This window comes from Mytilus californianus, unplaced genomic scaffold (assembly GCF_021869535.1).
Source record: "Mytilus californianus isolate M0D057914Y unplaced genomic scaffold, xbMytCali1.0.p SCAF_7, whole genome shotgun sequence".
NCBI lineage: Eukaryota > Metazoa > Mollusca > Bivalvia > Mytilida > Mytilidae > Mytilus > Mytilus californianus.
In genome coordinates, this window is record NW_026262723.1 from 31,173,444 (window position 1) to 31,241,087 (window position 67,644).

General features: G+C 32.9%; 3 protein-coding genes and 1 pseudogene across 5 annotated transcripts in view; all 4 read left to right on the top strand.

Moving 5' to 3' along the window:
• Positions 1-4,991, top strand: part of LOC127710220 (splicing factor 1-like) — an 18,241-nt gene extending 13,250 nt beyond the window's left edge. The window contains exons 9-13 of one of the 3 annotated variants that reach the window (XM_052215980.1): positions 176-254; positions 1,418-1,552; positions 2,655-2,979; positions 3,572-3,667; positions 4,155-4,991. In XM_052215980.1, the coding sequence (XP_052071940.1) occupies positions 176-254; positions 1,418-1,552; positions 2,655-2,979; positions 3,572-3,667; positions 4,155-4,438 (919 nt within the window). In that variant the 3' untranslated portion in view covers positions 4,439-4,991. The remainder of the gene's footprint in view (positions 1-175; positions 255-1,417; positions 1,553-2,654; positions 2,980-3,571; positions 3,668-4,154) is intronic. The other 2 variants (XM_052215981.1, XM_052215982.1) reach the window with 2 other exon arrangements.
• An 11,470-nt stretch (positions 4,992-16,461) lies between these two features.
• On the top strand, positions 16,462-30,710 carry LOC127707456 (uncharacterized). Its single transcript, XM_052211982.1, has 10 exons — positions 16,462-17,286; positions 18,338-18,545; positions 19,375-19,679; positions 20,810-20,947; positions 22,262-22,459; positions 23,785-23,897; positions 25,813-26,264; positions 26,918-27,611; positions 28,814-29,108; positions 29,766-30,710. The coding sequence occupies exons 1-10, from the start codon at positions 17,074-17,076 to the stop codon at positions 30,186-30,188; spliced, it is 3,039 nt and encodes a 1,012-aa protein (XP_052067942.1). The 5' UTR covers positions 16,462-17,073; the 3' UTR covers positions 30,189-30,710.
• A 6,559-nt stretch (positions 30,711-37,269) lies between these two features.
• Positions 37,270-44,080, top strand: LOC127707929 (monocarboxylate transporter 12-like). Its single transcript, XM_052212689.1, has 3 exons — positions 37,270-37,421; positions 41,850-43,243; positions 43,563-44,080. The coding sequence occupies exons 2-3, from the start codon at positions 41,857-41,859 to the stop codon at positions 43,694-43,696; spliced, it is 1,521 nt and encodes a 506-aa protein (XP_052068649.1). The 5' UTR covers positions 37,270-37,421; positions 41,850-41,856; the 3' UTR covers positions 43,697-44,080.
• A 5,738-nt stretch (positions 44,081-49,818) lies between these two features.
• On the top strand, positions 49,819-54,997 carry LOC127707930 (monocarboxylate transporter 12-like; annotated as a pseudogene).
• Positions 54,998-67,644: the final 12,647 nt, after the last annotated feature.

Below are 67,644 nucleotides of genomic sequence, written 5' to 3' on the forward strand. Positions count from 1 at the left end.
GAACGTGGGTTTTAAGATGCTGACCTCTTTCAACACACTGGAAATCCAATGAAAAGGGTGTAGATTTGGCACCGTCTCAATTGGTTATCACGCTGATTCATAACTGTTGTTGGAATAATCCATTAAGTGAAGCTTGTGTTCAAGTATTAAAGTGTCAGATATATTTCTTTTGCAGACCAGGAGATACCCTGAAGAATTTCAGTATGCCGGCACACCAGAATTCAATGGCTGATAGAGCTAAAATGGACAGTGAGGTAGGAAAAAGTTTGATAAATTAGACAAAGATAAAAAAACTTTGTTTTATATTAATTTTTGTTGCTGTTTTAGGTTTCAGCACACATTTTCTTTTATTGATATAACGAGCTTTTTCACAAAAATAGGCCTTAGATATGATTCTAATGAAATATGATACATTTTAACATCAACTTTGGATGGCGTCTGTCATCAATTCTACTGTTGACCATCTGAGTTAGTCTTGGGCAACAACTTGCTAGCCGTCAATGTATTGTAAATGTTTAATTTTGAAAATTTTATGAGTATTGTATTAGAAGTTGTTTTGAATATATGCAAATTTTTAATGCTCACAAATATCGGAACTGGCACTGCTTCACATATGGTCTCATGTTAAACTACATTTGTGACCATTAATTGCTAATTGACAGAAGTAGAAAAAGTTTTCAGTTCTAGTAAAGGGGAGCATTATTATATTTGTGTAAAAAATTTATAGTCACAAAATGGGAGATAACTACATGTTAACATGATCAAATATACCAGCATCATCTCAAGTAGAAGGCTAAGGCTTCAAAATATTTCTGGATAAAAACCAGTGGCAGTTCAAAAGAAATTGTTTGCTTTGTTGTAAGAATAAGAATATACATTGAATGAAGTGGTTTGAAACAAAATTGTTGATGAATATCATTATAAGAGTTGTATGCACGGAATATTTCATTATAAAGCATCCAATGATTGCCCTAGGTCATTATCAAACGTCCACAGGAAAATAATTTAACCCTTGATTGAATAAAAAATAGCCTTATCTTTATTGTGCTGAATGATGCTTCATTCAAAGCATAAAGTGTGTAAGTAATTCAATGGTATTGACAAGTATTATTACATTAGCTGAACAAATAAAGCTGATTTTTTTTTTGGAATGTATACATTGTCTGTACCCCTGTGTATGGAATTTAAATTTTATGGTGTGTAAAAACAATTGATTGATTTGAGATAAAATTCAAAGTTGCAGACACTGCACGTGGCAAACCAATTGAAGTAGACATTTTGTTTGGTTATTAAAATTTTATATTTTGATTCGCCACAAAATCTTCCAAAATTGTTATTTGAAAGGTTTGCATGATTATAGTAGATAATTTAACATGTTTTGTGTATATAAAGTTATATAAATATTAATTATTTTCAGTACATGTCGTTGATGGCGGAGTTAGGAGAGGGACCAACATCATCACCTAAACCACTATTACCTTCAAATCAGCATAATCATCCGCCAACTCAGCAGTTTAGGTTGCCAATAACACAACCTCCTCCTAACCCAATGGTAAGTAAATCTGTAAGGTAGACATAATAATATGTTTTGTCTTACCTAGCTTTTTAAAAAAAACAAAAAAAACAATTTCCCACAGTTCAATAGTGGGAAATTACTGTAATAATAGTACTAGTGAATACTATATTATGCAACATCTTTAATATTGTTATTGAGCAGATGTTAAGAGGCAGTATATTCCCTTGTTGGTCACTTCTAGCCAAACATTAGACTGGACAACACTGAATAAAAGTTCAAAAATTCGTTTTAAATAATTTAATGTTAATATTTTCTATTTAACTTTTCATTCCTGATTTGTCATAGCTGAATATTTATTGTATTCATATACATGTGTATACATGTGTTTATTTATACTTTCTAAAGTATAACTCTCAAGTTGGTCTTTTGAGCATAGGGTTTTGGACACAGTTTTGTGTCATGTTCCAGTACATTTGAAATGTAGTCATTTGACTGCAGGGCCATTGATAAAGAGCAAAATATATATTTCTTTCACACATATGTAATTGAATTTTTTATGTACATCAGTTTAAGGAATAACAGTACTGAAGTTGAAGAGTTGCAGCAGACAATTGTTGATTTGGAGGTTGCAAATGCAGTTTTACTGGCGACGCATAGCGGAGACAGTAAATTGGATATTTGCAACCATCAAATGAAAATTGACAATAGGAAATCTTTTAACTATAGTACTAGATGAGATATCTTTGTTTAAAAAACTTAAAATACAATATTAAATCAATGTCAGTAATAGTATGTAATTTTTAGTTTGAGAATGAACAACTGTAATATATCATTAACAGTGAGAAACCCAGGCCTGGCTCAGACTTAGAAATCAACCAATAAAGAAACTGGATTTGGTGTTTCGAGCACAAATTTTGTACTCCGAGTAATGAGTGAAGTTTTATGATCAAGAGCCCTGGTTTGAAACATCAAGCTCTTACAATCTTTTCATTGATTGAGTGGCAATTGCTCAATGTTGTCAGCAAATATAGGCAACACCGGGAACAAAAACTATCTTTTTACAATTATATCACATTTTGTGTTGAAATCATTGATTTAACAATATACAATTAGTTGTATATCTTTCTTTTTTTTGTAGTCTTTGAATCCCCCATGGCAGCCTCATCAACAAAGGAACATTCCTCCCCCACAAGTGGTCAATATAACCAACCTTGGCGGTCAGCAGCCCAATCAACCCCCCAACAGCTACAACGTACAGCCTGTACCGCCCCCATCATCTGTACCATCATCGATGGTACCTGCTCCAGTGCCACCACCAAGCTCAGTGATGTCATCACAAGCTGGTCCAATGATGAGGCACTGGCAACAGCCGGTATCTTCAGCACCACAGAGTAAGTGGCAACAGCCATTATTGTCAGCACCACAAAGTAAGTGGCATCAGAGGACATGGTCAGAACCACAAAGTATGTTTGTTGTATGTAACCACCCCATATAAATGGGGGAAAAATGCTTCAATTATATTCAAAGTGGATGTAATATTTGGGGTGGCATCAATAAGTAATCTGTAAATAAATTCACCATAGATACCAGGCTTACACAGAAGCCAGACGCACGTTTTGACTACAAAAGACTCATCAGTGATGCTCAAATAAAGAAAGATTAAAAATGTAAATTATTCCATAAACAAACCACAAATTTAAGGGCAAGGAAAGATACATTGAATACACATATTATGAAAATATTGAATGCATACAAAACACAGTACAAATATGGTAGAAATGTTGGATGTTAATGGCAAAAAAATATGGTGTTCCATGTTCAAAGGGAGATAACTGCTAGAATCTTGAAATTTCTATTAAATGTACAGATGAAGGAATAACATGATTGCAATGTCAGATATTTTGAAAGGGAAGTGACAAAATGTATTTGGTATTAAAAGGTGTAAAAGTCACAAGATGGTCACAATTAGATTAAAGATTTTATTATTCTTTTGAATTGGCCTTTTTATTTAGATATTAATTGAACATTCTTTACTTATGAGGATTTTTATTTCAGACATGCAGCCTCGTCCTGCATTGATGTCGGCTCCTCCCCCTCCTCCTCCAAGCAGTCATCCTCAGCAATCACAGCCATGGATGCAACAGCCACCAGGTACATATCAGTTTTCTAAGAATACTGGAACAGGAAAAAGGGGGGCAAATTTACAATTAAACTGCATTTATTTACTGTGAAAGGGAGGCGAAAGATATCAAAGAGATATTCTTACTAATAAGTTGAAAAAAAATAGACAATGCCATGGCAAGAATAGAAAGAACAATCAAAAGACAAATAACAGTATACAAAACACAACATAGAAAACTAAAGACTGAACAACAAGAACCCCAACATAAACTGGGGGTGATCTCAGGTGCTCTGGAAGGGTAAGCAGATCCTGCTCCGTGTGTGCATATCAAGTCTTTGTAATTAAAAACTTCATTTTTTAAATTCTTTAATTCTGGTTCAACTAACTGAAGTTAAATTCCCCTTTAATAACTGTTTAAATTATTTAATAAAGTTTATTTAGGGGACAAGGCAAACTTTGTAATCTTAGATTCTGGAATTGTCAAATATTTGAAACATTTCTTTTGATTCTTTTTAGTACAAGGAGTTCCTCCTCCGCCTCCAGTGACATCATCAACAGGACAGTTACCGTGGCAACCAGCTCCACCACCACCACCATCAAACATGTCTCCATGGCAACAGCATCCGCCACACCACGGACATCAACAGCCAATGCAGAATCAGCTTCCTCCTCCACCACCCCCTCCCAGTAGTCAGCAAGGATACAATCACATGGCCCCACCCCCACCACCACCAGGAGGATATAATATGGGTGGAGTCAATCAGCTGTTAGCCCAGCCACCACCACCACCACCAAACTGACAGATAAACATTGTACTGGACTGATTCATCAAAGTTTTAAGACATTTGTACATGAAATTCATGGTGATTTAACTGCATTCTGTGGCTACAGAGATAAATCTGGAATTGACTGTCTTCTTATTGAACTAAGATATTTATTCAGGATATATTATGTAGAATTGACCAGTATCTTATTTGAGTAAGATATTTATAAATGCCATTTAGTAGAAAATTAAAAGTCACTAATTGTCTATTAGAAATGGGTAAATGGAAAAATACTGTACAATCTGTTTTGTAACAGGTTATATTAGTAGTTGACAGATTGTAGGCTCATATATAAAGATAATTCTTCTGGTAGATATACATTAGATTATTCTGTGGCACTGGTGGATGAACCATAGGTCTATTGTTGCTAAAAGCAGAAGGATCAAGGGTCAAATATTCTGAATTTATTTCTTCTGATTTGAAATTTGACATCTATTTATATTATGCCAATCAGATCTCTGTAAAACTTCTTCATGAAACAATCAGATGGAAGTATGTCAATTTCAATTAAATCATTATTTTGTCATAATTTTAGTAGTTGTCTTAATTTTATTAATAGAAGTATCACACATAAACAACACAGTTAAAAGAGCATTCAAAACTAAAAACTAAGTTTTCATTTGAATTCTGTGAAAGTTGTTATTAAATGTAAATGAAACTAGTTTTTATTGTAACGTAGTCCTACACAAGGCTTACAAAAACTTTAAACATGACACTCAACTGCGACAAAAGTCGCAGTATGCGGGACATAGGTTTTACTATCGAGCGGTGTAGAATTTTTGTATAAAGCTTTATATTTCAGAAGGTAGAAGCTTCGTATTTCTCATTTTCATGGTTCAACGACTGCTTAAAAAAAATTGAGTTTTTTTGTCATGTGAATTTCTCACTTATGAGTAATAGGATAACCATATTTGGTATATGGGTTCCTTGCAACGTCTACATGTCCATGTCCGTCATACAGGGTTCACCTGACGTTGACCTCATTTCATGGATCAGTGATCAAGGTTAAAGTTACGTGATTTGGTCCGTTTTTCAAATACTTTAAGCAGCAGGTCAGCTATATGTGGTGTATGGAATGACTGTAATGGATACATGTCAGTCTGGCAGGTTTTATCTGACCTTGACCTCATTTACATGGTTCATTGGTCAATGTTAAGTTTTTGTGTTTTGGTCTGTCTGTTTTCCAAGTAGTATAGGCAACAGGTCAACTACATTTGATGTATGGAATGATTGTAATGGGTACATGTCAGTCTGGCAGGTTTCATCTGACCTTGACCTCATATTCATGGTTCATTGGTCAATGTTAAGTTTTTGTGGTTTGCTCTGTTTTTCAAGTACTATAGGCAACAGGTCAAATATATTTGGTGTATGGAAGAATTGTAAGGTGTACATGTCTGTCTGGCAGGTATCATCTGACCTTGACCTCATTTTCATGGTTCATAGGTCACTGTTGTTTTTTATACGACAGCCAAAAAAATTTTGTGGTCGTATATTGGTATGACGTTGCCGGCGGCGTCGTCCGAAGACACATTGGTTTTCGCACTCTAACTTTAGTTTAAAGGGAAAGTCCGCGATTTTTTACTTATCATCTAAATATGTTCATCTTAACATAAAAAACACATTCACAAAGTTTTAAATTTATATTCTTTTTAATAACGGAGAAAATCAAGTATTTGTAACTTTTTTGGTTGACCTACGTCACTGGGTTGTGACGTTTTAACCCGATTTGTTGAATCATGGGAAAAAATAAAATCTGTTAAAGTCTTAATTGCTTATCAGAATTTTACGTAATTAAAAGCGCACAGATGACAGTTGGTCGTAGTTAATAACCACAATATAAGAATGAAAGAAAATGAATATGTGTGTACCGTTTTGTATTGATTGAATAAAACTTCCTATATGAAGTTATCTAAATATAAATATTTTCGAATTAATTTCATAAATTATTGTTGAGATTTTTTCATAAAATATCTGTTGAACACTTTGACTGATATTAAACTGAAAATATTTTACGTTTTATTTACCGTTATAACTTTGGTAACCATTTCAAGGCAAAATATTTGTGAACAGAGTGTGTATATTATTTTGTAAAGTCATTGTTTATTTATCGATTTGAGGAGAATTCGTTTGAACTTTACCTTGCAGCAATTTAGCCTCAGGCGTACACAGGTGTGAATTCAAGCGTACACAGGTGTGAATGTTGTCATTTTGAATGGATTAACAGAAAGAGTATAGCGTGTTTAATACACCAAGCTGAAATACCCGATGACAATAGAGAAACAATAATTAAAATGTTTAAATTAATTGAAAATAAACATTCAATTTTTTTAATTCCGGAAGTGTAAATTTGAAATGGAACAATTTTCGATTACGCTCTATATGCAATTAGCATAAAATTAAAATATGAAGTTAAAAGAAAATTAATTTTCAACATTTCCCAATAAATAATTGCACATCTGTTTAATTTACTTTACCGGAATTCTTTAACTTGTATTTAAATCTGGCGATGTTTAAATGCTAACAATCGTAAAACGTTCGCAATTTAAAAGTTTTTATTGAAAAAATACAAAAGTACAACATGCATGATTTTTTATCTTCTTTTTAAAATTTCATTCCTACATAATAAATTCAACTAACAATCTCTTAGAATAATTATTTGTGAAAAGAATGCCAATTATCATTTATTTCATTCATTATAAATCTAAGCTATTAAAATAATTGTTTATTCCGTCTGGAAATTTTTATTTTCTTTTTTTTTCTTTTGATCTGTTTTTGTATGAGGTGTTCTAATTGTCTTTAACGGTTTGGACATATGAAAATTAAATATAATCATTTTTATATTATATTATAATTTAGTGTATGGCACTACAGGGTAGCCGTCATTAATCCAAAATAGTAATTGTAGTAATTAATGGCATAGCTTAGTAATGTATTGCTGACAATGACGATTTTAGAACAGTTCGTCTCCTTGAAACAAGCTGTACTAGTATACTTTTCCTGAGGTATAAGCGCCGTTGAAGACGAGCTCCAGATGTTCTTTCTAAAGGACAAAGCAGACTAATAGCGTATCGTTCGTTTGTTTGTTGGGTCAGGGGAGGCCAACCACTTACCCAGAAAAACAGAATCACCATACAAGCATAGTTCTCAACACTTTCGGAAAAGAGTTCCTATCGTCGGATGGGGTACACGAATGCTTCCAAGAATGAATAAGTGACATGTCTGACTCTGAACAGTCAGTAAACGAACTAAAAAATGATCTACAGACATCGACCTCTTATTCTTGATATCATAAACTGCATGCATGTACGTTTATGAGAGCGATTATTTATCTTGTACCTGACGAAAACTTAATGCCTGCATGGTTATGTATCTTGCTATACGCTTTTATTGGTTTGGTGTGTGTTCACTCAAAATCGTAATTCAAAGATAATGTTTGTGAGATGTAATTTCAATTCTCAATACCGAATTTCGTCTATATATTTCACAAGTGTTTACCACTGAGAAGCTCCGATTGTATATAATTCCTTTTTTTTTTGTGTGGACCATCGTTGTTAACAGCAATATTTGATGAAGCAGATGATGATAGTAGAAGGCAATATGAGCGTATTATTTATCTTGTGTCTGACGAAAACTAAATGCCTGCATGGTTATATCTTGCCATTTTGTATTGGTTTGGTGGGTGTTCACTCAAAATCGTAATTCAAAAATTGTGTTTGTGAGATGTAGATTCACTTCAATAACGAATTTCGTCTATATATTTGTGACAAGTGTATACCACGGAGAAGCTCTAAAGGTATATTACTCCCATTTGGTTTGGGTGTGAACCATCGATGTTTACAGCAATATTTAATGAATAAGATGATGACAGTAGAAAGAAATATAAGCGTCATGTGGCAAATATTACATAAATGTCGGACTATGAGTTATCTATCTCTATGAAAAAATTCAAGTTCCAATACAACCATATTGAGTAGGATGTTTACATGCTATACTCGAGTCGTACTAGTATACAGGCTTCTCATGTCGCCGTTTGACTCAGACACACATCTTTTACTTTAAGATGTATGAAAGATTCTATATATATATTAAATGTAACAATAATGAAACGCCTACAGGCAATAACTAAACGGGTATGAAGTTTTTATACAGATTTATTCTTATTTACATAATCATTAACAAACTAAATAAATTGAACAAAGAAACACAGTGACACTACGATATAACAAATGGGATACTTAATTATTTTTAACCATGCTATGCAGAAACTTAACACATCAAGTTAGCGCACGTGAATACCAATTTGGAACACGATGTGTGATTTTGTATAAAAATATCAAAGCGAGCAGTAACTTTGTCTAGCAAACATTTTTTTACTATGCCTCTCTTTATCTCGTTTCCTTTACAATACTATTACCCTTTTCTTCGATCATTCTCTATGTAGTATAATTTTCTCTAATCTGTTATTTTTTTTTCACTATGCCCCTCTATCTCCGTTCCTTTACACTGACTGTTTCCCCTGTCGTTCTAATCCGTATAAAGATAGGGACATTAGACATAGAAGGAGCTCTCTTATCGTAATAAATAAATATTTGATACTGACTATAAGTGCTGCATTACTTTATACTGCATGTTTGCCAATCGTCAAAAGCTTGCATTTGCGTGAAGAATTTTTTTTTCAAAAGAAGGGTCCAGAATCATGACAAAACAGTATATGTATTTCACAAATTTTTTTAAAGATCATATTTATAAAATTTTTAAACTTATTATCAGCTAAAATAGTGGATAATATTATTATCAGAACATCATTCATTAACAGGTGGAATTATAATTTCAAACACGCACAAAATAAATAACGTCGAGCACAAATATATGTGGTTCAATAAATGTTACCTGTGCACGTCGGGTACCTCAATTAAGAAGCCATGCATGAACCTGTATAATATATTGTGTAATAGGAATTTTTAGTCGACAGGATGTCACTGGAATAACCAAGGACGTGTATCTAATATACGTCCTTGGGATAACTAACTGAATGTGTCGCTCTGACACGACATCTATCAATAATTCTGACATACCTATTATCAATTCGGGAGGAAGCCAATATATATATATATATATATATATAATAAGATAATGTAAATAAAATTTAAAAAGAAAAAAAAAATATACATTTTTTCCCAAACATACCAGATAGGGTCACACATTTAACTGTAAAGTGTCTTTATAAGTGACTTTTCCGAATTGATCCCGTATCAATTTGATATAGTTAAAAGTTTAATTAAAAAACTTTTTTGATAACAAATTGAGATGTCCAATATTTCGATATTTACATTTCTATAACCTGGGAATATTATACCATATCAACATATTTTGTCTTAGCTAAAACCTCTTCCTAACATTGCTCCCCGTCAATATCCGTTAAATATCATAATTTAAAAATGTTATTTATCGTATAACTTTATTAATTTGAAAAATTATCTTGACTAAATACGGAACTATTTATATAAACCAATGCACTTTACTACATTTTCTATATTTGAAAATGCCTGTACCAAGTCAGGAATATGACAGTTGTTGTCCATTCGTTTGATGTGTTTTGTCATTTGATTTTGCCATGTGATTAGGGACTTTCCGATTGAATTTTCCTCGGAGTTCAGTATTTTTGTGATTTTACTTTTTATATAAAGGAGGCATACTAATGAATCTTTTGTAAATCAGTGATGGTTACAAGAACACTGCATTTGTCTTTCTTTTAATTGAAACTTTTCTTCCTCATCAAATCTATATTTTTTTAATCAACGAGATCTTATCATATAAGGATTTGATAACTATAGCTATCAGAACTGCTAGGTTATTTTGTTATTGAAAAAAGTATAATTACCATCAAATCTCCCTCGAAACAAGATTGTTAAAAATAGTCTTCACACATCAACTTGTGCTTGCTATAGATCATAACTATTTTCTTTTTTTGTGGGTTTGGGAAAACTATTTAGACTTTTGTCATAACCTTGTCGGACAGAACAACCGTACGCTTCATAAGACATTTTCACAATGAGAAATCATCTACGGTAATCCCCGATTGATGATGGGAGTTTTTAACGCACGGTCGGTAAATCCCTGATTCATTTTGGTCTTTGTGGTTTATAGATATCACGTGACTTTTTAGATCGAACATGCCGACAAGATGGCGATATGTCGAGACTGATAGTGAATTTCAAAAATCGATTTTGATCTCTTTTCATAGAGAATAAAAGTTTTTTATTTATGAACATGTGGTTTTTTATGCTTAAAGAACAAAATATAAATTTTTAATTTTTTTGCGGAGTTTCCCTTTAAGTGAATGGATCTCTATGAAATTTTACCATAAGGTTCAAACCACAAAAGGAAGGTTGGGATTGATTTTGGGGGTGATGGTACCAACAGTTAAGGAATTAGGGGCCAAACAAGCATTTTTCTAGTTTCAGGACAATAACTTGTGTGTATGTGTATGGATCTTTATGAAATTGTACTACAAGGTTCCATATCACAAAGGGAAAGCTGGGTTTGAGTTTGGGGGTAATTGCCCTAAACGTTTAGGAATTTGGGGCCAAAAAACAAGCATTTTTCTAGTTTCCAGACAATAACTTGTGTTCAAGTGTATGGATCTCTCTGAAATTGTACTGCAAGGTACCATACCACAAAGGGAAGGCTGGGATTGAGTTTGGGGGTGATGAATCATAAGGGGGTTCCAAAATTTGGGGGGGGGGATTTTTTTTCCTTTTTTTTCTTTAAAATTTTCCATTTTAAATTGGTTATTTCTGATTTATATATAAAAGCAAATAATAATGATATGGTTTGAATAGATAAATTAGAAAATTTTAAGTTCTTAGACCACATTCATTCTGTGTCAGAAACCTATGCTGTGTCAAATATTTAATTACAATCCAAATTCAGAGCTGTATCAAGCTTGAATGTTGTGTCCATACTTGCCCCAACTGTTCAGGGTTCGACCTCTGCGGTCATATCAAGCTGCGCCCAGCGGAGCATTTTATTTTGTTTTGGTCTGTTTTTCAATTATCATAAGCAATAGATCAAATAAAGTAAAGCATGCGAGACATTTCAGTGTGTGCACTCTTGTCTTATTTTTTAGTACAAACAGCTTTTGGTATTATCAAAGTGCAATCATGTGAATTTGTATTAACTGTGAAAATGATATCCAATACTTTATCTTTCATAAAAAATTTCCAGTGAAGTTTTGATTTGAAATTTCATAAGCAAAATATTTTTTTTAACAGTCATTCACATTTTTTTTTAGATGTGAATCCTTTTCCTGCTTTTGAAATTTGTCCAATCACCAACATGGTTAAAAAAATATATTGACCCAAACAATGATTCAATGTACAGAATATTTTACCATGTAATGTATAAAAATAATTCCTATACTGTTCCAGTGGTTGGACATAGAATATATGTTATGACAGACAGTAACACTTATGTAAATTAATTTTACAGTAATAATATATAAGATATTAAGTTCAGTACTTTTTTCTTGTTAGAATTGTACAGTAATTAGACATGAACAATTTCTGTTCTCATTGGTTTTTCCTTTGGGTAGCCCCATGTTTTTGGTTGTCTGGTATTCTAACACTTGAAATTTGAGTTAATGTATGATGTGTATAAACAAGAATATGTATTTAACCGCATTTAAAATCAGTTTTATACCTTTAGATATGACTGGCGTATTTCTAGAAATTATATGAGTATGAACATTCAGTCTAGTGTAAACTGATCTTCTTTTAAAAAACCAATACAAACATTTCAGTGTAGTTTGAATAAAAAGAGATGTATTGCAAGGTGACAGAAACACTAAAACACAATAACACCTGAAAAAAAAATTAGAGGGACATGCACACTTCACCTATATACGTATCTCTTTATCATACATGTCAAGATCTAAATTGACCTTAGTCTTGCCAGGTTGGGAATATGTTTAACAGAGATCATTAAAGGTCTACCATCATTACCAGACTCAATAAAATGTATACAAAGACAACCAATAGCCATTTTACAGTTAGGACAAAGTACATTAACTTGAGAACTATTACAGGGATATTAAAATCCCGAGGTAAAATAGGTACTTCTATTTCTTAGTTTGGGCAGGCACATTAATTGGCGAATTAGGACACAGACAATAGTTCCTAATGTGGAACAACCATAACAAATCTCGATATAGGGAAAGGCACATCAGTTCACAAAGTACAACAGATTGTCTGATTATGCCCCCGCCGTAGCGGAGGGGGCATTTAGTTATACCCTTGAAAGTCTGTACATCCTGTAATTGGTTTCCGTTCTCTAACTTTAGTTAGCCTCAACCAAATGTTATGAAACTTATACACAATGCTTAAGACCACAAAACTCAGATTAAGTACAACTTTTGGTAGGGTCACTTTTACCGTTCTTGAGTTATGTCCATTTATAAGGTTATATGCAAGCGGGGGCATCATCTGTGTGCCATGGACACATTCCCCATTTATTCTTTGGGTACAACAGGTACATAATTTTCTATAGTAGGACACACCCATTGATTCCTTGAGTAGGGTAGACACATTAATTCCTTGGGTAGAACAGACACATTGATTCCTTGGGTAGAACAGACATTGATTCCTTGGACAGGACCGACACTGATTCCTTGGTAGGACACACACATTGATTCCTTGAGTCGGACAGACACGCTGATTCCTTGGATAGGACAGATACATAGATTCCTTGGGTAGGACAGACATACTGATTCCTTGAGTAGACCAGACGCACAGATTCAGAACATCAAGTGCAATTTTTCTATCAAGGACAACTCCTTAATAGGAAAGAGTGAAAATCATCAATATCGTCCTCCATCTTGTATCAGTAACAGCTAGCATATTAAAATTTGAAAAGCATTGATAGAACGGTTCATAAGTAATTCGGAAGCGACATAAAGTGCAATTTTCCAATCCATTATATGGTATCATAAATCCTGGATGACAAAAGTGATAATCGCCAATATCGAAATTTATCTCCATTTTGTCATCAGCAACAACATATTAAAATTTGAAATGCACTTGTGAAACGGTTCATAAGTTATTGCATGGAAAGGGCATAAAGTGCCATTTCCCAAAATATCAAGGACCATAACTCCTAAATGGTAAATGTGAAAATCGGCAATATCTAAATTTACCTCTATTTTGTTATAAGTAACAACCTATTAAAATTTGAAAATCATTCGTGGAACAGTTCATAAGTTATTGCACGAAAACGACATAAAGTGCCATTTCCGATCTATCAAGGACCATAACACATGTAACGCTTTAACGGTAAAAGTGAAATTGCCAATATCGAACTGATCTTCATTTTGTCATGAATAACAACATGACATTCCTTGCAGAAACTACATCCTGTATCATTAAATAAAGTGTTCTCGTCATGAAATATTTGCCACTCGACGTGAAACAGGTAACAATCAATCAATCATCTTTACCTTAAACAGTTTTAGTCCAAAGTTTTTTAACAGCTGGAAAAATCGCCTTGCATTTGTGCATGCTTTATGTTATCTTTTACATTTGTAATTCAGCAAATAATTACGCTTAATCCCGTGGCCATACAGGCCATCTAAGACTTCCAGTGAGATGTAAGCTTTTGCTCAGTGTTGAATCCGACTGTGAATTCAAGATGAAGAACAGCCCATAAGTGGTCGTTTGCTTTCTGACTTTCTGTTTTTCAATTGCGTGTAGGGAATTTTTGGTCATGCATGAATAAATACACAATATCCCTCTTTTCCATGGCAACCCAACACAGGACAAGTTCGGAATCTGAGCCGATCCTTCTTGATCTCAAGACGTAGAAGTGTCAACTATTATTTTAACCCTTCCGGAGCACTTGAGTTCAATCTGATTAAACTTCAGATCTATCGTAACTCGCTTACTCGCCGAAGCTTATATGAGAATAACGAAATCGGATATCTATATTTTAATTAGATTGTATCTTACATAGCGAAATCAGAGATCTATATGTTGATTAAATTGAGTAGGGTTCACACAAATAATTTGTTGGGAGTTCGGGTTGTTCGGTATTTATTTTTCTGTGCAGTGTTTGTTGTCTTTTTGTCTTTTTTTAAGCCATGGTGTCTTCTTTTTTTTTATTGTCTCCTTGGATTCCTGTCCCCTTTTTTATTTCTTTTATTGATCCGAATCAAGTATATATTGAATACTAGAGACAAGCATGTTATCAGTAGACCCCCTACAAGGACAATGCAGTTATTGGTGTATGAAGTATACATTTTTTTTGGCTGTTGAAATTAACAAAATATAAAAATGAGAAGATGGGGTATAATTGCCAATGAGACAAATCTCCACCAGAGACCAAATGACATAGAAGTTAACAACTATAGATCACCGTATGGCCTTCAACAATGAGCAAAACCCATACCGCATAGTCGGCTATAAGAGACCCGAAATAACAAAATTAAACAATTCAAACGAGAAAACTAACGTCCTGATCTAAGTAAAAAAAAGGCTGTTTAAAGACTTTAAATGACAAACATATCATGTTTCTATAATTATGCAGCTATCGTCGCTTTACATCCTAGAGTGTAAACGCTATAAGATTATTTCTGTATTTCCGCATATACTAATGATACTGTCAAAGGACAGAAGGAAGCACCAAGATATTAATCAAAAGAATTCGGATCTGTTTTATTCCTATCAATATGCAATTCTATTTAGTAACTAGAAAATGTTAATGTTTCAAGCTAGACATAAAATGGTCTGTATATCCGCATATGCTAATAATACACTGTTGTTAAAGAACTGAAGCATCCGGATATTAAATGAAAAGAACTCTGATCTGTTTTGTTCCTTCAACTTGCAGTAATATCGAAACTTGTTACTTGGAATTGTAAATGTTTTCAAATGGTCTGTATTTCCGCATATGTTAAAAATACTCTGTTAAAGGAATAAAGACCCGGATATCTAAAGAAAAGAACTTGATCATTCTATTTCTTTCAACTTGCAGTAATAGCGAAACCGGCAATTCTATATGGTAATTTGGAATTGTTAATGTTTTCAATGTCACCAAAGCACCACAAGTACTGTTGATTTATTATTTGAATATTCATGTATTGCAGACTTGTGTTTCTCTCATTCCTTACTTTCTCGTGAAGTAATCACAATATTTTATATGTCTAAAAAAATGTCCCCGTCAAAAAATGATTTTTAAATATAAAACATACGGAGATGTGGTTTCACTGCCAATGAGACAACTAGCCAAACGAGTCAAAATGGCGCTGATTTAGGCAACTACTGTGGATTTTGTTTTTTTTTTTTGCGCGCGGGAAACAATTTTCGTGGATTGAGGAAACTTGTTTTTTTATTGGATATTTGATTTAGTGGTTTTGCCAAAGTCTGAATACACTGACTGAGCTTATAGAAACTTTTACCTTCGTTGTGCACTGGGCCTATAATTTTTTTATTTTCGTTGAACATTTAAATTCGTGGTTTTTTATACCTAAGAATTCCACGAAAATTGGTATCTCATAATAAATAATGATTCCACAGTATATGTCGCCGTACGGCCTTCAACAAAGAACAAGATGACAGAATGTGAACAAATTAAAACCAGAAAACCAACGAACTTAATTGTGACCAAAAAAAAAGCGAATATGACAGACAACTAACTTCGTCAATAGCATAATGTCTAAAGGTTTGTTTGTCACGTGTTTTATGTTGTATGTGCCAGGTACATTTTTAATTAGAAAACCTATCGCTCCTGTATACATTAAAAGTTTTATATATTTCATATTAGCGAATTTATAAGCTGACACAAGTCATTTATAAATGTTATTTTGCGCAGTGTTATTACACGAAAGAAATACCGCAGAGACCATTCATTGAAGTCACCCACTATAATTAAATAAATAATTATGCATATATATCTTTTATTCAAATACGGAAGTATAACAATTCAAATAGCATGTGTATAGTGTACTTGAAGTTTGTTTTAACGGTTTGAGACGATTATACAATTGTCAACTTTAAAGAGGACACATTCTTTTAAACAAAAGAAGTTCATCTGTTTTTTAACTTGATATGGCTTTAAAGGTGTGTTTATACCTTGAGAGGGATGAATAGATTAGGAAACCCAATTGGTTATTTGTTATTGAACTTTATTTGCTTTTTCGCGGAAACGTTTATGTAATTGCATCGACGGTAATTTCAGAGTTTGTAATTTTTGGGGACATATTGCATGAATGAATGAAGTAACGGATAATAAATAACTGTCATATTCTAATAAGATGTGTCATCATATTTCTGAATAATAGTGGAAATTTAAACATAATCGGAGAAGATTTAAATGTATTCAGTAAATCTAAGATTACTTTTTCGGTGAAAATTGGATTGGACTTATGTATCAGAACTTGCAATTGAATTACAAATTTTGTATTCTTTATTGAAAGAAGAATAAAATTGTACAAAAGCTGCCATCACTAAAAATATTTGATTACCGATTACACATTGTTCGATTGTGTGTAAACATTGGAATCGAAATAAAACGTAAATCTGTTTTCACAACGGAGGTAAGGTACTGTGTTAAAAACAGATATGGGCGACATGGAAGACACAACAAGGGACCGTTACAGCAGGCGTCTTTCCAGTGTAGAGGACATATTTAAAATTCCCGACATGAGTACAGTTTTTCAGGTAATGAAGGACTTTGGTATAGATCGACGAGGAATAAAAAATAAAAACGACGCTATGAACCGTGTTGTGGAATACTGGAAAGGATTACAAAACTTAACGGAAAACAACAATAAGGTTAGTACTGATGTGTGATGAGATTAATCTGAGGACGTTTATATAAAAAGAAGATGTGGTATGATTGCCAATGAGACAACTCTCCCCAATAGACCAAATGACACAGAATTTAACAACTATAGGTCACCGTACGGCCTTCAACAATGAGCAAAGCTCATACCGCATATAGTCAGCTATAAAAGGCATCAAAATGACAAATGTAAAACAATTCAAACGAGAAAACTAACGGCCTAATTTATGTACAAAATAATGAACGAAAAACAAATGTGAAACACAGCAACAAACGACAACCACTGAGTTACAGGTTCCTGACTTTGGACAGGCACATGCAGAATGAGGCGGGGATAAACTAGTTTGTTGTCCCCTCACCCGGGACAGTGGTGTAACAGCACAACATAAGAACAAACTATAAAAATCAGTTGAAAAAGGCTTAACTCATCAGATGGATACAAATAGAAATACATCCAACAAAAACACAAAGTGGACGTGGACGGGTACCTGTTCATCCCAACAACAAAAAGACACTTAGCATAGATCTGAGAGTACTCGCAGTTACTGACAGCTAGTTCAAAGCCAATAACAACTAATAAAAAAAAATGATGCATCTAAGACTAAATTATCAATCTGTACACATCCAACATCCAATGGATTTAGTGTAAAGACGTCATAAACAGTCAGAGAAAAACATGACCTTGTGCAATGTTTAGTACTTTTTATCAACTAAACGTTTCTTTTGTTCTAGAAGTAGATACATGGCTTTGTTTTAAGCCTTATTATTTGGAAATTTTAATTAATGCCGATAAAAAATACAAGATCTTCTTCGGCTCTTCTAATTTACTGTTGCAGGGTAATTATTTCTTCTACGCACCTTGTCGTATTCCGCTTGTATAGTCAAAGAGATTCGCATTCTTTTTTCTTTTCTTTTTTTACATATATGGAAGTCGGCCATTAGCTTGATCTTGTACAGTAGAACTTATTCCGTATACTTGATATTTTATCAAATGAGCAATCAACTAAAAATGTAAAGACTATTTTTTTCTTACAAATATAGATCCAGTATGATTTAACAGATATTTTGCAAGCTGACGAAGAAAATCGACGAGTTTTAACAGAAAAATGCGAAGACGTTAACAATTTTCTCCTGAAATTACCGAAGAATCATGAAGCTGATTTAGAAAACTTCATTCCTGGGATTTACCACAGACTTAAAACCATGAAAAGCAAGTTAAGGTCAACTGAATGTCCGATACTTGTTACAGGTATGGTCAACATTATAATGTAATCTGTCTTAATGTCGTCCTGAATATGCTTGTAATATTTGATACTGGACCATGTGGACGCCCAGCAAAGAATAGCGTTACATCAATTTATTTTATCGTAAACACATCGTTTATTTTCCCTACAGTTCCTCTTTGAAGGATTAATATTCATGAAAGTACTATAAAAAGAGTGTATAGTTACACAAAAAAGATTCTGTTTTCAGGATCCCGTAATGTATAATTCTTATATTACAATATTATGTAATACGTTTATTACATAATTCACTCAAAAAAAAAGACCTTCACGTTAAATCTTCTGGTTTAAAAGTATTAAATTTTGATTTATCTCTGCAATGTTGACAAGTTCATGCAAAAAAAAACATTTTACGAACTGCGTGCGTTGGAATTCTGAATATGACAGTATGACTTATTAGTAATATAATTGTCTGTAAACACATGCAGAATAAGATTGTTTTTCTGATTTTTACCCAGGTGCCTGATCATGATAATTTACTGTACAGTTTTAATATATTTTGATCATTTTTCTACCCCTGACTGACTTTTATTTTTATTGTGTGGTTTGATACAGGTATAAACGTTATATAATTTTAAATAAATTTTCTATATGTTTATATTGTCTGATCCAGATATAGATATAGACGTGATATAACTTAAATTTTCTATAGGTATCATCTAAAAAATTATATATATATATATGTATATAAGAGAGAGGGTGTTGATTTATTCTTAAGAATTACATTTTAAAAAATTCATTATTAAAAAGTGTGGACGCTTACTTTTCTCCAAACTGTATCTTCATATTTTCCAGGAGAAACAAATTCGGGCAAAAGTAGTTTCATCAACCTCATTCTGGGCCATGACCTGTTACCAGTTGGTTGTCTTCCTACAACAAGAACTGTATGTGAAATAAAGGGATCCAAGTCCAATGAAAGAGTTGCAATAATTCATCGCAAAATTGTTAAAAATGAGCGCCGACATGCACCGAAAATACTCGACCTTTCAGAATCGGTTAATTTTGAAAAGTTTCAAAATCTTGTAACCGAATTTGATACACAGACCGGGGAATCTGTTTATGACAAAATTGAAATATTTTGGCCAAGCCAACTGAAAGAGGTACAAGTATTAAAACCAACGTTTTTATTTAAATTTAAGATAAAAAAAAAACAAATAAAACATATCCAACAAGAATAACAAACACATGATAAACTAAGAAGCAAACCGAATGTTTCATAAATGCTTGTATAGGATATATATATATATATATATATTAAAGAATTGATATAATGGACCAATCAACAACGCTAAAACTAAATTGTAAAATTATATGTTACAATGCAGTGATATTAAAGGAAAAGTCTAACTTGACCAAAAACGTTTTGAACACTCTGATTTATATGAATAAAAGGTGTCAGACCGCCAATTCAAAATCCCTTTCTATTCAACCAAATTTTGCAAATTCCACAGCTTTCTAAATACCTTACCTTAAGTTTAACATCAAAGAAACCAGGTATATCCTGAATTGTATCATCTTTCTACATGCCAATTTTCAACCTATGTTTAAAGTCTTGTATGGATATACTAACGTACTAACAAGTACTGCTAAAAATAGTCCCTGGGTTTCTTGAAATCTTAAATAAGTATACTATGGAGCGCATTAATCCTCAATTTTTAATGCAAGCTCATAGACAAGTAAATGTTGGCTCAAAATGGTCAAAATATAGTTCTCTTTCACCAAAAGTTTCATTTCTGTAAATTTGTTTGTTAGTTTAAGTAAACAATGACATCAAAAGCACTATTTTTTTTGTCAGAGTAGGGCTACTTTTACATACGTTCTAAATTCGAGTGAGTGAATTGGTGGTCTGACACCTAAAGGCATACGGCTACGAGAAAGTAATTAAAACAACATCCAATACCATAAAATCATCAATTTAGAGAACCGCATGCGCTCTTCAACTATGAACAACCACCAAAATCATATGAAAAGTTTAATTGCTCTTTGTTAATTACAGATTGAGAATGCATGAATAATTCGACCACAACACCAAATTTTAAATTTACACCGCATTTGAAAATATCATTGAAAGTTGTTTTTTTTTTATAAAAAAAAATTAAATCGACACGTCTGGTTACAAGATTCCTTCACGATAAAAAAACGGTATTCTTAACTTGATTGGTTGCTCCGTCGTTCGATGTAGCTCATAAACATTAAAATGATTAATAACAAGATATGATTACATTTGCAGGCCGGTTTAAAACTGATTGACACACCTGGTGTAGGTGAAAATAGAAATGTTGTACCATTGATTGAAAATTGTGCTTCTAAAGTGTCTGGATTTATATACATCATTAATAGTTCATCAGCTGGAGGCTTACAGAAAAGGGTACGTAAAACTGAATAAACAACGAGTAACCAGATTTAAGAGTTTCTGGATCAAATACCAGAAAAAGAACTTTTGTTTAGTTTTTACTCCTTCGTGTGTTTCATTGAAATATTAGGCGAAGAAATAGGGGTCTATTCTAACCATTAAAAAATTTGAATGGGGTTACTACTTATATATATAGATCATTTAAATCAACTAACTCGAATAGTGGGACTGTCTTGTACATTTTTGTTTGCCTATTCCTCTGATTGCAGAATATATCAATTTGGGAAGGGGAAATCTCTTCATAAAATATATTTGAAATCGACAGAATTTGCGAGAGGCGTAAGTATTTGTAATTGTCTGACCATTGGACGAAATAACAGTATCCTTTCTTTTCTACATTATTTGTCATGTGTATTTGACTGTTTTGTTAAGGTTAAGGTTTCGATGCGCTCGAAAAATGTATTTAGTGGTATAGCCGGGCATAAACGGATAAGAATGCTCTCATATAACTAATGTATTTAGTGGTGTTACTGGGCATGCTATCATATGATTATAATGAATTTAGTGATATGGCTGGGCTGAAGTAGATAGATATGCTCTCATGTAATAAATATATTTAGGGGTGTAGCCGGTCATAAATGTTTAGAGATGCTCTCATACGATCAGTGTATTAAGTGTAGCCGGGCATAAATGGATAGGGATACACGCATATAAAAGTTATAAACTAATATATTTCTTACATGGTTTGCCGGGCATAACTGAATAGGGATGCTCTCTTATAAACTAATGTATTTAGTGATGTAGCCGGGCATACAGGGATAGGAATGCTCTCATATAGAACTAGTGTAGTTTGTGGTGTAGCCGGGTATAAATGGATGCTATCGTTCAGGAAAAGATTCGGCCAATTGTTTTCAACTTACATGTTAAGATGCTGTGGATGCTACAGTTAGTAAGATTACTAAAGTTACACAGTTGTTTTTTTTGTGTCTTATAATGTTTTGATCTAGAGTATCGAAAGAGAGTCATTTCAGATACATGTATCGCGCGTAATAATTTAGTTCCTCACTTACAGATATTCTGACTAATTAATGCAATAGTTTTTCGGGTATTAATAAAAGGAGATGTATGGTTTACACAACACAAGGTTTGTATGAGGGTCTTGATGGGAGTTTACAGAATAGAGAATAATGGGCGAAAATATAAAGAATTATAGAGAATAATGGTCAAAACACAATAATGGGCAAAACATTAAAGAATACAGAAATGAAGGACCTTCATCAACACCATCTTATATTGAACCAAATATTTGACCATTTAATAAACTTGCAGGTTCGCCAGTTTTTACGTTCGACGTCGTCTATTTGTGACCAAGAATTTTCAACAGATGCTGCTATGTTTGTATTCAACAAATGGGACACTGTACCGGAGGTTGATCGATCTGATCTAACCAAGACAACCTTGTCACAATTGAAGAAGCTGTTTCCAGGGATACAGAAGGACCAGCTCTTTTACATTTCGGCAACAGAAGTATGTTTTGGAAATCAAATTTGCCTTTTACGAAGATAATTTTTTTTCAAAGTTTCTAAAAATGTAAACGATCTACACCTTCACCATAATTATTAATTCGGTTATATTTATAAGGGTCTGGATGGGGTTTACAAAATAGAGAACAAATGACAAAAAAAAAGAATAAAGAAAAATAAGCAAAAAATAAATAAAAAAGAGAATATTTAGAAATATAAAGAATACAAAAATGAAGGAACCCATCTTAAGGATGTATTCTTCTGACGTTTCAGGCTCGTTGAAATCTCGTTCTGGAATTATTTCCAAAACATGTGATACAAGTGGAATATATCAATGAATTTAAAAAAATATTATAATCAAACTTAACTGTGTGAAAAAATTGTGTATTTACAATGAATAGTGTTTGAGTAATAAAATTTTCAAATTTTATAACAAATCAAGTCAGTCTCATTAGCCAAAATGTTAAGAAAATGGGTGAGGGGTACAAAATATCATTTTACCAGATACATGTACATCCCATATCAATTTTTTCTTTTCAAATTTCTTAGATATTTATTTTTTCAATCATTTATAACAAAGAAGTTGAAATAATATGCTTTTTGTTCTAAAAAAAGGGAAAAATCCAAACTTTACAAAATTGACAACATGGTAAATTTGACACGAAAAAGCAACAAAATTTTATAAAACTTTCTTATATTAACACCTACCTATAGTTTTTTAAGTTAAATTTATTCAGATTGGTCCACTTCATCTTAAGTGAAAGTATGAAAAAAAGGTTAATTGTGAAACTGTAATTTTTTTCATGAAAATAGCCCAAAAATGGGTAAAAATTTATTAAAAATGGGAAAATCATCAAAATTTGGTACTTTCAAATGGCTGTAGCAAAAAATGATGTGCACCACCATATGATTTTTTCTTCACTAATTATTTTTTTACAGTCATATAAACCCAAAAATCAGGTTAAGAAAAAAAGTTTAATTCTAGAAATTTTTGGGTCCTCAGAGGTGTACATCCTTAACCCTCGATCTATTTGCAGTGTGTCGCGGATAATACAGACAATATCTATTTGTTTTTAATTGTTCTAATATGCAGCTTAAGAAAGGTAGTTTACATATTATTTTTCATAATAAAAAAAAACTAATGATAGTTTGTCTTTCTTTTACATCAATCCGAAAATTATTATTATAACTATAATGAATACAGATATATGGTAATAGGAAACCGTAAGAAAAGTAGCCGTGAAACGCTACAGGTTAAAATTTGATAAAAGTGAAAAAAGTTTCAACTTACATAATCTGAATAATGTTATTTTCCTTTTCCAAATTTAGTCGTTAAAGGTATCAAGACATGGCGATGAACCAGAAGACTTTACAGCTATCAACAACGGACTTGTAAAAATCATTCCAGCGTGTTTGAAAAATGGCTTTAATTTACATTATTGGTAAGAATCGAGTACTGCAAAAGTTTACTTTTAGATAAGTTTGTCACTTCCATTGCATAAAATGAACTTTGGCCTTACCTCAAAATCGAACTCAGCATCACCTCAAAATCGAACTCAACAATAGTGTGTTTTTCAAAAGAAACTAAGATATCTGGACCTAGGTCAACTGTTAGCAAGACAACGGGTTCAACTATTGGAGCAGGATCTGTTCACACTTCCGGATCACCCCCGGTTTTCGTTGGGATCGTGTTGCTCAGTCTTTAGTGTAGTGTTTTGAAAAACAGTTGTTTGTCTTTTCTTTGTTTTCTCAACAATGAATGGTGTTTTCTCTGTGTTTTGACTTTGAGCATACTAGTACCTAACTGTAGAATATTGATTAACATATTCTGATATATAAAAGTTCATACTATAGTATTGTGAGTTTGTTTATGTATACACTACAGTCAGCGTCGAGTCGGCATTTTCCACATTCCCACTGTTGGCATGGGAATAGAGTTTGGATGTTCTTTAGGTAAAATACATTTTTTTTCCTTCAAAATGCGTTCTTTAATAAATTCATTGTTTAATAGACATTTAGCTTCACACTAAAGTAGTGTCCTATTGTTAAGGTAAATTTATGGTAATATGTGTGGGCTGTGTAATTGTTCCCACTGTGGAGAGAGGCCATGGCAATACCCATAATGACTATAGTGTATGTGAAATGATCTCTGTAACTTGAATTCTAGATTTTATATTACATTGTCTTCCGTCCCATCAAGTTCTATATAAATTTCACATTTTCTATTAAATTCATTAATCAAGAAAAATCTTTGTTGCTCTCAGTGTATTATGTGTTGCTGTGATTCAAAATTGCCGTTTAATTAGGGTTCCAATGACGTAGATACCATACTACACGTTGCCCCAAAAAATGGCTGCCATATTTCATACCTTTTATCTGCATAAAAGGTCCGAATACATTTAGGACCGAACTTTGATACGTATTTCTTTAACCCGAAATATCAATAGCAAAACTTGCACTCAGATTGCTTCCCACCCCAACCCGAAACTTTGTGAATTTAGCTTTATATCCTACATCGATCTTGTGATGGTGTCCCCAAGTGATACAAATACAGCCCATATTGGCAAGACCTCTATTGTGACGGATATACTTATACAAATGCATCTGTGGACAATCCTAGTTTAACGTTCTAAAGAATATTTTTAATTTTGCTATGGAATGTCCTTCCTATTCAAGTTTTACATAAACACTCAAAATTATCAGAATCAGTAAAAATACAGTTTTGATAAGCATATTTAATTAAGATCGAATGCTCAGAATGATATTATATCAGAAACTCAAAGTACACTCATGAAGCTTTAATGCGGTATTTAATAAATTTAAGGGGTTTTTGAAAATACCTGGTTATTCATAAAATGATATGAGAAAACATGCCTTACGCACGTTAATTCTTTACGCCCGGTTTTGAACAAAATGTTGAAAAGTTAATAGAATTGAACTAACTTGAGTATTTTATGTAATGCATCTTCTTAACTATAACATTTATTGCCAACAATCTGTTGCCTTAAAGTTTGAGTTGGAGGGGTAACTGGTTGATTTGTTCATATTTGACTAACAAAATTAAAATATGTAGTATAAGCAAATCTGATAAGAGGTCCTTACTAAATCGTTGTGATGAATTATACATGTTGAATTTGTTCAGAAAACAATGTTTCCTAAAGTAGCTGTCAGTATAGCAAGTTGAATTTGATTGATGTTCGAATGAATTTGTTCATGTTTACCTCCAGCATGGCGTTTTTTTTTTTTTTTTGAAAAAACAAACACTCAAATTACGTCAATCGAAAACTATCTATTTTCAACGGACAATTGAATACCGTCAAATATTATTAAATAAGACATTATCATTCTATCTTTCAGTTTTTTATCACAAGTGATCAAAAGAGTTCTATATTCATTAAATCTTGCTAGACACATGGATTCAAAAGGTCTGGACGAAAAACGGAAAATGCAAGAAAGTTTAAAGAACGGAATTCAGCTTCTAGAAACTAACACTCACAGAGCTATCACAAATCTACGTCTCCAGCTAAAAAACGAGGCAAAGCTCTTAAATATTCGAGTTCAAGGGTTTTTAAGATCTTCCTGGGTAGATGGGGGAATTGAAGAATGGAACAAAGAGGAATGCCCGGATGTTCTTGGAAATTGGCGAAAGGTTGCAGAGGAGGCCTCAGACCAGATCATACAGAAATTCAAATCACAGATTGATTTTTGGGAACGATCAGAAGGCATAGTGAAAAGTGTTAAAGAAAAGATTAGTGAACAACTTCGACAAGATTTTGAGTTAATGGAAGACAGGATTAAAGAACTGGAAGGTAGGTGAAAAAGGGAAAAAAATATGTATGAGTGTCTTTCCAAAATCGAGTTCCCGGAGAGAACCAGCGACCTTCGGCAGGAAAACGCGCATGTAACGTGTAGAGAACTCACAATCTCAGTGTTGACAGGCTAGTGAGGCAGTTACTGTAGTTAAACTACTCAGACCACTCGGCCACCGAGGACCCTCAATGTAGAGGCAATACGATGACTCAATAGTACGTTGTTTGCATCTACGTCCATTGGTCTCGTGTGGATAGTTGTCTCATTGGCAATCATATCACATCTCCTTACTTTTATTTTGATAAGACATATTCAGAAAGCAAAAACTATGCTTTTGAGAGTACATGTAAACGCATATAAATAGATGGAACAGCCAAAGCAGTCTAATGACTCTAAAACAATCTCGTCCGCAATTAACATGAAATATTTGCCACTGGACGTTCAACAAGCCGCAATCAAGAAATCTAAAATCCACCGATAAAAAATACACAATTTACACGTTGCTTCGTTCTCTTGGAGGGAACTTTCTCTTTTCTCTTTTTGTATCTATTTTTTTTTTTATTTCAAATTCATAGCTCTATTATTAATTATAATTGAAATCAATCAAAGAAAAAATATATTCCTATTTATAAAGATACATGTTTGGTTTCAGGAGTAATGCTGGGAGGAGATATAAAAACTGTGAATAACTTTCATACCTCAGTAAAAGCACCTACGAAATCGATTCAACAGTTATTTTCTAGCGCTTCTAGACGTAAAGTTATAAATAGAAAAAGTCTTGGAACTGTCGTTTGTCTTGATCAAACATTAGATCTTACCTCAAAATCGGTCAAAAGTTTATTCAAATCTTATAAAAAGGACAATTGCCAACAAAAAATGAAAGAGGCATCAAAATTGTTCGTTGAATCGTTGCGGGAAAGTGGGAAATTGGAACAAAACGTAAACTTATATTTACAAAGATTCGATTCTAGTATAACAGTATTGGAAGAAAAGATACCACACATATTACAGACAGATAGACAACTATTTGAAAATTTGAATACTGATCTTTCAAGATCAAAGAAAAATTTAGAGGAATTGTATCCACAAATAATTGTCGAATGTCTGAAATTGCAAGGCGAACTTGACATGTTTTACGTTCAAAACCTACGGAAAGAAAATCCAAGATTTCAAGATGTCACATGGAATGGGAACGATCTCATTGGCTGTGGAAGTTTTGCCGATGTGTATATGTCCCGTTTAAAAGACGATGAAGATAATTTCCAGGACGTTGCAGTAAAAATGTACAGAACACCTCTAAAAGCAAATAACGTATCTGATATACTATTGGAAGAAAGAACGTTAAGGTAAGAATACTGTTTAGCGAGAGTAGCTTCCTTTATGATGTATACAGAGGAGCTTATTTTTTTGGAGGAAGTTTTATTCAGAATTTACAATCACCTAGTTTCTTTCATTTTCGTCATCAGATGTGTGCAGATAAATCGTTGGGTGTTCCTATACTTTAATATACTATAAACCAACTTATTTTCGCGGATACTTTATTTCGCGTTTAGTCCTTTCTATCCCGGCGATTTAATTTCGCGATTTTCAAATTTACTTGATGTAATTAGACAAAGAAAGATCCATTTTTTAAATTTCGCGACGATTTATATTCGCGTTATTTTTCCTCTCGCGAAAGTCGCGAAAGCAAAACGCTCGCGAAAATTAGTTGGTTTACAGTAACTCGAATGCGGGTAGAAATCTTGATCAGCAAACGTTGCGCTTTTTTGACAATATCTGACATCTCTAATTACGATAGCATAACCATGTGTTTGCTACACTCCTGTCAGGGTTACGATTCTGTGTCATAACTCATTTGGATCAACCCATGTGTGATTCACTATAACTCATTTGGATCGGCCATGTGTGATTCACTATAACTCATTTGGATCAGCCCATGGGTGATTCACTATAACTCATTTGGATCAGCCCATGGGTGATTCACTATAACTCATTTGGATCAGCCCATGGGTGATTCACTATCACAATTACTCCCAGGCATGGCAAACTTGTAAAATGAAAAGTAAATTTCTTAGAGCGTGAATGTGAAAGATATTTATCATTAATATTCACTCTATTAATATCTATGCATGAAAAAAACGTTATTCTTTTATAACGAATGCAAGCACTAGGGCTGAATGATGGGCGAGTAGCGGACACATGAAACATCATATCTACTGAAACTCGTCTTGATTCAAATAAACCTAGAACAGAGACAAAAGGTATACATGTATTGCTGATTAGAAATGGAAAATTCGCGTCTATAAAATTTAGCTTGATTTTTTTCTCGTCAATCTTCGGTTAAAGCTGTCTGATTTTGAAATTTTACAATTTAAATTGAATATTTTGACATCTTGTTTTTCGGATGTTCTCAGGTGAAATCAGCATGACACATAAAAGCGGAGTAAACGTAAAGAAATGACTTCTATTTGTTCAAACAGCAATGAATATTTTTTTTTGGTCTCAGGAACTATTCGTTAATCGGTCAGTACGGCTGATTCTATTTCAGAGATCTTTCGCATATAAATATAGTGCAATACCACGGCTCTACCATACAGCACCACAAGCGGAGTGATAAGACGGTTATAGTGTTGGCACTTATTATGGAATATTGTTCTGATACATTGTTAGACAAAGTGATAAATACTGAATTTAAAAACGCCGGGAAATGTCATTCAAATGATCCAGAGTACCACACGTCCATGGAAATATCGTTAAAATATGCTGTACAGATATGCGAAGGCCTGAGTTACCTTCATTTAAAAAGTCTAGTTCATCGGGATCTGAAACTTGCCAACATATTGGTATGTATATGTTATTTATAAATTCACAAATGGTGTTTTATTATGGGAACGTCATTGTTTTTAATGTTCCTGATTAGACAAAGCCCAAGAATGCTGAGATTGGTAAACGCAACATCTGAGGTTTGAAATTTTATTTCTTATATGACCTATTTTATATGGTTTATTGGGTTGGACGTAGGGTAAACTTAAATGAGACCGTCTTTGAGAAGCAGTTACTAATTTCAAAAACTTGTATCTGATCCATTAGTCCTTTTAAACAATAAAATATGTTTAAACTAAAAATTAGACGACAACACGAAAAGCACACTGAAACAAGAATAACCTCTAGGGGTCCATCCACAATCCTCATTGATATTTGGTTCCATGCAATACACGTTATATGTCAACTTACCGTCAAATTTAAGACATGGCAAATACGTTTTAAACCTATACGAAAATGAATATGCATTCAACAAAGCAAATATCAATACAAAAATTTGAAAAAATGTCCGCGAAAATAAGGTTTGATCGGTCTCAGAAAGTCTTCGATTATATCTGTCTTGTCTTGCATAGTAAGGTTTAGAAATATACCGTTGATTTGGAAAAGAATTAATTAACTGAATAGCTATCTAAAATGCTATGATTATTTGAGTGGAACTATAATGCTTTCTTTTGCAGGTAACGAAGGAAAATATTGTGAAATTGTCGGACGTTGGTCTTACAAAAGCGGAAATAGACATTACTGCTTCTGCTGTTGGTTCTCCAATTTATATGGCACCGGAAGTTCTGAAACAGGATGTATGCTATGACCGGAAGGCAGACATATATAGTTTTGGAATCTTATTGTGGGAAATTTGGTATGGTTACGAAGCGTCCGATTATATGAAAACTTTATTTCGTTCTTCAGTAGAAGTGTCTGTCGCGGAAGAAGGACTTCGCCCACCATTAACAATTCATTGTCCGCCACCAGACGACATGAAGAGCGTGATGGTAAGATGCTGGCACAATAACCCGGAAGTCAGACCAGATGCTAGATGTTTAGTTTCCTTCTTTGAATCTGTTCTTGAACAGAAGGACGAATTAGAATTAAATTCATTGTGAGACTTTTTGTTACGTCGGCATGCGTGATGTGTATTAAAATACAGTCATGAATCAACAGAACAAACACCAGCATGTAGAAGACAAGCAACAAGAACATAATGTTTAGAATCTTACTCTCTAATCGATGCACAGATAAAAGCGTTTCCAAATCTATGTAATATATATGTCTAATTCACTTTAAAGTGTGGCATCAAACATATTTTGGTGCATTCTTAATATTTTTGTTGTTGTAGTTTTTCATTGAAAATCGTTCTTATTGTTCAACATGTACACCGACGGTTAAACATTCCTGATGTATTCCTTGGCTATTTTGCTACATAAATATAGTTTTAGTAGGAAACGAACCTTTAGACATAAACATTAGCTGCAAGAAATAGTGTTATGAAAAATAATTGGGTGCATTTAATTTTAGGATAAATATTAATTTAAAAAAACTAAATTGAACTTATGTGGAAGATTGTATTAAAAAGATGATTTATATTGTTCGTATCTTTCTACACAATAAAGCTCTACCTCTAGATATTGAAAATAGAATTTTTTAATAAACATGTACCAGAACTCTAAATGTTAATAAAAAAAAGATGAAACACACTTTTGTCTTGACTAAACTGATACATTTAGCTGCTCAAGTAAGTGAGAAGTCCATGTCACTGAATATGAATAGTTCATAACACATCTTTTTACTGTATATTCTATTTCTGTTTAATTTGTTATTGTGTTTGTTTGTTAAAGGGGCATAAGCTGTCAAATTCATGTTCACCGATTTGACTCAAATTCTCATATTTGATTTATAACCTACTAAAACGTATATCCAAATTACAAAAAGTCTAAAATGAACCATTAACAATGCATTAACTCCATAATATGTATCAGCATTTCGTGGGTATTTTAGTCTAGACGCCATCTAATTAACCATCGAGGTGACCTCCGAAGACTGCCGACAGTCATATAATCCGATATAAATGTAAATATAGATATAGATAGATAGCAAACACGTGCAATTGGATTTTTCTAGGTCTGTTTGATTTCATATTATAGGTTAAACAAATATGTTAACATCGCTTTTACCTGTATAAGAATGAGTTTTTGTGGATCGAATCAGTCAACCAAATGGTTTACACTTGTTTCACTTTCAATGTTGACATTCTTTTCCTTTTAATAACTGAACACGCCTAGTTCATGCGTAACCCATCTCTAGTTAAGGGGTTAAATAGAAGGTCACATAAATACATTAAAGATGTAAAGCAGTTTCGGTAGTATCCTCAATGTAAAATGGTAAGAATTTTCATGACCTACGACCAGGAAGTCCCACTTTTATTAAAAAATACATAAATATGCAAGTGAATAATTCATCATCGATGTTTCTTAGCTTATTTTGACCAAATTGAGCCAAACTAGCTGCTAAAAGCACTTTTTCACTTAAAATAATGATTGAACAAAAAAAAAAATCCATATTTTAATTTGTTTATTTCTCGTAGCTAGTGCCCCTTTAAAGTTGTATATGTTATTACTCTTTTGAGTTTCATAAAAAAAAAATATTCAGAATAACTTACATTCACCAGAAAGCTGACTGACACGAAATTGGATTATTTAAATACAGTTTTTGCAAATAAGACTGTTTTTATGTCATAGCCACATTATAAAAACAGAAGACGTGGTATGATTGCCACTGAGAAAACTAATCACAAAAGGCAAATTTGCAAGGACAACCGCGAAAACAACTGCGAAATCACTACACGGCATTCAACAATGAAAAAAATGACCGAGGATAGCAAAATGTGAACACAATTCAAGAGAAAAAAATAATAGCTAAATATAAACTTATGCCATGAAACGGAAGGAATTAAGACAGACCGCAGTCAATGACATCTACTCGTGTACTGCAGATTACCGGGTAGGGTCATGTAGAAATAGCATGTGGTGAGGTTGAACATGCTTCTAATCGTACGGACCTCCCCTAAATGGAAACATTTGTGTAACAGCAAAGCATCAGAAAAACTATAGTAAATATCAGTTGAAAAGGGCTTGACTAATGCGATAGGTATTAAGCGGGAAAAAGACAACGAAAGAACTAAAATGTAAAAGACGCAAAGTATTCAAAAATTTCTGAAAGACAAATTTTGATTAATGAGTAGACCATGTTTTCCTACGCCATCGACATATAAAGTGTCAAGACACAATCTAAAACAGAAAAGTATAACGTTGCGAAATTCCAAGATATAAGTATAAGGACAATAAATCATATTTACTGGATAGCAACGAATTTAATGTTTAGTATATCAAAAATGTATTGAAAATAAAATCAATGTTGGCTTTTCTTTGTCGGTTTTCTATTTGGTCGTGGTGTTGTCTCTTTAAATTCGACTTATGATTTTTGATTACACCCTTGGTATCTCCTCCCTCTTACCTACCGATAAGACAATATTCAAATATCTTCTTACAAATATGTTAATTAATAACCTTGAAATATATTTTTTTTTTCAATAGAAAAAAAGATTTACAGGGATCGTATTTAAATTTTCAAGCTTTATAAACAACATCACCGCAAACATTTCGATATGGTATCCTGTTTTTTGATAAGTTTTCTACTAAACTTCCAAACACAATTGTAAAGGTTTTCCCCATTCCCATCAACTGAAAAAAGAACTTCAAGCTAATGATGGATGAAACAGAGGACAACGTCAGAAAGCGCGAGCCAGATGAACCAAAAACTGGACACTTTTTCTGAATGTATCAAAGCTGTTCGGTCACGCGTTCAGAAACGCATTCAAAATATACGACGTACAATAAGCACATGGGTTTCTAATCCTTTCAAGAAATCCGAGGTTGTAGATGGTTTATCCTCTCTCTACGACAAATATGCTGTTTCTATATCCTCTAAAAATATCGTTTTACATACAAAAATTCATTATTTGGAATGTCTAACTAAAGAACTCAATAATCACAGCTAAACTAGGAATCCCACATGCACACCTACATAATTCACGAAAGAGATTTAAGAAAATAACAAATCCGTCCTTTTTTTCCTATGTTATAAACATAATAAACTTTTTTAAAATACACGATATATATTGCCGGGTCGTGTAGATGTTTGACTGAGCATCTGTCTACAATTCTTACTACGATCCTCTCTACAGTTAGAAATATTGCGAGGATGTATATTCAAACAACCAGATGTCAACCAGATGTGGAGTCTTAAAAGTTTTAAAGATCTACTGCAAAATCTGTTAAAACATGTAGAGCTTTTTCGATAAAAGTGGGACTTCCTGGTCGTAGGTCATGAAAAATCTTACCATTTTACATTGAGGATACTGCCGAAACTGCTTTACATCTTTAACTTTTCAATATTTACACAGATGGATGACTGCTAACTAGAACCTGTGACAAACGTGATGAATTCAAGTTTCCAATTGTCAATTTCTCATTTCCCCAGGAATATTATCATACCTTCTGTCCCATCGTATGATGTTTACATATCTCAATTGCTACGCCATGCTCCTGCACGTTCACAATAAACGGACTTAATTTACAAGGTATGATCCTTTCACAAAAACTGATTCAACAAAGTAGTAATACATGTAGTCAATTTCCGAAGCAAGGTAACCGTTGTCGATTCTCGGAATTTCCCGAAGTCCTGCGTTATGCTATGTTTAGGTTTCAGCGTTACTGATGAAGGTAAATCCAAAAAATCCGGAAACAAGAAATGAATAAGTGTTATTTCATTTACTAGTTCTGGGTCGATATTACTGGTGATGGACTGTAAGTCGTCGAGGGTATCATCAGTTGAGTAATTAGTCCCTTGGAACTGACATAATATTTTACAATCTTTTCTAAAATTCACCGTCCATTGCCGAGTTTATGAGCTTCGGTCCTTGCTTGGAGGTTAACAAGTAGTATGAACGAAAAATTTCGTTCATTACGTTAGTCCACAGTTCAAAACACATTTGACGTCAATGAGTGATCAAGGGCAAGTAGTTAAATAAAAAAGGGGTCAAGGGCAAGTAGTTTAAATAAAAAAGGGTCAAGGGCAAGTAGTTTAAATAAAAAAGGGGACAAGGGCAAGTAGTTTAAATAAAATTTAAGGCTCTAAAGAGCCTGTGTCGCTCACCTTGGTCTATGTGCATATCAAACAAAGACACTCGTCAACATTGTAGAGGAGAATAGACTTCATGACAAAAATCTCTATTTTGTTGATCTTGTATTACTGATCTTTTAGTCTGTTTAGTTTCTCTATCTTCTTTAGTTTTTTGCTCAAAACACAAAAGAGGGTAAAAAAATCCTCATTTAAGGGCAATCACTCCTATGAAGAGTGACCGTCTACTAACTGTATCGGCAAAATTTGACTTTTTGATAGGTCTTGCCTTGCTGATAATTTATGTGATTTAAAGTGTTTATTTATCTATTACAATTTAAATCATATAAGGCATAACGGGAAAAAAAATTTTCTCTCTAAATATCATAGTTTTCATGGTAATAGGTAAAAATGGGAAAAAAAATGGTAAAATTTGTCATTTATGGGCAATAACTCCTATAAGAATTTTAAGAACAGTTTTGACATATATAAATTGGTAGAGCTCATTATTCTGAACATTTTTGTCCCTTTCAGATTTTCTCTATTTATAATGGTTCAAAAAATAATAGACAAAACTTGCATTTTACCCCTATGTTCTATTTTTAGCCATGTCAGCCATGTTGGTTGGTAGGCTAAATACTCCAATATTGATTGTGGCCAAGTTTGGTTAAATTTGTCTCAGTAGTTTCAGAGGACAAGATTTTTGTAAAAGATAACAAAAATTTACAAAAAATGTTAAAAATTTACTGTAAAGAGCAATAACTTCTTAAGGGGTCAATTGACCATTTTGGTCATTTGACTTATTTGTAGATCCTACTTTGATGAACATTATTGCTGTTTACAGTTTATCTCTATCTATAATAATAATCAAGATAATAACCAAAAACTGCAAAATTTCCTTAAAATTACCAATTTAGGAGCAGCAACCCAACTAACGGGTTGTCTGATTTGTCTGAAAATTTCAGGGCAGATAGATCTTAACCTGATGAACATTTTTATCTCAGTCAGATTTGCTCTAAATGCTTTAGTTTAAGAGATATAAGCCAAAATCTGCATTTTACTCCTATGTTCTATTTTTAGCCATGTCGGCCATGTTGGTTGGCAGGCGGGGTCATCGGACACATTTTGTAAACTAGATACCCCAATGATGATTGTGTTTAAGTTTGGTTAAATTTGGTCCAGTAGTTTCAGAGGAGAAGATTTTTGTAAAAGTTAACGACGACGGACGACGACAGACGACGGACGACGGACGCCATGTGATGAGAAAAGCTTACTTGGCCTTTTAAGCCAGGAGAGCTAAAAAGGGGTTAAGGGCACGTAGTTTAAACAAATAATCTGAAGATGAAATAAACCTGATAACCTTAGTTTATTTATAACAAACTTTAACTTATTAAATGGAAATTCCTAAGCTTCGGATGATATCCTTTTTTGGTGGGGTTCCTCTTGCTCAGTCTTAAGTTCTCGATGTGATGTTTTCTATACTGTTGTTTGTCTTTTAATCATTTTTCGTTTTTGTCATGAAAATTTGGTATGTTTTATTCGCATGGCGGGTAATGCGTGCATAACAGGAGACGCTTGCCCTTCGACGCACCTGGTCTCGCTCTTTTGGGAGTTCATGCGATTTTCCTCAGTTTTTTCTCTTGAACATCGGTAAACTTCTATCGCCTTAATTTGCCTCTTTTTAAAGTTTTTGTTTTATTTACAAAAGTCATTTACAAAAGAACACTACGAATCAGAGAAATTAGTTATCAAGTTACCGTACATTGATTCTCTTGACGGAGTCTTGTGTTCTTCAACAACAATTAATATGCCTTGTTATATTTATGTACCTTTTTTTAAAGTTAAAAGAATGCCGGTATTGAATTTTCATTTTTGTTGGAAATTAATTGTCATACTTAAGTTTATGATCTCTCAATCTCTCGATCACGATTTCACCTGATTTTGATAAAAGGTTCAAAACTGATTTCATATCTAACTCAACCTGTTGGCACTAATTTGTACCGGAAGGAAGTATTACACGACTTTAACATGGAGTTTTTTAAAAAGTTTTAATTTATATAATTTATATTTTTGGAGTTCAATATCAGCATATGACAGATGATGTATAGGCTATCATAATAACAAGGTACTATCTGAGGGTCTAGATGGGGTTTTCAGTATAGAGAATAATAAGGGAATTACTAAGTGCAGGATAAAGGTAAAAAAAAAAATAAGAAAAGAGAAAATGGACTAAAAAATCAAAGAATAGAGAAGGGTTCTAAAACATAAAAATAGTGGATAATGGGTAAAATATAAAAAAAAAATTTGAAGTCGGAGAAATTCACTTCTCGTAATAAAAGCAAAAAGTAAATCATGTATAGCTACTTTTTCAGCGTCTGGTCATCACTACAGAGTAGAAGCTCGCCCCTTTATCCAACCAGGAACTTAATACCGTACCAAATGAAAGTTTTATTGTAATTGTCACTGTATGTAGGGTTACATTTTGGATAATAAAAGTAACATTGCAAGTTACAGATCACAATCAAATAAACTTAAAGTATACTACTGAGGCACGGATCCAGAAATTTTTAAAAAGGGGTTCCAACACATGCAAGTCATATAAAAAGGGGGGTTCCAACCATATATATGATAGGAAAGCATATTAGTTGTCAAAAAAAAAGGGTAACACCCCTGGATCTGCCACTGTACTATTTGAAATCATGAAAGGCAAACTGTATGTCTTTAGTTCTAAAGTCTAATGAATACTGAAAGCGCCTGAATCTATATGCAACATTAAAATCATAATCAACAATGACAACCATCTTTCACACATCAAGTTAATTAGTTTGTGATCAGGTTTGATACAGATTCAATTAAATAAAAAGAATTTAATCTAATGACAACATAAATATTCCATGTCGACCCTCAACAATAAAATGTAATGTTTGCTTTCGAATTTGTTTTATTTTAAAGGTTAGTCAGTATATAAAAACCTTATATTTTTCTTTTCGAGCTTTGAATCGATAACACACAAATAACTGTTACAGTTACATATACACATTCTTCAAACGGTTTTCAAGCGATGTTAAGTACACATCGTGTATACATGGTATAGTTGTGTTGTAAATCTCTAAACCGTAAAATAAAGAGCAGCCATGTGGAAATTCTAGTCGGATGATCAGGTAAGTATTAAAATTGTTATAAACTTTCTCGTAATCAGAATTCTTTTGACTTTCTAGCATGATTAATGTGCTACATATTAATGATTTAAGGGTTTATCTATAGCAACGTCAACTCTTTGTTCGTAGAACGATAAACTTTTTATCTAAACTGATTTGTGTACCGTTTCAACTGCACAAAACACGTGCGTCTGTATTAATTTTTTGTAAGAATAGTGATAGAGCTCCACATTACAATATTTATATTCGTCGATTTACCTGTACGTCTGTTAGTCCGTCCGAAACAAACGTACGCTTTCATAATGAATAGCAACTTTAATAAGACATGGTCATTGGAAGATATAGGGATTTGGAAGAAGCGTATTGATTCTTGGGTCAAATGGTCAAAGTTCAAGGCTGTTGTTACTATTTAGCAGATAAAAAAAACTTTTCCGATTTTCTTGTGTATAGCATTCAAACTTTCATATTAAACAAATCAAATCAAATCAATTTTATGTTCATTAAACATTTACAGTATGTTTATGGCTATATTTTATCACTTAACTTTGCTGTGATCATAGGTACTTGGGAGACAGGACAATTATTTTAGCCCTCCCCCTTTGTTTTCCAAAATCCGTTATTTTTTATGCCCCCGCTGTAGCGGTGGGGGCATTAAGTTTTACCCTTGTCCGTACGTCCCAAAATTGGTTTCCGTTCTCTAACTTGAGTTTGCCTCAACCAAATGTTATGAAACTTATACACAATGCTTATTATCACAAAACACAGGTCAAGTTTGAATTTTGGTGGCGTCACTTTAACCGTTCTAGAGTTATGCCCTTTATAAATGGAAAAATTGCAAAATTTTTAGTTTCCGTTCTCTAACTTAAGTTTGCCTCAACCAAATGTTATGAAACTTATACACAATGCTTATTACCACAAAAAACAGATAAATTTTGAATTTTGGTTGGGTTACTTTAACCGTTCTAGAGTTATGCCCCTTTATAAATGGAAAATTTGCAAAATGTTTAGTTTCTGTTCTCTAACTTAAGTTTGCCTCAACCAAATGTTATGAAACTTATACACAATGCTTATTACTACAAAACACAGATCAAGTTTGAATTTTGGTGGCGTCACTTTAACTGTTCTAGAGTTATGCCCCTTTATAAATGGAAAATTTGCAAAATTTTTAGTTTCTGTTCTCTAACTTAAGTTTGCCTCAACCAAATGTTATGAATCTATACACAATGCTTATTACTACAAAACACAGATCAAGGTTGAATTTTGGTGGCGTCACTTTAACTGTTCTAGAGTTATGCCCCTTTATAAATGGAAAAATTGCAAAATTTTTATTTTCTTCTAAATATCAAGTAATTTTTAAAATTGGAATTATCTTCCTTTGTCCATGATTATAGTTGAATCAACTACAATCAATGCTTTATACAATGCAATGTTTAATTTTGACTTCCACTGATAAAAAAACACAGATCAAGTTGAATTTGGGTAGTGTCACTTTAACCATTATTGAGTTATGCCCCTTTATGAATAGAAAGATTGCAAAATGTTTAGTTTCCATTCTTTAACTTAAGTTTGCCCCAACCAAACATTATGAAACTTATACACAATATTCATTACCACAAAACTAAGATCAAGTACACATTTTTTGTTTCCGTTTTCTAACTTTAGTTTGCCTCAACCAAATGTTATGAAACTTATACACAATGCTTATTACTACATAATACAGATTATGTATGAAATTTGGTGGCGACACTTTTACCATTCTTGAGTTATGTCCGTTTATAAACATAAAAATTGCTGAATTTTTCGTTTCCGTTCCCTTACTTTAGTTTGTCTCAACCAAATGTTATAAAATTATACACAACCATTCAATAGTTGTGCGTGTTTACAAATAGACAAATTACTGAATTTTTAGTTTATGTTCACTTCTTAAGTTAGCCTCAACCAAATGTTATGAGACTTACACACAATGCATATTACCGCAAAACTCAGATCAAGTTCAAATTTGGGTAGTGTCACTTTTACCGTGGAATTGTTGTCTTTTTACCAATAAAAAAATCAAGCTTGTGGGAAAAATATCAAGAAAATGTTATAAACACTTATTAAAGTGATTACATTTTAACTTCAAAAAATACTTGTTTCAGTGATTTTAAAAAGTCTGTGTGAAAATTTTTAATATTACACAGAAAAAAATCACTCGAGGGAGTGATTCTGAAATCACTTGTTTAAGTAGTACCCCTGACTGGTAATAGCTTTTTAGAAAATATTTATTACAATTTCGACTTTTTCACCAATATTATTGGATATATCGGAACCATACATCAATGCGTAATTCGGGAAGCATAGCCTGGTTGGCTGTACCAACGTTTTCACCAATACCCCCAGGACATATGTTATGCAGAGCAGTCGTGTCTCCAATTTGACTTAACTAATTGTCTTCTTTTTTAAAGTCATATGAAACAAGTTTCTGATCATTTTAATGTGTAGGAATTTATTGTATCAATGCATGCATATATTTTAAACTCTATGCACGTTTATACATTTATTACGAATCCATAACGTATAATAACAAAAATTCATTCATTGTCGATCGAAAACTTTGACTGATAATTAACTTTTGGGTTTGAGTGCCGAAGTTTACCGATCGCAACCTTGTTATAAACATCAACACAGAATCATGGAGTACGTGTAAAAAATAAGTGAGATGACAGATCGACGTTATTGGTTGTTTTTTTTTTACATTTTCCAGACGTTCGCATTTATTAACTAAACTTTGTCATAGCTGTTGATAAATCGGAATTGGTGAATCAGTTTTTTTTTCTTTCATTAATACTGTTCCTTCCACATTTGTTTACCTTTTCTTTCATCACTGGTTTCATTTGCACTTGCAGTGTGTGGTCGCTGAATTTCTACTGAGATGGGTCATTGTTAAGATCACTGTATACGAAAAAGCTGTCTGCGAATAGGAGTACGAGAAGACAATCATTCAATAGCAGTACATTTCTGAAGATTTTGATAAAATAAATGATTTTTGTTTTTAAAAGAAAATATGTACATGTTTTTATAGTAAAATTTAGCCACTCAAGTATATATATAAAACATATTCAAGTTTAATATAAACATATTTTGAAGTATGATATCACATTTATTACATCGTGAGATCTAGCTCTCTATCAATTTATAAAGGTTAAATATTCATGATCATATGCTTTGACAACTTTTATTGTATCAACATTTATTGTAAATTCTTTATGTAAATATAACATTTTTCATTTACTAGTATATTGGTAAGCCATGTGAGTTTAATAGAAAAAAATGTATGGGGTATCCATCCATGACACAAAATAAGTATATACACAACAACAAAAATACACAAAAAGCAAAAGAATAGCGATTTTATTGATTTTCTTCATCGTAAAGTCACAGTTAGGCCTTCATCACGGAGCAAAAATCTCACATTACTGCAAATTTAAGACGGCCCCTAGCACCGGATTGAGCGGAATTTTTTGCAAACTGACGATTACGCTCCAACTGTGAATTGAAGAACAAAACCACGGAGTAATATCAATAAAATAAATCTGGCAAAGAAATCAAACATTTACTTTTAACACTTAAATCAAGAAAGATTTGGGCCAACAATTGAAGATAAATTCTAAGTACAAGATATTTTTATTAGCATACTATAGATTTTACTTTTGTCCCCCTCCGGACTCCTTAAAGAGTTGTTGCTATGATTCTTTATGTGCAGAGAGCCTGACACTCTCTATACACAAGGCATCGGATTTAACGTCCCAAATCTGACCGGACGTGGCTGCGTACTTGTACATCCCACACAGCCAAACGGACGCACTACTTTTGCAAGGGTTTTACTGCCTGTCGGAAGAACACTATATTTCTATTCCCTAATCACCCTTGGGGACAAAAGCTCGAAATACACTTTATAGTGTAATCTATGTTGAACTTCCTGCTGTACACCTCTTTACTGTACACTCATTTTTATTCATCATTTACACTGCGGCAGGGTACATTTTGCTACGTAATACCAATCTTGTATATATAAAATCAATCTACTTTATTATGGCAGTTGTTTTTCACTTGTTCCGATGATTGATAGTGCTTGGTTTTGTCAGTTTTCATGGACTTCCCATTTTTAATTTGCCTTTGAGTTCGCTATTTTTGTTATACTTTTTTATGCGTGTTTTTTCGAAATCAATTGAAATATTCCGACTCAATCAGCTCTAACGGATGAAGTTGGGGACTGTTTACTTGCATTTCAGTAGCGTTCCCGTGAAAGTAAATACTTACCTGCGATCGAATACATTAATTTTACTGAATTTAACCAAACAAATTAAAAAAAAAATAGTACATCCATGCGATAGCAATTTCATTCTCAAATTGTATTGAATTTTAAATCTATGTTTTTCTGTTCATATATAGATTTTAAATGGGAGAAGAATGCAGCGATGACACAGAATCGGTGACTGAATCAATACGTCATGGTAAGGTCAAACCTCCTGACGGCGGATGGGGTTGGGTGATTGTATTTTCTGCTTTCTTGATCAACGTGATAACTGACGGATGCTCCTATTCGTTTGGAGTATTGTTTGTATTTCTTTTGGATTATTTTCAAGAATCTAGGAGTACAACTGCATGGATCGGATCAGTATTTTGTGCTGTTCCTTTGCTATGTGGACCAATTGCCAGTGTCGTTACTAACCGACTTGGTTTTAGAAAAGCGACTATAATTGGTGGACTGATTACTGCCATAGGCTTCATATCAAGTGCCTTTGTCCATTCCGTAGGTGCTATGGCGGTGACATATGGTTGTATAGCCGGTTTAGGTATTTCGATGCCTTATTTGAACTCGATTGTTGTGGTTGCGATGTTTTTTGAAAAGAAAAGGACGCTAGCTACAGGAATTTCAGAATGTGGCGCCGGCATCGGAACGTTGATTTTCGCTCCTTTATATGAATATCTCATTATGTCATATAGTTGGCGTGGTGCTGTCCTAATTATTGGAGCTATTTCTTTAAATATTGTAGTCTGTGGTGCTGTCTTTAAACCTCTTGAAGGTACCCAAGAATATATAGATGTTCAAGATTCAGACTGTGTTGATAAAGTATTTACTGAACAACAAGATCAAGCGGATGATGATGGTTTACTTACAATTAACGGTGGTGTTTTAGTTGCAAATTCTCTTAAATCGCCAGACATTTATAAGTCAAATCCTAGTCTCGTTTTGGAATCTAATTCAGTGTTAGGGGAGTCTGTTGCCACTTCGCCGTCTATAGTCAGAGCAGCTGTTAGCTGTCATGATCTCCGTGAAACTACAAAGACTCCATGCAAACGAATGAACAAACCCCTTATTGACATTTCAATTTTTACAAATGCACGTTTTGTTATGTTTACTCTCTCCAGCATTATTCTGTATTTTTGGTATGATGTGCCTTACGTATTTACTGTAGATCGAGCTAAGAATTTTGGCATTACAGAAAAGAGAGCTGCGTATATGGTTGCCGTAATCGGAATCTCACACACTTTAGGGAACCTGCTTTATGGTTTCCTTGGTGACAGAAAGCAGATAAATCGACGATATCTATATAGTGGAAGTTTGTTATTGACAGGTGTAGTTTTAACTATAGTTCCATTATTTACAACGTTTCTTCCTTGCACAATACTTGCCGGACTATTTGGACTCTTGTCAGCTTCCGCTGAAGCACTCACTTCCGTAATAATTGTGGACATCTTAGGAATAGACAAACTTACCGATGCGTATGGAGTTGTAATGTTTCTTCAAGGAGTGTCTAATTTAGTCGGACCACCAGTAGCGGGTAAGCTTAATAAAATAACAAATGCTGCAAGCGTAGTTAATTTTTTTCACTACTGTCTACAACACACCTTTCTTTTTTTTTTCCCTTTTGATCAGATAACAAGGGAGCAATTAAAAAAGACATAACGAGTTTTGATTCATTGATTGATTGATGATAACTGTACGCCGCAGCATAACAAGTTTTGAAAACTACAACCACATGTGCACTCACTGATATAAAGATATATTTTAAATGTAATTATGTTGATCTGTTTCTCCTTCAATAATAATTTTTAAGCTAGGCGCAATGAGCTTTTTATACCTTTATTTATTTATTTCAGGATGGTTATATGACACGTCTGGTAGCTATGACCAAACATTTTATTCCGCAGGCAGCTGTATCGGTATTTCCGGTATCATTGTGCTTCTTACATCCCTCATAAAACAGAAGAAAGGACCGCGCCAAAATGATTAGATTTTTACAAGAATGCAATCAGTCAAAATGAGTAAAAATTCTTGAGAGACAAGAACCAAAGGGATTGCAGAAAACAGGAAACAACCGAGTTAAAATATTTGAATAATTCTCGATAGTACTATATATGCAAATCAAGCCGCAACATATTTTTAAGCTCAAATCCTTATCAATTTATAATATGATCAGAGTGAGAGAGCTTAATATAATGTCTCCAGTATTTCTATTTTTTATTTAATGAATTATTTTTTTAATCCTTTAAACATTACGTTGCAATTATATGACAAAGTTATGCAAATTCAGGAAATTTATTTTTTAATGTTTTAAACATTATGTTGCAATTATATGACAAATGTTATGCAAATTCAGTAAAATTTTATTTTTTCAGATGTATCAAAATTCTCAGTCTTAATCTGTTTAGCTATCAATGTCTGGCCTTTATCCTATAATATGAAATAAGATTCCGATCATGAAATACATGTAATATTATCTATAAAGATTCGTGATTTCATGCCGAATGGAAATTTCAAAAAAAATAAATAACAAAAAGTGATAAAAACCTTTAAAGAAAAACAAACAGAACACAATACACAACAAAAAGAAAATTAAAGACGGAACAACACGAACCCCACCAAAAACCTGGGGTGATATCTTATGCTCCGGAAGGTTAAGTAGATCCTGCTCCAAATGTGGCACCCGTCGTGATGCTCATCTAAGGACAGATCTGGTGATAAGTCTAATTCGGTAGGTCACATTCAAGGAAAAAAGGACGGGATTGTGGTTACGACAATTTGAACATAGCCGTCGTCATTTGTGAAACAAATATATATTCCATAACGTTCAACCAACTCGTGATGGCGTTCGTAAAGTGAATGGCTATTTGGAAACACTGTGATGCTATTACTCTTGCTACATGGAAAATATAAATCTGTTGATAACTTGATTGGCATTCAGTGGTAATTTGTAGTTATACACGATTACGTGTGACGGTATTGTGCTATACGACACTTTCACGTCTATTTTATTGTCAGGTTTATGTGACATAGATATTCTGTAACGGCGAACCAAGTAGCGATAGGGTCTGTAAAACTGTCGCAGATATAACTTCAACTAAATCATTTAGAGCACTATAAAGTTCACCTGTCAGGATTTAAAAAGGTGTTTTTTCTTTATATTGAAGAAGCTTCTGTCAAAGTTTCATATTACATTCCAGGTGAATGACTTAAAAAGTAAAATAGCAAAAATACCGAACTCCAAGGAAAATTCAAAACGGAAAGTCCTTTATTAAATATTGATGACAAAAAATTCCTAATTGCATCTTATATAACTGCTCTAAAAACTCAACTCCTTTTATCAGTAAAATATGGAATAAATGGAGATTTATTTCACTGGATTCTGTTTTTTTTTTATCATAAAATGATTCTGTTCATGTTTCGTGAAAATCCGTGAAGGTTTGACGAAGTTGTTGATGTATGGAAACTGTAGCTGCATGTGCACTGCAAAAAATCTAAGTCAATTTATCAGAAAAATATCGAAAATTATTTGCAAAATTTACACTGTGTCTAAACTACCCCGGCAAAAAATGTTTGGACTCAATAGTATCTAATATCCGGGACGGTGACGGACCATCAACAGATAGAGAAAATGTATGCTTTCTGTTTGTTTATTTGTTATTTTTAAGATATTGAAGAATAGAAATACACATAAACCTATTTTCGATTGTGAGATGTAATATTTTCTACAACCGTTCTAGATTAACGGAGAAATAAGTAAAAAGGCAAGTCAAAATGATGATTTGAGTGAACCCTGCCTCGAATTTGTTTAATATCTCGATAAATTGTGCACATTGTACGGACAGAAAGGTACGAAAAGAAAGATATTAACATGGAGATTACAAGACTAGTCACTTTGAGCACCTCAAAAGTTGTACTTCTGTGCATGGAACGAAAGAAATGGGTCATGTCAAAATTAAAGGAACCGGTTTTGTCTATGTGTACGACCCGGTTTCGTCTTAAAAATTTCCCAAAGCAGGACCACGTTTTTCATAGAAAATAACGCATAATCGAATTACTAAATTAAAATCCGTCGTTCAATAGGAGTTTGATGGACTGTTGGAAAACAGTTTTTGCAGAGGACAGCTTATCATTTATTTGAATCCGCAAACGCTTGAATTCCTGCTTTATCGGAAACTTTTTTTTTTAATTTTGCTTTGTATATAAAAACGAATACTTTCACGGCGAAATACAAAGAAAAGAAGGTTGTAACGCAATTTGAGGTTTAAGCTCTCTATTGGGTTTTTTGTTTTTTTTTTTTTTAATTTGAAAAAAAAATGTTATGAACACTAAATGTTTATCATAAAGCAAGAGAATAAGACAAATGTAGATGCATGAATTTTCATGCAGCGCAATGGATCACAATATCATGCATTACAAATCTGTCTACTCTTCCCTCTAACTATTATACTTAGTATAAATTAGTAAAATAGTATCAGGTCATTCAGAAAATGCAATACTGATTATTTCATTAATAATTTTATAAATAAACGGTTCTATATCTCTCCATAATGTTATCATTATCGTACTTTGCTTTATATTAAAGGGATATTGGTCAAGTTTAAAATTGTCAATATAACAAGGGCGGATCAAGGACGATTTTATGCTGAAAAAATTATTTATAAATCGTAAAAAACATGATTTAAAAATCTTTTTTTGTCAATAATGGGGACGTTCGCACTCTACGCCCCCTGGATCCTCCACTAATAAATGATATAAAATATAACTATATCGTATACCATCTTAAAGTTTTATAAGAATCGAGAAAACAGAGACATCCGCCAAATTGGATGTATGTAAATTGGATTATCATGTTTATTTTCAAAATTCACATTGGTATTTTAGTGTTGTCGGAATGCGAGACCAAGGGATGCAAATTCGTGGCGGGCTGGAATATATGTATAAAATAGCAAATAAACCCAGACTAATAATTGGTGTTGTTTATAGCAGTTGTAACAGCAGATGAGCTTTCATGAATAAGCTCATGAAATTACGTAATATTATAACCAAGTTGAGTTTATGACCCTCACCTGAGTAAACTATCGTAAACATGGCGTACAGTATAGAAAAACACACTAGCTTTACTCTTTTGATAAATTGATATGGTGACACAATCATACCACATCTTCTTATTTTTAAATCATTTCGTGTTAAGGTATAGTAAACAAACATACATTCATAATAAACTACAAAAGATTTAATGTAAATGCATACTATAAATAAGATAAATGCGTAAGGTATACGTATAACATTAAAAAAAAACGTGTACTCTCTATTCCGAAAAGTTCCCGTGTAAAATAAATGTTAACACGAAGATGTGTTTTATAATAGCATATATATTGAATTCTTTTAAAGGAGAATGTTCATATCCGTGTTAAGGTTGCTTTTCATAATTTGTGGTTTTCAAACGCAACAAAACCGGGTCCTATACAAAGACAAAACCGAGTCCTTGTAAAGTAAACAACATTGACAAAACCGGGTCCTTCCATTTTGACATGACCTATTTCTTTCGTTCCATGCACAGAAGTACAACTTTTGAGGTGCTCAAAGTGACTAGTCTTGTAATCTCCATGTTAATATCTTTCTTTTCGTACCTTTCTGTCCGTACAATGTGCACAATTTATCGAGATATTAAACAAATTCGAGGCAGGGTTCACTCAAATCATCATTTTGACTTGCCTTTTTACTTATTTCTCCGTTAATCTAGAACGGTTGTAGAAAATATTACATCTCACAATCGAAAACAGTTATATGTGTATTTCTATTCTACAATATCATAAAAATAACAAATAAATAAACAGAAATCATACATTTTCTCTATCTGTTGATGGTCCGTCACCGTTCCGGATATTAGATACTATAGAGTCCAAAAATTTTTTGCCGGGGTAGTTTAGACACAGTGTTTTAGCTCTGGATACTTTATTTTGATCATAAAAAAGTTTCTGTACAAACTTCAGACAATTTCAAGAAGATTACAAATTTATTTATGTTTAAAAAAACTTTAAACTACAGACTGAATCTAAATGTTGCCGCCGCCGACGACGACGACCGAATGTAGGATCGCTCTGTCTCTCTTCCTCGACAAAATGTCGCAAGATTAGAAAAATAGTTTGTACTCAATAATTTAATTTGATAAATTTTTCAGCAGGGTTATGTTCCATTATCAACTTACGTTCATTTTTCAACAGAAATTAGTTTCTATCAACACCGAAATTCAAAGAACAAAATGACGACAGTTCGGAAACAGGAATAAGAGAGCTCGGCTGGAAAAGTGGAAGTTTAGAAAGGAGTGTAGCACCGCCTGCTTACACAATCAAGAGAAATAACTTCCGATTGTATTTCTATTTTTGATGTGATAAATTTCCCACATATTTCCAGCCAAAATGTCCGACACACAAAATGACAAATTATTGGACAACTACTATATGCTTTGAACAAAAACAAATGCATCACGATTCACGAATGAATTGAAATACAACAGAAATAATAGTTCTACTTATCGTTTCAAATGATATTGAATTAAATCATGGCCCTGTTAACTGTCCAATATCAGGAAATAATTCTACACTATGCGTAAAACCTATCACATGGGACGACAGAGAATTGTTCGTGACGATACAGTTATTTCGTGGTAATGTATTATGTGTGAATGTCCAAACTACTCATTATTCTGTAACTCACTAGTCATCAACACTTCCAATCACTTCAGCATTTTACCAGACACATTTCCCGACAGGCCAACTCTGAAACGCGAAATCGCAGACTGTTCACACATTTACTCTAGATAACACAAGAAAATACAAGCCTAAGACAAAACCCCTAAAATACTACGCATGGTAAATGTAAATTCTATGCAATCCATTTAACAATGCAAGGTCAACTTTACAATATGCTTGATAGTACGAAACCAGGCATCATATTTGGGATAGAGACAATGATTATAGCAATTAAGGCAACAGGTACGTAAATCGGCAATCTCGTGGATTTTTATGAAATTTTGCAAGCAAGTTTGAGCATGTGGAAAATCAAATGCATATGAATATCGAAAAAAATATACAAGGAACTTTTATACTTACGGATATATAGCAAATTGAATATTTTGTCAAAAGAATTTAAAAAGAAAGTCTATGTATAAAATGTGGTATGATTACCAATGAGACAACTCTTCACAAAAGATCAAAATGACACAGAATATGTACACGGTTTTTTAAATTGATATTAAAGAGGCACTATCAATTGAATAATTCGACCTCATTGGATCCGTATTTATGTGACCTTCAATTGAACCCCCTCAGCTAGAAAAAGTTAACGCATCAACTAGGCATGTTCAGCTATTAAAAGGAAAGGAATGTCAGCATTGAAGGTGAAACAAGATTAACCCATTTGGTTGACTGATTCGATCCACATAAACTCATTCTTATACAGGTAAAAACGATGATAAATACATTTCTTTAACCTATGATATGAGATCAAACATACCTAGAAAAATCCAATTGCACGTATTCGCTATCTATTTATATATACAATTATGTTTATATCGGGTTCTATGACCGTCGGCAGTCTTCGGAGGTCATCTCGATGGTTAATTAGATGACACGAAATGCAGATACATATTATCGAGTCAATCCATTGTAAATTGTTTATTTTATCATTTTTAATAGTTTAAACATACATTTTAGTATGTTATGAATCAAATATGTGAATTTGGGTCAAATCGGTGAACATGAATTTGACAAATAATGTCCTTTTAAAACTTAGCCATTCAAGTATATAAAATATATTCATTCAAACATGGTTTCCTCTAATTGCTTATATCCACTTCATTTGAACTTTGGTGGATAGTTGTCTCATTGGCAATCATGCCATTTCCGTATTTTTATATAACAACAACAAAATTGAATTGTAATGTTATTTTAATGACACACATTATCTAAAAATGTTTATAATTATTGATCATATGATGTGACAGCTTATATTGTATTAACATTTAAATTTTGTATGTGACAGTACATTTTTTCATTTAAATTGCTAAGTCATGTGACTTTAGATCTTTTTTTAGTTTGGTAGGAACCATATTGAACGGTCATTTTGATTCAATAATTTTTACGGAACTGAAACAACCAAAGGAGTAAGTTCCTTAGATTTTGATGTTTTTTATTCAGGCTAAAATATTACAAATTTCACTCTGAAATAGTTGTATACAACTATTAAAACAAAATAACTTCTTTTTGGCACATCACATTAAAAATGACGAAGAAATTACCCCTCAAGTATTCATTATTTGTGTTGAAACGTCAGGTGTGGTCAAATTTTCAATAATTCTTAACAGTTTTTAACATAATTTACTTTGGTCACTACCCCGATCCAGAAAGTCTTTATGTCTAGGGATTCTATATCATAATTGACAATTTTTGGCTTCAGAATATTTTGGATCCTAGGTTGCGGACTAGGGCTTCCTCTCAAGCTTTCAGGTCCGAAAAATGAACAAAAGTATCGTTTCTTTGACAATATACCCAACATTTGCTGATTTTAACGCCCAGAATGTACTCTAATGAAGCGATTTGTTCAACCTAGTAGTAAAGCTACCAAATTATGGCAATTCTGAAGTTTTATGATAAAGTTGAAATTCAAGGTCAGCTTAATAGTACCAGGCTTATAATTTAATACGCCGACGAGCGTTTCGTCTACATAAGACTCATCAGTGACGCTCAGGATCATATACCAATTCATTGGATGTACTATTAATCTGATATTCATTGCAAATGATTAAGAGGAATACCTAACACACATCTTTCCTCTACTCTTCACTTACCATTTCTAAAATCATATCATTCCTTTATCAGGTTTCTTGATTACAGAATCCTTATTTACGCTCCTTCTCAAATTTTTCTCTTAAAATTTGTTGTTCAATTCCACATTTCTTTTCATATTTAGAAATCTTGTATACCCATCAAATTGCAGAAACACTATGTTTACCTTAATAAAAACAAGAATAACAACAACAAATACGAAAGCTCGATTGCTTTATTGTTGGTTTGCTTAACGCCCAGTGGCAAATATTTAATGTATGTTCAAAACGAGAACAAATTAACAATAAATACCATTAGTGGGTCCTTAAATTGCAGAAACACTATGTTTACCTTCAAATAACAAGAATAACAACAAATACGAAAGCTCGATTGATTGATTGTTGGTTGCTTATCGTCCAGAAGCAAATATTTCATGCATGTTCAGGACGAGAACAAATTTACAATAAATACAATAGGGTGGTCCGGACGTTGCTGCGTTCTTGCACATCCCGCACAGCAGAACGGACGCCCTACTTTTACAAAGGTTTTACTGCTGGTCGGAAGAAGACCAATGTCACCATACTTGTATTCCCAAATGACACTTGGGAACAAAAGCTCGAAATACACTTTATAATGTAATATTTGTTCCTGCTGTACACCTCGTTACTGTCGACACACAATTTTATTCATCATTTACACACATGACGGCAGGGGACATTTTGCTACGGTATACCAATCTGATATATAAATCAATCTACTTTATTCGTGTTATTTCAAAATCAATGGAAATATTCCAACTCGTTCTGTTGTAACGGATGAAGCCTGTAACGGAACGTGTATATTTATTTGAACTTAGCGGTCCCAGTGAAAGTAAATTGAAAGTAAATACGTACCTGCAGTTCGAACGCATTAATTTTACTAAAAATACGAAACAAATAAAAAAACACAAAAAAAAAAAAAAAAACAGTACATCCATTTCATACCAGAAATATGTTTCATTTATTAACCCATGTTTTTCTGTTTATGCATATATATCGATTTTAAATGGGAGAAAAAAGCAGCGATGAAACAGACCCGGTAACAAAATCAATACGTCATGGTAAGGTCAAACCTCCGGACGGCGGATGGGGTTGGGTGGTAGTATATTTTCTGCTTTCATGATCAACGTGATAACTGTCGGATGCTTTTGTTCGTTTGGATTATTGTATATGCTTCTATTGGATTATTTTCAAGAATCGAGGAGTTCAACTGCATGGATTGGATCAGTATTTTTTGCCGTTCCTTTGCTATGTGGACCAATTGCAAGCGTTGTTACAAACCGACTTGGTTTTAGAAAAGCGACTATAATTGGTGGACTGATTACTGCCATAGGCTTCATATCAAGTGCCTTTGTCATTCCGTAGGTGCTATGGCAGTGACATATGTTTTTATAGCCGGTCGGGGTATTTCGATGCCTTATTTGAACTCGATTGTTGTGGTTGCGATGTATTTTGAAAAGAAAAGGACCCTTGCTACAGGATTTTCGGAATGCGGCGCCGGCATCGGAAACTTGATTTTTGCTCGTTTGTATGAATATCTCATGATGTCATATAGTTGGCGTGGTGCTGTCCTGATTATTGGTGCTATTTCTTTAAATATTGTAGTCTGTGGTGCTGTCTTCAAACCTCTTGAAGGTGCCCAAGAATATATAGAAGTTCAAAATTCAGACTGTGTTGATAAAGTATTTACTGAACAAGATCACGGTGATCATGATGAAGAATTACTTCCTATTGACGGTGATTTCTTAGTTACAAAATCTCTTAAATCGCAAGACATTTATAAGTCAAATCCTAGTCTCGTTTTGGGGTCTAATTCAGTGTTAGGGGAGTCTGTTGCAACTTCACCGTCTAAAGTCAGAGCAGCTGTTAGCTGTCATGATCTCCGTGAAACTACAAAGACTCCATGCAAACGAATGAACAAACCCTTGATTGACATTTCAATTTTTACAGATGCACGTTTTGTTTTGTTTACACTCTCCAGCATTGTTCTGTATTTTTGGTATGACGTACCTTATGTATTCAATGAATACCGAGCTATGAATATTGGCATTACATATAAGAGAGCCGAATATATGGTTGCCGTAATCGGAATCTCGCATACCTTGGGAAACTTGCCTTATGGTTCCTTGGTGATAGGAGGCAGATAAATCGACGATATCTATATAGTGGAAGTTTGCTATTGACAGGTGCAGGTTTAGCTATAGTTCCATTATTCACAACTTTTCTTCCTTGCACAATACTTGCCGGACTGTTTGGACTCTTCTCAGCTTCCGCCGAAGTACTCACTTCCGTAATAATTGTAGACATCCTTGGAATAGATAAACTTACTGATGCCTATGGAGTTGTAATGTTTCTTCAAGGAGTGTCTAATTTAGTCGGACCACCAGTAGCGGGTAAGCTTAACAAAATTTGCTACAAGCGTAATTTAATTTATTTCACTATTGTCTATAAAACGCCGGTTTTTTTTCTCCTCTTGATAAAACATATAGGTTCTTGGCCGTGGGGACATAACAATTTGTATTAGCCCTCTCTCTTTTTTCCAAAATCCGTTATCTTTTGGTTATCTTTTAATTTAAATTGTTTTCACGTTTTCTGTATTATGTGAACATAAATATACTAGAAATAACTTGTATTTGCTACTTACTATAAATTTCAAGCGGTCACTGATAATATATCGAAAGTAAACTTGGAATCTATAGTAAATAGCAAATACAAGTTATTTCTAGTATATTTACGTTCACATAATACAGAGAAACGTGAAAATAATTAAAATTAATAGAAAACAAAAAAATAACGGATTTTGGAAAAAAGGGGGAGAGCTGAAAAGAAATTGTCATGTCCCCATGTACAGTCCCGTACCTATGGAGAAAAGGGGAGAAGATTAAAAGTTGCAATTAAAAAAAGACATTAGTCAAAGACAAGACCACACCATAGTCCAATGACCGGAATAAGTACGCATAGACAAACAGCAGTTCATATAACACAAGATAGAAAATTAAATATTGATCAACATACACATGAATTCGGGGAACTGATATGCACCGGAAGGGTAAGCAGTTTCGACCCAACTAGTAGCACTAACTATAAGTTTTAAATTTATTTCTCTAACTGATTAAAAAAATAATTACCATCGGGTTCAATTTTTAGATGAATCAACAGAGAAATGTCATGTTAGTTAAGTTTTGATTTAAGTGTGCTGACAATATACATGACTGAAAAAAATGTTATGTCTTACCGTGCTTATATATAAACATTACGTAGAAAAACCACACCTATAAACTATATGGTCATTCGTTCAAGCCGTCCCATTTTTCAGAACCTACCTTATTTATTATGATTCAAACTTAAATTGTTGTCATCTTGATATGCATATTTGAACATATTTTCAATTCTTAATTTCCACCAGTCAATCGAAATATCGAACCACGTAAAAAATGAAGCCGATGAAACATAATTTGTGTCGATTTATAACGAGTTTTGAAAACTACATTACAACCACATGTGCACTCACTGATATTTTAAATGTAATTATGTTGATCCTTTTATTTTTTAGGCGCGATGTGCTTTGTATACATATATATATATATATATATATTATATTTATTTCTTTTAGATTGGTTATATGACACGTCTGGTAGCTATGACCAAACATTTTATTCCGCAGGCAGCTGTATCGGTATTTCCGGTATCATTGTGTTCCTTACATCCCTAATAAAACAGAAGAAAGAACCGCGCCAAAATGATTAAAATATATATGGAATACAGAAAACAAGCATCAGTTACTGTATTCAAAATTTCTATCCATCACCTTTAGCATGACAATAACAATAAAAATTCTATACAAACTGTTAGACTAATTTTTATAATAACATTGAAGTGGAATTAAAGTCTTATAGGATTGCAAGTATGCTTATTTTATCACTTTGCACTTTCACTTCTAAACTGTGGTTTTCTTCAAATGTCTGACCAGTTGAACAGTTTGGTTTTATAAAACAAATTGCAATTTGGCCAGAATTTTGAATAATTGCAATAGGTGGAGAGCAACACTTACAGTCAAGTCACAGTAAAATGAGTAAATAATCCTGAGAGACAAGAACCAAAGGTATTCCAGAAAACAGGAAACAACCGAGCCAACATAATTGAATAATTCGATAGTACTATATATGCAAATCAAGCCGCAACATATTTTTAAGCTTAAATCCTTATTATTTATAATAAAAGCAGAGAGAGAGCTTATAGTGTCTTCAGTATTTCTATATTTTATTTGATGGATTATTTTTTGAATCTTTGAAACATTATGTTGCAATATTATGACAAAGTTATGCAAATTCAGGAAAATATATGTTTTTAATGTTTTAAAAATTAAGTTGCAATTATATGACAAATGTAATGTAAATTCAATAAAATTTTATTTTTTCAGATGTATCAAGATTCTCAGTCTTAATCCATTTAGTTTTCACGGTGCTATTAATGTCTGGCCTATATCCTATAATATGAACTAAGATTCCATTCATAAAATAGTATTATCTTGAAAGATTCATGATAACATGCTGAAAGAAAATAAAAAAAAGTAAAACTAAAAGTTATAAAAACCTTAAAAAACGGGACAAAGGAGAGGCGAAAGATTCCAAAACGGATATTTAAAATTACAAGTCGAAAACAAACTGACAATGCCATGGCAAAAATCGAAATCGACGAAAAGACAACCGAACACAACACACATCAAAGAAAACTAAAGACGAAGCAACACGAACCCCACAAAAAACCGGGGGTGATCTCTTATGCTCCGGAAGGTTAAGTAGATTCTGCTCCACATGTGGCACCCGGCGTATTGGTCATCTAAGTACAAATCTGGTGATAAGTCTAATTCGGTAGGTCACATTCAAGGAAAAGAGGACGGGATTGTGGTAACGACAATTGGAACATAGCCGTCGTCATTTGTTGTGAAACAGATATTCCATAACGGTCAGCCGACTCGTGATGGCGATCGTAAAGTGAGTTGCTCCGGAAACACTGTTATGCTAATACTCTAGTTGCATGGAAAATATAAATCTAGTGATAACTTGATTGGCATTTAGTGGTAATTTGTAATTATACACGATTACGTGTGACGGGATTGTGCTATACGACACTTTTGTCATGTTTATGTGACATCAATATTCCGTAACGGCCAACCAAGTAGCGATAGGGTCTGTAAAACGGTCGCAGAGATAACTTCAACTAAATCATTAAGAGCACTATACAATTCAACTTTCAGGATTTAAAAAAAAGGTGTTATTTCTTTATCTTGAAGAAGCTTCTGTCGAAGTTTCATATTATATTCCAGGTGAATGACTTAAAAATTTAATTCCCAACTGCATCTTGATATAACTGCTAAAAAACCTCAACTCCTTTTATCAGTAAAATACAGAAAAATGGAGATCTATTTCACTGGGTACTGGTTTTTTTATCATAAAAATGATTCTCTTTAAGTTTCGTGGAAATCCGTGAAGGAATGTGCACTGCAAAAAATCTAAGTCAATTTATCAGAAAAATATCGAAAAATTATTTTAAAGGGGCATTAGGTACGAGTTATACAAAAAAAACAAGAGTGCACACGCTGAAATGTCTCGCCTTTTTTACTAACCATTGATTTTATGTTGATAGTTCTAAATACAAAGCTTTACTACAAGTAACACATAAACTTAACATGATCCAAGAAAATGAGGTCAAGGTCAGATAAACCAAACGAGAAATACATGTACACCTTACAATCATTAAATAAACCAAACATAGTTGACCTATTGCTTATTGTTTCTAAGAAACAGTCTTAAACAAGAAAACTTAACATTGACCAATGAACCACGAAAATGAGGTCAAGGTCAGATGAACCATGCCAGACAGACATGTACACCTTACAATCAATTTAGGCATTAAATATAGTTGACCTATTGCTTATAGAATCTAAGAAACAAACACATAACCATGAAAACTTAACTTTGACCACTGAACCATGAAAATGAGGTCAAGGTCAGATGACACCTACCAGTTGGACATGTACACCTTACAATTATTCCATATACCAAATATAGTAGACCTACTGCTTATAGTATCTGATATATGGACTTGACCACGAAAACTGAACCTTGTTCACTGATCCATGAAATGAGGTCGAGGTAAAATGAAAATTGTCTGACGGGCATGAGGACCTTGCAAGGTACGCACATACTAAATATAGTTATCCTATTACTCATAATAAGAAAGAAATTAACATTACAAAAAATATTGACTTTTTTTTCAAGTAGTCACTGAACCATGAAAATGAGGTCAAGGACAATGGACATATGACAGACGGAAACTTCGTAACATAAGGCATCTATAAACAAAGTATGAAGCATCCAGGTTTTCTAGCTTCTAAAATATAAAGCTTTTAAGAAGTTAGCTAACGCCGCCGCCGTAGCCGCCGCCGCCGCCGGATCACTATCCCTATGTCGAGCTTTCTGCGACAAAAGTCGCAGGCCCGACAATAAAATATGATTTTTTTTTGTTCAATCATTAATGAAAGTGATATAGTGAAATACTAATTTGCTTTTAGCAGCCAATTTAGTTCAATTTGGTCAAAAAAAGATAAATAACATTGCTGATGAATTATTCACTTGCAAGTGAATAATTCAACCTGTTTGAATCCGTACTCATGTGACCTTTAATTTAACCCCTTAGCTGGAGATGGGTTACGCATGTATTCAGCTATTTAAAGGAAAAGAATGTTAACATTTAAAGTGAAAGAAGGATGAATCATTTGGTTGGCTGATTCGATCCACAAAAAAAATCATTCTAACACGGGTAAAACGATGATAAACATACTTTTTAACCTACTATATGAAATCAACAGACCTAGAACAATCCAATTGCACGTGGTCGCAATCAGTTTATGTTTATATTTATGTTTATATCGGGTTATTTGACTGTCGGCAGTCTTCGGAGGTCATCTAGATGGTTAATTAGATGACGTCTAGACAAAAGTACACACGAAATGTTGGTACATATTATCGAGTCCATGCAGTGTTAGTTCTTTATTTTAGACTTTTTGTAATTTTAAATACGTTAAGTATGTTATAAATCAAATATAAGAATTTGAGACAAATCGATGAAGATGAATTTGACAGCTAATGCCCCTTTAAAATTTTAGCTTTGGATACTGTCTCTTAATCATACAAAGCTTATGTACAAACTTTAGACAATTCCACAAAGGTGACAAAGTTATTTATGTTTTAAAAAAACCTTTAACTACTGATCGAATCAAAATGTTGCCGCCGCCGACGACGACCGAGTGTAGGATGGCTCTGTCTCTCTTCCTCGACACAATGTCGCAAGTTCGAAAAAAAAAATCGTTTGTACTCTTTGATCATTTAATTTAATACATTTTTAGCAGAGTAATGTTGTTTCATTATTACATTCATTGTCAAACAAATTAGTTTCTATCAACACCGGAATTCTGTTTCATAGCGTGGTCACCAATTTAAACAAAGAACAAATTGACGACAGTTCGGAAACTGGAATTTAACAGCTCGACTGTCAAGTGGAAGTTTAGCAATGTGTGTAACACCACCTTCTTATTCAATCAAGAGATGTCACTTCTTTTTCTGTTTTTTTTTATGTGAGTAAGTTACCACATATTTCCAGTCAAAACAGCAGACACACAAAACTACTATATGCTATGCGTCACGAATAACTTGAATCACAACTGAAACTGTTATTATACCTATCAATAGTTCTACTAATAGTTTCAAGTGATTTTGAATTAAGTCCTGGCCCTGTAAACTGTTCAAGACCAAGGAACAATTCTACAATGTATATATATATATATATATCCAAGTGGAACATGCGTCAAACCTTTCACATGGGAAGACAAAGGAATTGGTTGTGGCTAGCGTGGTAATGTATTATGTGTGAATGTCCAAACTACTCAACATTCTGTAACTCACTAGTCTTCAACACTCCCAAATCACTTCAATATTTAAGACACATTGCTTGACAGTCCAACAGTCAAACGCTAAATATCAGGCATGTTTATTCATTTACTCCAGATAACACCAGAAAGTCCAAGCCTAAGTCAATACCCCAAAAATATTACGCAATGGTAAAAAAAACTTCCAGTCCATTATACCATGCAAAGTCAACTTTACAATATGCTGGATAGTACCAAACCAGGCGTTGTATTTGGAATAGAGACAATAAACTCATTATAAGATACCAGGATTAAAATTTGATAAATCAGACGCGCGTTTCGTCTACAAGAGACTCACCAGTGACACTCGAAAGATAGATTCTAGCAATTAAGACAACCACATTACAACCTATACAGGACCGATAAACACATGCATAGTGGAGGGGTATTAAATGCAGTACCTGACAGCTTGCTGAGCTCACCTATAATATAGACATCCACTACAAATTTACCAACATACTGAATGACCAAGAGCTAACTCAACTTGATAAATGTATAAACAAAAATACCGAGTCCCAAGGTAAATTAAAAAAGGAGAAAGTCCATAAAAACTGACAAAATTAAACGTTAGACTATATCAACCAACGGAACGAGTTGAAACCAACTCATATTCCTTCCTTGGTAATTTCCCGAAGAAACTGGTGGGTTAAACTTGGTTTTATAGCCAGCTAAATCTCCCACTTGTTAGACAGTTGTTTATAGTTAAGTTTTATTGACAAAATTGGGCGGGTGACCCAAACAGACATAATTGATTATTATGACAATAATTGGGATCCAGCACATAAAACTGTGTCAGAATACATCACAGACATACAACACAGTTGACTATAAAATTCAAACAAACATACACATGAATATGACAAAGACACCAATAAAAAGGTGTTTATAGTTGATAGTACATACAGTCAATAAAAACAATGCCTTACTTGTATACAATTTTCCGATAAAGTATACATACAAAGGTAAAAAAAATGAAAACAACACTGTAAAAACCTCCTTAGTCCGAACTCTGGACCAACCTGCACCAGGAACTCCCAAAGTCAAAATCCAGATAGCTGGATACAAAAATACAAAGTAACAAACACCTTAGACTTTTTACTGCAAATCATCCATATAATTGTTTATATTGTTTATACTGAAGTGAACAGCTAGAATATACCATTTAAGTTATCACAGAAGTCAAGAAAGGTCTATTTAAAAAGATGATGGCAAAATGTGAAAGACGATCTTCAAAATATTCAATCCACAGTCAGAACACTATATGAAAAAATGCCTCTGTAAATGACATATTGAACCTATTTGTAATATCACTAGAAGATAGCTTTAATAGAAATAAACCTAACAGGGCGGTTCTGAAGAAAATAAATGTTCGTGGATTACAACAGATATAAGAGGGTTAATCAATAGTATACAGAAGAACAAATCCGTAGATAACTACACATAAAGACCTGAAGAGCAAAACCCAGAGAGAAATAAGAAAGTCATATTGGAAATATATAGACGACAGTAACACCTAGTAGTGAACATGACAGTAGAACTGACTGCATGAATCGGGTTAGGACCTACATAAAACACAAACGGTCAAATGGTAGAAATATACCACCACTCAAATCAGAAGGATTACTACAAGACGATCCAACTGACAAACCTAACATCCTAAATGCACGGTTTCAACGTTCATTGTGTTGTAAAAAGACCATAATGAAACAGTATTCCAGACATGAGGCAACAAGTCTGGTCAACATAACACAGCACCTTGGTATCACCATCCCAGTAGAATAAATAAAGGAATTACTAGTTGGTTTAAATCCACATTAAGCTGCTGGTCCGGATGTTTCCTCAAGGATCTTTTAAGAACTGGCAGATAATATAGTCTTTTTATTACAACTCCTTTTTTTAGAAATCTTATGACACAAGGATGATAACATCATTGTGGAAAACAGCAAACGTGTGATCATTATTAAAATAGGGGAAAAGTTCGAACCAATGAACTACAGGCTAATATCAGTAACCTGCATATTTATTGCAAAATAATGGAGCACATAGTTACAATCCTGATAAATACCAGATACTAGTTCTCTCTTTCAAAAAGAACAAAGCAGCAATATACTTCCTCCACAGCCATACTCTTGAACATCTAAAATCGGCTAAATACCTTGGGATAACACTATTCTAAAACCTAAAGTGGGAAAATCACATCAGAAACATATGCCGAAAAACTAACAAAACAATCGGATTTCTGAAAAAAGAATTCTTAACATCACAAACAGTAATATCAAGGGAAAAGCCTACATTATCCTTTTAAGACCAGCTATTGAGTATGCTAAAGCAGTAAGGAATTCGCATCCTCAAAATAAATGATAAATATAAAATATAAATGGTACAAAGAAAATTAGCAAGGTATGTAACAAACCGATACCGCAGTGGATCATCTGTGAAAATACTCATCATAGATATTAGTGATATGATAGAACAACTAAACTGGACATCGTTAGAGAAAAGAACAAAGGAATATTGCAAGGATAATGATGCTAAATAAGATAATCAACGAAGAAGAAAGCACCAATACATTACAGAAGCTTATACAATTAGACATCTGAAAATATCTATCCTGATCCCAGCTTGTAACACCACAACAATGAAAGATTCGTTCTACCCGTGAACTACCAGTGATTGGAACGCCTTACCCTGCCTTGTAACCTTCGTCAAGAGGCTCCTGACGACCAAATAAATCAATTGTTTCAGGTTTTTAATTCCCACTTCATAAATATGTATATCATTTCTTTGTTTAAATGAACATGTGCACACCAAAAAGTGACGGAATATCTAGGATTAGGTCCTCAAAAGAGCATTGTTATAAAGTATTTCTACTTTAAATAACTACTACTGGAATTCTCCAATCTGTTATGAAGAATCATAATCAAAGAAATTGGTCATTTTGGCTATGTAGGATGCATAGCAACGGTCAATTAAGACCGTCAGGTCCGTTACCCAATATTTGGAGAGTACCATGCTGTCTGCACTATTTTTTCAACTTCCAATAGGAACGTTAGATCGTTTATCCAATATATTGAGAGTGCAATGTGTTGTATTACCATACTTTCTTGTGTTTGTTTCGGATTATTGTGTCATGTACATATACCATGTGTAGCCAGCTTACACTAATCTACAAGCAAAAACAATATTTGTAAAATAACCTATTGGCACATTCGCTTAATGTACTGACAGACAAATGTTTTGATGTCCAACTTTCAATTGAGGCCCCTCATGGGGGTGTCCAAGTAATCACATAATCATAATTTTTTTGCCAATATAATCACATGATCCTTAATTATATTTTTAAACAAGATAATCAAATTATCAAAAATACAGTCCTAGATTATCAAATAATCAAATAATCATGAAATATTTGGTCTGGTAATTAAATAATTACTATAAAAACGGCCAAGTAATCACTTAATTAAAAACCCCATGAGGAGGCTCTCAATTGAAAAATATTTGTTTAATATTTAATGATGTTTTATTATATTCATTATAAGTGTACCATTGCAGTAACGGAAGTTGGATATTTGCGAGTCACACACTTTTTTGCTGGAATAGTTTTGACACAGTGATAGTAGTGTTTCATTATTATTTTTATTTTTCAAGGTTTGTCTCTATGTTTTTGTGTGCCACATGTTTCAGCTCTAATGTTTTGCAGCGTTTTATATTGTTGTTGGTTACAATCCTATGTTGGATTCCATATCAATAAAATAATTCTTAACTCTTAATTCAAAGTGAATAAGAAGAAAGAGTAGAGTCAGTGATTCAAGGGACTTTATTTTCAGTCACATAATAACAAGAACAATATAGTACAACAAAAAAGGAAATAATAAGTATATATCTTCAAATATAAATATGTTGCAAAATAAAATACAAGCTTTAAATCTTGATTCCAGGTAGAAAACAGTATGTTAGAGGAGAATTAACAATGTTTACTGTGAAATACTGATTACTAGTATCTCCATTTAAAAAATAAATTGTTTAGATCTCTTTTTTCAGTTTCTGCATATCATATATCTTAAAAAAAACGGAAAAAATGTGAAATGAGGTAAACATCAAATCAAAAACAAAAAAAACTCTATGGATATAATACAAAATAGATCGAAAAATGGCTCAAGTCTTTGACAACATGGAGATGAATTCTTTGCCCTTTCAAGTGTTTTAAGAATTTTAACAACTTTGCAATGAGCCATTGAGGGCATGATAGGCCCAATCCCTTATTTATACCAATCATTTCCTATTTATCCAGATAAGGAGGTAGCATTCAACACAGGTTGTAAGATTGTAATCAAATTTCATGAGATTAGTTATAAAAAAACTGCTTGCAGAATAAACACAAAATAGTTTCTTTATTCTGAAAAAAAAAGGTCGCATAACTTTGGAACAACAAATCTAAACGTTTGAGACATTCAAATAGGAACTGTTATTGCCATTGAACCGAACATATTGTAAAAATCACGCTGGAACAACAAATTCTAAATTATCTGAATTGAATGGGAGATTGTATTTTATGGAATAAAACATTGTGTATAAACTTCACTTTTCCCCATAAAATCATTTACATCTTTCTTTTTCGGAATTTTGGGTCCTCATTGCTCTTCAACTTTGTGATTTTTTTGGGGCCTTTTAAACTCTTTTTATGCAAGCTTCACTGTGTCTTTTGTAGACGAAACGCCTGACTGGCAAACATAATTTTAATCCTAGTATCTATGATGAGTTTATTTAGCCCTATATCAATCTGATAAAAATAGAATATATCCTCATTACAACATATACATGGTGCAATTGACTTGATGAATCAAAGCAAAGTTCCTGTAAATCTATACCAAGAAAGTTGGAACTTACAATTTATATTGAAAATATGGATATTTTCATTGGTTGTTATTTTTGCAATTTCACTCAGAGGTTAAAAAATTTATTCAATACCAATCACCAAATTTTCTTTAAAACATTTCTACCTAACATTTTTTAAAATGTTAAAAGCTAAGATGATAGGATTAATGAGTATCAGATTGTGACCTTCAAAGTCAATCTATAATATAAGTAAACTGGCAAGATCTATTTCTTTTCATAATGAAGGTAGCTACCTCTAACTTAGACAGAGATAAAACTGTAATAATTGACACATGTGTGTTAATGTTTTATGATTTGATATTAGCCACCTATGTACAATAAAAATTTTCTCATGAGATTTACATATGTGTGAACTTATTTGGTTAACATAAACAGTTAACACATTAAAAGAAACTGTAACAGACATATATCCAGACTGTAAAATTATCACAAACTTTAACATCTGCTGCTGGCTGAAAAAGTTTTAACAGTTAACACATTAAAAGAAACTGTTAACACATACATATGTCCGGACTGTGTAAAATAATTACAAACTTTAACATTGTTGATGCCTGAAACAGTAATCTTAGTGTCTGCCTTCCACCCCATTCTTCATCGTGGCTGGTAACATATATTTGTCAAATATATAAGGCTAACAAATGTAAATAAATGTGATTTAAGTATAATGAGATGCATAAAAAATAGAAATAAATCATCACTTAAATTTTTTTCAGAAGTATTGATCATATGTACCCCATACATTAAATATGTGCTCCTTTAATACGTGACAGGTGTTGACGGGATGCACATGCTATAATTATATATAAAATAAATGCACCAATCTCCTTTCAAACAACATTTTCTATGACATTAAAGAAAAAAACTAAATTTGCCATGGAAACATATATTTAAGAAATCTATAAATAAAGACTGAATGACTTTTGACCTCTAAGATAATATACTAAAAATAATAAGGTAAATAAAGATTTATACAATTTCTCTGATTACTGCAGAATAAATGTCTAAAATAATATAAAATAACAACTGGTAAATAATATGTACAAAAAATGAGACCATACATAACTAAACAAATGAGACCTTCAAAAAGTAACAACTTAAAACCATCACAGACAACAACTTTCAACATATACTGCCTCTCTTATTTTGTATATGATATTCCCCGTCTACTACATGTGTGTAAACTAACAAGGGAAGCAAAAATCCTATGGAAACATCACATTTGGAAGTTATGTTATAGTAAACAATTCTTTTTTAACCAATATCGACTTCTCAAAAAGGAAAATTTGGGAGGCTATTAGCACTCTGTTGTTAGCTGATGTACAGAATTAACTTATACTGCTGTACATGATATAGGAGCACCAGTTATCTCTCTCGCTAGGATACAAACATTATATAATTTTATTACATTGGTAGCATTGAATTACATTGATTTCCCAGTCAAATAAAAACCGATAATTTCACATGTGAAATAAACGTGGTTATTTCACTCTCTGACGTCATACAACAATAGGCGTTGTCAAGACGTCGATAAAGTCGGATCAAAACAAATTGTGAATGCGTAGAAAAAAGATATAGTTCCTTACATTTTCTACATTAATTTCATTAAAAAAAGCCATTTGCCAATGTAATAAAAAGAATAACTAATCAAAGAATTCAAATATCGAAAAATATTCAACTTGTGACCGAACAACACTGATAATTAACTCATGCGCTACGCGCATTCGTGAATTAATGTGTTGTTCGGTCACTCGTTGAATATTTTTCTCTATTTGAATTCTTCGATTAGTTATTCTATAAATATAAATACTGTAAATGCACCATTATTCCTTGAAGTAAAATTTAACTGTTTATACGCTTGACTACATACTGGACAAAAGATCAATTCCTTTCAAATAAATTTTGTCTAGGATATTAAAGAAAAAAGTAGAACCAAGAGCGCATGATACGATTTTTATGTTTAGAAGGTTTTTAATCACAAGTCAGTAAAATGGCCCTGTAGAATAATTTGTATGGGGATATCATAAGGCCTATAAATATTGCCTAAAATATGACTGTTAAACATGTTAAAAGTCCCATAACTCTGGAACATTTAATAGACCAGTTATTGTACAAAGTGTTGACATACAGACGGACTTATATCATAATTCATCCTTTTTTGGTGTATAAAAAATTAATTTGCTACTTCTCAAAAGGAAATAAACATTTGCATGTCTTGTTAGTCTATCTAAAATGAACACAAACATTTAATAAATGTAATATGTGTAATAAAAAGATTGCCATCCTTGCTGCCTTAAATTGGATTTCAGAAACACAATTTTTATTTAAAAGAAATATCCTGATAATTGCCACAGCTAAGCATTGCTAAAAGGTTGTGCCATTCTTTAGCATTATTATGATTCATAATAAAAAAATTCTTATTTATTTATTTTAATAGCTTTAATCATAAGCAGTTCTTCATAGTGGCTGTCATTTTTGCTTGTGCTAGCTGTTAATATATCAGTTCATACATTTCAGCATCCAAAGTCTGCCAACTATTTATAGAAATGATTTCATGGGTCATTCAATTGCCCATTTCAGAATCTAAAGGAAAATGGGTAATTCATTTGTTTGAACCCCAAGTTGAAAATAAAATCAATCCCATTGGTTAAATTTCCATTGTTTAGGATGTTTTCAACCAATCACAAAGTTTTGGTGCACACTTTTGAGAACATTACCCAGAATGCATTAGATTCTGAAATAGCAAATTAATGAAAATATACAGCTCAGATAAAATATGAATGAAGCAGACAATAAAACAGTAAATATTGTGTATACTTGTATACTACTCAATGGTAGCATAGTAGCAACCAGTAAAAGGTCACCAATGTTGATCAGAAGTTAGAGCATAATTAAGCATAGCAAATTATACAAAATAACTCCCAAAAATTCAGCAATGCAAACACAAAAACCCCTCAGATAATATAAGTCACCAAAGCTGCCCTACAGTCATGGGCACATAGTATTCAGAAGGATAAGTGTATAAAAACAAAGGTGACAGTAGCTAGGATCTGTTATGTCTCTTTGATTTCTTTTGATTTTACTCCGGCAAATTCTGAGCTGCGCCAGATAGAAATCAAACCTTATGCAAATAAATATCAATACATCTGTTAACCTATTTCAGGTTGAAACAATCTCTGTGCAAAGTTTGTCACTGTTTGAAAATTGAGTTGATGTAAGAACAATATAAAACAGACCAAATTTCTTTTTTTTTCGAATTTGAATGTTCTAAAATCAGTTAAAGTCTTATACATGTATGCACTTGCATAAGGTAGATTTCTATCCGAAACAGCTCTCAAATATATATCATGCAATGACCATATGATGTGAAATAGTATACACAGTGACATATTATGTTTTTAATGGCATGTACAAAAAATATGCCAATCTACATTATGCTTTTAATGTCAAAAAAGTATCCAATCCTAAAGGTAAATTTTCAACAGGATTTATAATGTTAACTGTCAAATTTTACCATGTTTTCCTTAGCAGTGGATACCCCTTAGTGTCATCCAGCAAAATCCATGATCAAATCTTTGTTAAAATGGAATAAACATACAAAAACTAAATGAATTTTCTCCAACAGATATAAATTGAATCTAAATAAAAATAATAAACTAATTAGCTATTAGTTTCAAAACAATCATTTAAACACAGCATTTTTCTGAAAGAAAATGTTACTGTAAATTCAGAAATTATTGCGATGTTTTTATTATCGCGAAAAATGCGACAGGGTTATAAACGCAATAATTTAAACTCGCATATTGAAATATTTTATATGAATTAAACAGGATTTTCTCAATATCACAAAAATTAGAATTGCATTTTAGTCTAAAATGACAAAGTCGCAATAATAAATGCACGAAATAATTTCTGAATTTACAGTATTTATCTTGCAAAACATTAGGTACTGGCCAAAACTACATATGCAAAACAAACTTTAACTAGCATAATAATCAATTTAATACACAATGCATCTGCAAATCAATTAAACAAATAAATAAAAATTTTAATTATTCTCCCTGTTACTGAAATATTCAGAGGGGAAGTAACTCACTGATTACAGATCACTAATAATTTAATTCAAAACAAACAAATATACAATAATAAATAATCTGGAATGATACGGACAACGATTCAACCATGTGAGACC

Excerpts from the sequence above, each read along its gene's own strand:
- LOC127707456 (XM_052211982.1), top strand. The coding sequence starts at position 17,074 with ATGGGCGACATGGAAGACACAACAAGGGACCGTTACAGCAGGCGTCTT. Across the intron at positions 19,680-20,809 it reads GGCCAAGCCAACTGAAAGAG|GCCGGTTTAAAACTGATTGA; the intron begins GTACAAGTATTA and ends TTACATTTGCAG. Across the intron at positions 23,898-25,812 it reads GGCTTTAATTTACATTATTG|TTTTTTATCACAAGTGATCA; the intron begins GTAAGAATCGAG and ends TCTATCTTTCAG.
- LOC127707929 (XM_052212689.1), top strand. The coding sequence starts at position 41,857 with ATGGGAGAAGAATGCAGCGATGACACAGAATCGGTGACTGAATCAATA. Across the intron at positions 43,244-43,562 it reads AGTCGGACCACCAGTAGCGG|GATGGTTATATGACACGTCT; the intron begins GTAAGCTTAATA and ends TATTTATTTCAG.